Source organism: Mytilus californianus, unplaced genomic scaffold, assembly GCF_021869535.1.
Source record: "Mytilus californianus isolate M0D057914Y unplaced genomic scaffold, xbMytCali1.0.p SCAF_2, whole genome shotgun sequence".
NCBI lineage: Eukaryota > Metazoa > Mollusca > Bivalvia > Mytilida > Mytilidae > Mytilus > Mytilus californianus.
Window position 1 is genome coordinate 128088645 of NW_026262668.1, and position 63067 is coordinate 128151711.

General features: G+C 33.0%; 2 protein-coding genes and 1 long non-coding RNA gene across 7 annotated transcripts; 1 reads left to right on the plus strand and 2 right to left on the minus strand.

The window, feature by feature from the left end:
• Positions 1 to 14988: 14988 nt before the first annotated feature.
• Positions 14989 to 45077, minus strand: LOC127730976 (UV-stimulated scaffold protein A-like). 5 transcript variants are annotated; one of them, XM_052239617.1, is made up of 16 exons: positions 44970 to 45077; positions 42927 to 43079; positions 40297 to 40472; positions 39661 to 39815; positions 38701 to 38821; positions 36761 to 37443; positions 33642 to 33774; positions 30983 to 31069; positions 30550 to 30721; positions 30001 to 30168; positions 28299 to 28365; positions 27361 to 27483; positions 21989 to 22088; positions 20890 to 21097; positions 15698 to 15845; positions 14989 to 15288 (listed from the first exon to the last, which is right to left on the minus strand). In XM_052239617.1, exons 2-15 carry the CDS (start codon positions 43055 to 43057, stop codon positions 15743 to 15745), a joined length of 2427 nt encoding a protein of 808 aa, XP_052095577.1. In that variant the 5' UTR covers positions 43058 to 43079; positions 44970 to 45077; the 3' UTR covers positions 14989 to 15288; positions 15698 to 15742. The 5 variants fall into 5 exon arrangements, with proteins under 5 accessions (XP_052095577.1, XP_052095575.1, XP_052095576.1 ...); XM_052239615.1 differs by adding an exon at positions 44438 to 44559 and having other exon boundaries at positions 14989 to 15845; XM_052239616.1 differs by adding an exon at positions 44586 to 44637 and having other exon boundaries at positions 14989 to 15845.
• A 3335-nt stretch (positions 45078 to 48412) lies between these two features.
• LOC127728836 (uncharacterized) lies at positions 48413 to 52965 on the minus strand. Its single transcript, XR_007994394.1, has 3 exons — positions 52869 to 52965; positions 52045 to 52243; positions 48413 to 48767 (listed from the first exon to the last, which is right to left on the minus strand). It is a non-coding gene; the product is annotated as an uncharacterized LOC127728836 (long non-coding RNA).
• A 2317-nt stretch (positions 52966 to 55282) lies between these two features.
• LOC127728837 (uncharacterized) lies at positions 55283 to 60088 on the plus strand. Its single transcript, XM_052236435.1, has 4 exons — positions 55283 to 55506; positions 56465 to 56566; positions 59128 to 59202; positions 59873 to 60088. Exons 1-4 carry the CDS (start codon positions 55449 to 55451, stop codon positions 60037 to 60039), a joined length of 402 nt encoding a protein of 133 aa, XP_052092395.1. The 5' UTR covers positions 55283 to 55448; the 3' UTR covers positions 60040 to 60088.
• Positions 60089 to 63067: the final 2979 nt, after the last annotated feature.

Here is a 63067-nt window from a genome sequence, read left to right on the forward strand (position 1 = left end):
AGCAGCATGAACCAGAGGTGAACCAGTAGTTCTGGATGGGTAGCCGCAGTTCCTGATCCATTCGTGATACCCTTCATGTTGCTCAGGGCGAATACGAATCTGGTAATAAGTCACATTTGGGGATCACATAAACATTAATGGAACATTGATTGTGGCTAGTCTTTTCTTACACAAATATTCAATAATGGTTTATCAAATCATGACGGCGTCAGTAAAATTATTTAGACCGAAGACGTCAACTTTACCATTACGAACCATTGGTCCAGCAGCTCCCTTGTAAGCAGCAACTCTCTATCAAGAAGATTATGATACGAAACACACGCTATGAAATATCGTGTAAACTAATACCAGATACATATATGCCATGCAGGGGCCAGTATCATGAAAACCTATCTTAAGTTTCATTTAAGAGAAGAGTTACGAACGCTTTACGAGAACATTACGATGATGCTAAGAGCGTATCTCCAATCCCCTCGTAGATTACTCTTAACAATTTTACGCCTATCTAAGTATACACTTACGACTGTGAGCTAAGATAGCACTCTTATCGATTTTTCCGAAGTGACCGTCTTTGATTTTTGAAGAGAATATTAGAATTCGCAGCAAAATCGGTAGTTAAATTCATTTGTGCGTTTAATAAAACGCTCGAAAAGCATACTTAAATTAAATGCTTGAATTTTATAGTTTATTCTATGGTGTACTGTTACACCACTGTCCAGGGTGAGGGGAGGGTTGGCACCTTCAAACATGTTTAACCTCGCCACATTCTATATGTGGGTTGCCGTTTATTTTTCTCTTATGGTTGTCGTTGCCGGGTTCATGTCTGGCATATGTGTTTTTCGTAAATTGATTTGTTGTAAGTTTACTCAATTGAATTGTTTCATATTTTTCATGTCGGCCGGGGCCTTTTATAGCCGAAAATACGGTATGGTTTTTTTCTGTCAAAGGCCGTACGATTTCCTATAATTACTTCTATCCACTTCATTTGAACTTTGGTAGATATTTGTCTAATTGGCAATCATACCATATCTCCTTATTTTTATATTAACGAAATATTTTCAAACATCGAATAAAAACAGAAATGGCAGAAAGAGGTGCTCCAAACGGTCAGAAGAAAACATGTGACAATTTGCAATTTGTCTTTCCCTATTGTAAATTTTTCTTTTTTGAACGGTGATGTTGCTTTGGCACCGTCTTGCGGTGTTTATATATCCCAACTCGTTCGGTATGCCCGTGTCTGTAGTTACGTTTTTTTATTTTAATGAACGTAATCTATGTATTACTGGTAAATTATTAAGTCATGAATTTCGTTACCACAAATTATCTAAAACCTTTACTTAATTCTTTTATAGATATAAAGATTTGATTTTAAAAGGTTTGGCTATACTTGTAGAAAACTTATTTCAAACGGAATAACACAGCAAAACATTTACGGTGATGTTGTTTACCGAGCCCGGAAATTTAGATACGATCTGGGTAAACTTATCAATCCTTTAAATAAACTTATTCTAAAAGGTTACCAATTCATCACTGATCGAGTGTAATTAATTAGATCTTTGAATATTTATTTTTTGGTATAAACATTGATTTTGTTATCAGTAAATTAAAACCATACTAAATGTTATTGTTTTACACACATATGCACGTCACACAGTCACGATACTGCAATCTGTCGATACCTATATTTTGGCATTGCACAAGGTCATGTTTTTCTCTGACTGTTAATGACGTCATTACACTAAATCCATTGGATGTTGTGTGTGTAGTGATTGACATTTAAGTCTTAGATACATGATTTTTAGGCAGTTAAGCTGCCTTATGCGAGCACCCTAGATTTGTGTTCTACCCAATAAATGCTAAAATACGTGCCATTGTTATTATCTAGCTGGATATGATGTTATTTATAACTAATTGAATAGTTTTTTCATACTTTTAATTCTGGATTACAAAAATATGACCAGAAAAAACCTTAAATGATCGTCGAACCACCCAAAAGTTTTGAAGTTGCACATAGGAAGTAGAGCACATTAGGAATCCTTATGTAGTTTATTATCCCCTGTGCTTTTGGCTAAGATGTCAAAGAACAATTGTATGAAATATTTAATCGCCGAAAATCTTTAAAGACAAGTAGTTTAGATTTCCCAAATGGCAAAAGTCGTAGGAATATTGTTTGTCGTCAATACGTGTTACAACTACGTCAGTAGTCTATTAATAAGTTCCTCTGTTCATGCTGTTGGCGGCAATTTCAAATTAGAAGACGAAATTTTCGTATCTTTTCAATTTGGAGGCAGGGGTTCAAATTAGCGGTGGTCCGAGATCCGCGACCTTCCACTTTTGCAATCGGACTCTCGACTTGGTTACTAGCAACGCCCGACGGACCTTTCACTTGAAAGAAAATTAAAAATAACTTTGCAAACCTTTTTACCAAAGTCTTTAAATAAACGATCTCAAAACGTATTTTCATCTTTATTATTCATGACAGCGATGTTCATTTTGTTCAACCGCTAGCTTTATACAGATAATCGCCTACAAGTAATGTGTAAATTCGAGTAAAATCGTATCTGACTGACAAAAACAACATTGAAAAACAATGGATGCCGTGTAGACAATTACAATATCGGGTCCGATTCCGGAAGCGGATAAGGGTAATTCCGGGTTTTGGAAATCAACTACTAACAAAAATTTCAGGCAGGTGACAAAATACATCTATGCATGGTAAATAAATATAAACAATAGAAATGGAAACCAAAAGATATATGTAAAAGAAAGAAAAAGCAAAACATATTTGATACAGAAACTCAAAATTACTTTTTGACAAATTTTAATGTCAAAATCCAATACAATGTGACAGCTGGGAACAGTATATCTAACAATATATATGTTCCTGGTGACAGTATACATCTTCTTTATCAGTGATAAATGTTGATAATGTATGTAAGATGCTTTTAAAGTGTAAACATATTACTGCAATTTTTTTTCTCAATTTTGAAGGGTCAGTTAACATAGCTGGAAGTTTCTTACTTTGTTTTCGCAAATAGTGCAACTAGATTATATGATACCTGAATGTAAGCAAATCATATGATATATAGGTGGAATCCTTTGGGTCACTCTACCCCCTCCTGTTTGATAACTTTGAAACGGATGAGATCCCCACCCCTAAACCATATATATTCATGTATGGGACTATATAACTAATCAAATGAATTATAGGGGGAAGTCCCTAGGGTTACCCCACCCCTCCTGTTTGAGAACTTGGAAACAGTTGAGATCCCCACCCCTAAACCATATATATTCATGTATGGGACAATATAACTAATCAAATGAAATACAGGGGAGTCCCTGGGGTCACCCCAACCCTCCTGTTTGGGAACTTTGGAAACGGTCAAGATCCCAAGACAAGACAAGACAATTTATTTAAACTTAAGCACACGTATGGTGCTACAAGAGGATAACAATTATACATTAACAATTACATATATACTTATACATTTACAAGCAAGACACACAATAAATAAATTAGTGATATCATACAATAAAATTGAAATAAACCATAGTTGGTTGATTTGTTTGCAAAATTCTTAATTGCAACGTGGATATGAAGTTATTGTAACATGCTTTGTATTATGAAAATATTTTTTCAATATGTCTTAGAAACATGCACACTTTTGTTAGCAGTGGCACGTTACAGTGTGATAATAGACCAGTAAGTTTCAATTGGGAAGGATTTTGTGTGTAATATGTAGGTATATATCTTTCTCTTAAAGACATAATTTGTTCATTGGAGCATACAAAAAAATAATGATCCCATAAACCATACATATTCATGTATGTGACAATATAACAAATGAAATGAAATATAGGGGGAGTCCTTGGGGGTCACTCCACCCCTCCTGTTTGAGAACTTGGAAACGGTCGAGATCCACCCCTTAACCATATATATTCATGTATGGGACAATATAACAAATCATATGAAATATTGGTTGAGTGCTTGGGGCCACTCTACCCCTTCCTGTTTGAGAATTTGAAAACGGTCGAGATCCCCACCCTTAACCATATATATTCATGTATGGGACAATATAACAAATCAAATGAAATATAGGGGCAGCTCCTATGGTCACTGTAAACCATCCTGTTTGAGAACTTGGAAACGGTCGAGATCCTCACCCCGAAACCATATATACTCATGTATGGGACTATATAACAAATCAAATGAAATATAGGGGAGTCCCTGCAGTCACCCCACCCCTCCTGTTTGAGAACTTGGAAACAGTCGAGATCCCGACCTCTAAATTAAACCATATATATTCATGTATGGGACAGCAGAACTTATCAAATGAAATATAGGGAGAGTCCTAAGGTTCACCCTACCCCCTCCTGTTTGATAACTTAGAAACAGATGAGATCCCCACCCCTAAACCATATATACTCATGTATTTGGCAATATAACAAATCAAATGAACTATAGGGGAAGTCACTGGGGTCACCCCACCCCCTCCTGTTTGAAAACTTGATAACGGTCGAGATCCCCACCCCTAAACCATATATATATTCATGTATGGGACAACATAAAAAATCAAATGAAATATAGGGTTAGTCCCTAAGGTCACCCCATCCCCTCTTGTGTGTGTTTTAAGAACTTGTAAAAGTTTGAGATACCAACTCCTAAACCATATTCATTCCTGTTCGTCATTTCAAACAGATTTGAATGACATACAAGGTCAATCTCATAGGCATCACATATGCATATCACTTTACTAGACCTAATCAATGTGTACTAGACTTTGCCCAATGTCAGGCGACCATGGGAATGAATAATTATGGCAGCTTTGTTTGGGAGACTTCGTAACAGCATTCTGTTACAATTATTTCTTGTTTATAAATTATAAAATTTTATTGATGCAAAAAATGAGTAGGTTTAAAGAATTTACCGTAATTATATTTTGAATAATTTCTGGTTCTATAAAAAATTTCATTTTAATATGGCTCATTTTAAAGAAAACATATCTTTCAAGCCCAAGAGTGTTTGACCAACTTTATTATAATCACCTGTCATTTTATTCCAAACTTAGACATCATGGACTTGGGGTGAAGGCGGGGGTCATTTATATTTACTATGGGCAGGTTAGTCAGACCTCACCTTTGATCCCCGTAGTAGTAAACATTTGTCTGATTTGTGTCTCATAACTTTTGCACTGTAGAACACAAACTCAGTTTTCTTTCCAGGGAAGCAAGTCCATGCATACTATTACAAGCTCGTACTAAGTCAACTTGAACTACTAACAGTCAACTAATACCAACGTTAACTATCAACTAGAACAACTGCAATCATTTCGAACTTGTACCACTGCAGACACATGACCATTAAAAATATACTTGATATATGCGTTGCTTTTGAAAACCTTGATAAAATATGAATTATTTGCCTTAATAATTAATTCATTAAATGAACATAAATGCACAATATATGAATGTTTAATGTTTGTTCTTTTAAATCTTAAAAAAAATGAAGCTACATAGCCACAGTTTTCATAATTATGTTTGCCTTGGTTTTTGGTTAACTGCCTACAGCGCTTACAGTGCTTTGATTTATTAGTTGTTATTGGCTTTGAACTAGCTGTCAGTGACTGCAAGAACTCTCAGGTCTGTACTTTGTGTCTTTTTTGTTGTTATGGATGTATAAATTCCCTGCCACGTTCGGTTTGTGTTTTGTTTGAAGTTTTTCTGCTTTGTATCGATCTGATGAGCTAAGCCTTTTTCGACTGATTTTTATAGTTTGTTCTTATATTGTACTGTAACTCCACTGTCAACTAGGGGAGGACTGAGCTCTCACAAACATGTTTAACACCGCCACATTCGTTATGTGCCTGTCCCAAGTCATGAGCCAAAATGCTGTTACTAGGGACATTTTCCGATTTTGTAATCACGGACAATCTTGCGGTCGTCTAGGAAAACCAAATGGTTTTGTTCGATCTCTGAAGACCCTTTTGGATATCCTATTTTGCTCTCTTTGAAACATTTCAAGCGCTATTTTATAAACTAAGAGAGAGATAGGGGTGCCCCTGACCACTCTTAAAATTTTCTGTTAAGTTTTCAGTAAAAAAAGAATGCTGATACACTTAAAATTTGCTAAGAGTAATCAAAGACGATCTAAAGTTGATTATCGACGTTCGAAATACCCAGTCGATAAGATTAAAACTAAGAGAGCGTTCCGAGAAGGATAAAGAGTACTCTTAGGGTTGCGAGTGGGACATGAATTTTAAGGGCTGTCAATCATTCTAAGATTACTTCAAGATACACTCTTAGCAGATAAGATGATCTTAAGCACTAAGATTGCTTCATGATACCGGTCCCTAGTGCTTCTAGGAATTTGAAATAGTTTAGTTCTCAAACGACCCTTACTGTCAACTTCTAGATGTAAATATAAAAATAAGAAGATGTGGTATGATTGCTAATTAGACAACTCTCCACACGAGACCAAATTTAACAACTATAGGTCACCGTACGGCCTTCAACAATTAGCAAAACCCATACCGCATAGTCAGCTATAAAAGGCCCGAAATGACAAATGTAAAACAATTCAAACTAGAAAACTAACGGCCTAATTTATGTACAAAATAATGAACGCAAAAAAAATATGATATACAAAAAACAAAGGACAACCACTGAATTACAGGCTCCTGCCTGGGACAGGCACATACAGAATGTGGCGGGGTTAAACATGTTAGCGGGCGACCGACCCTCCCCCTAACCTGGGACAGTGGTGTAACAGAACAACATAAGAACACGTCGAGATATGAGGTAGATTTAATTCTGTTGCATCTTTTATTTCAAATCAAGTTGGATGATGCAATCAACATAGTCGTCAAATTTTGAATTATTCATTGATAAAACATCATCTTTATAGAGAAACATTAAGTGAAACGATTATGAAAGCTTCTTTTAATTTTTCTTGAGAAGCCGCTGTATGAAATCCTCCATCAAATGAAATAAGGAACATGTTGATGAGAAAAGGAGAACAGTTGGTTCTCAAAGGAATGCAAACGGTCTGTTTAAGAACACACCAATCAAACGTAACAGATATATTGTTAGTAAAAATTCCTGCATCTTCATGATTTGTCCCTTTCCTTGAACAAGATATTTGTATCTACGTTGGTCTCCTTTTATATATTTCATTTAAAAAGTTGGACTACTAGTAATTATTTCAATCTGTATTAAGCTTAGAATAAAGAATATCGGTGTAGAAGGAAGATATTAGTCAAATATTTGGAACCATTTTTTCCCTATACACGAAATACATGTTACATATATATTTTTTTATTTTTTCTCGGTCAAATATTTGAGAAGCAGATGGCTCTCTGATTCAATGGAAGCTATACCACTGTTCAAACACAATGTCACGGATCACAGGTCAAGTTCAATTTTGATAGTAACATTGACCTTTTACACAGTTATACATTTTGTAATAAAATTGGACTGCAGATGAATATTGGTGACACATATCATGAGCCTATTTCACAGTTGACTGGTTTTTATAGTTTAAGCTCATATGAGCTAGCTCATTTAAGTATAACTATCACTTGGCATCTAATGTTCGTCAACATTCTAAAAGACCCTTTCCAGAAACTACTCAACAAACACATGACATGATTATTCCTTAGGGTCTCTAGATTACAGTTTGTTGATCACATAATAATAAGTCATTCCAGTCCTTCAACGAACAAGGCTGCCATGGCAAAACATAGAAAATAAGGGTAAAATGCAAGTAATTGTCTTATATCTTGCAAATTCATAAGACAAAGAAAACCTAATAGGGGTTAAAATTGTTCAGAATGTTCAATATCTATCAACTCTCCAATTCTATTAAAATTTATCAAAATTATCAGATGACTCCTGATTCCACTTGGCTATAGGAGTAAATGTCCTTTTGTGATGATTTTTTTTACTTATTTGCCTACTTGTATGATTATTTGAAATTTACACTAGAAAGACCAAAAATATAAACGTAACAAATTATCAGTAATACAATGCATGCACAAAAACCATGTTATTACAATCCATCTTAAAATATAATTTGTGGAAATCAAAGGGGTATTCTCCCACAATGAATCTTATTCATTTGGCCTTTTTAACTTTATTTTATTCGAGCATCACCGATGAGTCTTTTGTAGACGAAACGTGCGTCTGGCATAAATACAAAATTTCAATCCTGGTATCTATGATGAGTTTATTTAGAATAATATAAATGTTGCAATAAAAAACTGACTGTTCAAGAGTTCAAGAGTCCATTCAATTAAAGCTGGTTTCAGAGGAGTTGCTGTTTAGAGAAGATCTGATCTTGACATGAAATGACAATGGAGACGATATGAGAACACATGATAACAGATATCAACCATGCTGTATAAAAGAGGCATAAAAACAAAACAGAGGTAGACATCTTTTATTATATAATATAAATAAGTTAAAACAATCAAAGAGCTGAAAGCTCTGAGGAAAAATGACGCCACTGTCTCTAATATTGTGATATTTTTTATGCAAGTCTTGATTTTCACATACCGTAATAAGTTTAACATTGCAACATGTCTCGTAACAGACACATATACGAATATCAATTATATGCTTACGAGTCGTAAGCATATAATTGATATTCGTATATGTGCCTGTTTTTTCAGTACAAATGAATAGGTCAAGACTACCTGAATGATCTACAGTATCCAATTACTACTGGCTGTTTTTTTGTATAAATAAATAGGTCAACTACCGGAATGGTCTACAATATCCAATGACTACTGGCTGTTCTTTTGTACTAATAAAAAGGTCAAGACTATTTGAATGATCTACAATATCCAATGACTACTGACTGTTCTTTTGTACATATAAATAAAGACTACCTGAATGATCTAAAGTATTCTAAGTAATGTGATTTTTTTCTTGCAATTACATTTTTCTAAATCAAGAATATAGACTACTAGTATCCTTTTCAAACCAAACGATTATGAAGAGCCTGTTGTTAGCAAGCTCTTATACCCCACATACTCATTAAATAAGTTACTAGTGACCTAGTTATTTCTGTTACTTGAAGCAAATTATATTTCTGTATATTTAGACAATAGTATAATATTGTTTTACTAGTTTTATTTCACCTTGAAGATTAGACAAATAGGGATACTCCTTCGATTTTTTATTTCATGTCAGTCAGGTCGCTTTATATGAAACTTGAAACCACTTCTCTGCCATATTGTTATTTTATAACAACTCTGCCCTTGACCATGTTGACCCATGTAATTGATATTCATTCTTTAACCATATATCATAGTCAGTTAGTTTTTGATTTTCATGTCTTTCAGGTCAAATGTCTGTCTCCATTTAAGTTAATGACATTGAACAATCATGGTATTAAACACAATTTCAATAGTGATAATGCTGTTCTCGTGGGTCACCATATATTAAACTTGGGTAGCATTCCAGTTATTGAAATTTGTGTCAGATAAGAACAATGATCTAGATCTTTAGGAATGGATCTTATAATTTAATATGGAGCCATAGTATGGGACCCCTACACGGTAACAAAAAAAAACAAGCTTGAAAGGATACAATGTCAAGCGGCAAAATCTATCACCAGAGATTACAAGTCAAAAGAGGATGGACGGGATACGTCTCTAAAATGCTTGCTGAACTGGAACTACAGCAAGATCTTCAGACAAGACCAACAAAGCATTGAAGCCAGAAGTTGATATTTATGTAAAAAGTAGTTGAGGGGCTGATTCCCGCTATTGAACCATACTGTCATTCTATAACATCATTGCGTAAGTTGGCCTTGTTATTGGTCCATGTCTTGGGTGTATTGGTCTGAGGCGAAGCGGAAGGCCAATACTGCTGGCCGAGGACCAATAATAAGGCCAATACAGAAATACACATAATAGTATCTTTATTAATTAACTACAGTGTTACAATATTTTATTTATTTCATTTCACAAGAGATAAACATTTTTATCTTGAAGTGGAACTATCCAAATCTCAGTTTCATTTTATAAGATGCAATATTTAATGATTCAGTGCCGTTTGACTGCTGGCCGAGAACCAATAATAAGGCCAATACAGAAATACACGTAATAGTATCTTTATTAATTAACTACAGTGTTACAATATTTTATTTATTTCATTTCACAAGAGATAAACATTTTTATCTTGAAGTGGAACTATCCAAATCTCAGTTTCATTTTATAAGATGCAATATCTAATGATTCGGTGCCGTTTGAAGTATCTTCAGCCTTTTCTCATCTGATGATTTTTTCTACCCTTTCCAGTTACTATAAAGTGTTACAACTTTAATTTAGACACAACACATAAATAGTGATTGGAAAGGTACTGCCATTGCATGTGTAATGCAAATATATTTAAAAAAAAAATAATGTAAGAGTTGAAATTGATACAATTATCCATAAGCCAATTGTCCAAAGAACGAAGATTTGCACAATTTCAGAATGCATATGCCTGGTTCGGGTTTAAAAACAAACGACCGTTTAAATACAAAACATGAGAAGTAAACAGTAAAAATCGATTTGTACCATCGACATGATGAAATTATGAGGTCGTCAAGAAATTAACTTTGTGATAATTTACTCGTTCCCCAAACCTGAAATAATCCCATCGTCTACTTTCAAAATGCTTTTTAAATGAATGGGACCGTCTTTAACCTAAAATATATGCCATACTGAACGTTTCAGCTTGTTTATGGTGAGTAAACCTGCGTCTTACAAACAACTGTTTACTTTCAGTTTGAGTTTATCGTGACTTACGATCTAAAAACTAGAGACGTTCCGAAATCCTGTTTTGTAAACAAAGATTCATATGCACCGCGTGGGTATAACCGTATTACTAATTTCCCATTTTTAAAATCTTCGTAAATCTGGATAAAGACCAGTTTCTATCCAATGGATATCAAAAAAATTCCGATTTTCACTTTTTTTAATGATTGTAAAGTTGAAATCGCGGCATGAAAGGCTGACATTATTTAGGAGAACTATTTTGTCTAGCGATTGCTGATCATTGGAGGGTAAAAAGTCCAACACCATAACAAAACGGATCTATTCATCATGTATACATACCGATTGTTTACGATTGTAAGACATGTGCAGAAAAGTGAAAGCTCGAATAAATATGAAAAATATAACATTAACAAAGAGATAGCTCCAAATACCATTTAATAACAAAAAACATATGGACAGGTCAAGATATCTTTTTGGTAAAAAAATAATAGTATGTAAACTGGTTCCCGTCCGACTGTAGCGTAATACAAGCAGATTCCAGTTAGTATGTAAAATAGTAAATATGAAACCGAGTGCGGTAGGCGGAGGCAATAATCGACTTCCGTAAGTTCTGGTCAATGGTATCGGAAACATGCCGCTGATAGCGTCATTTTCCCAAAAAATGTAAATCTACTATTGACACAGATATGTCTTGCCTGTAAATCATTTTGATAGTAAAATGCAAAGGTTGAAAATAAAATTGCAATACTTTAACATCTAAATTATGCAAAATACTTAAAGTCAATTAACCATGACTGAAGGAACAGGGCCAAATAATTTTGGCGATATAAATGAGAGGAAAAAGATACCTTTAAAAATACATTTGTACATGTGACTCTTTCTAAACAAATCAAATTAGGACTTTTCAAACTAATTAGTGGACAACAAACTGACAATGCCATGGCAAAAACAATAAAAAAAGACAAACAACAGTATACAAAACACAACATAGAAAACCAAGGTGTTCCAGAAGGCTAAGCAGATCCTACTCCACATGTGTCACCCAAAGTGTTGCTAATGTAAGTACAAACCTGGTTATAAGTCTAATGTGATAGGTTACAATTGAGGAAAAGAGGATGGGATTGTGGTTACGACAATTCAGTGAAACATATCCGTCTTCATCTGTGAAGCAGATATTCCATAATGGTCAACCAATTTGTGATGGTGTCCGTAAAATTTGCGAGGAGATGATTTCAACTTCACCACTTGAAACTCTTTGTTAAAGAGCATATAAGATATGCCAATGCTAATACAACTACATACTAAATATCACTGATCACCAGGTGGTTCCCCTTAAACTGACCTCATCACAAACTTTAACATGTAAAATCTGAAATTGAAACTCTATAAACCATGACTGAGGGGGCAAGTCCAAAAATGAGATGTGCCAATGCTTGTAAAACTGCATACCAAATATCATTGATTTATCATAAGTTCTGTAGTTTCATTTATTTTTGTGGGTACCAATTTTCGTGGATTGAGGAAACATTGTATTTTCGTGGATATTTTATTTCATGGTTTTGCCAAAGTCTGCACACAAGCCTATAGAAAATGTATATTTCATTGAACATTTGAAATAGTGGTTCGCATATGTCCACAAAATCCACAAAAATTGTTATCCCAGGAATAGACCTGATCACAAAATTTAACATGTAAACTACGCAAAAGTTTCAAAGTCAATAGATCATGACTGAGGGGGCTGGGCCAAATAACCTCCATGGAAATGGGATGTGCCAATGTTTATACAACTGCCTACCAAATATCACTGATTTTCCACAGGTGGTTCCCCTTAAACTGACCTAATCACAAACTTTACTAATTGTAGCTCCTGAGTCACTGACACCAGAAACAGCATACCTAAGTCTAGCTTTTTGACGTCGTCAAGGCAAGACAAAACAAAAATGGAATAACAACATGGTCGTGAAGAGATTTTTTTACCCTGATCTTAATTGACAAGGATTGCCAGTTTTCCTGTGGAAGGTCTGTTGTTCTCTCTGCAGGGTACACTAGCTTCTATCACCAATAAACAATGACGCATCATACAGCCAAGGGAGATGAGAAGTGGCTTTAACCCCAAAAACACTCTTATTTTGTAATGTCCAGAGTACAATTTTTTAATGAAATGATCTATGTTTAACATTTGCATACCAAGATAATTTTAGAACATTTAACATGTTTCTCTTTGTGACTTTACAGCAAAGATGGATTAAACTGAAGACAAAGTGATATGAGTATACATGCAGAATGCCTAACTGTCTAACACTAATGCATAAATATTTAACAGATTAGTATCATTGTAATTACTAACAAGATTTTTCTTGGTAAGGAAATTTCCATGTCGTGGATTATAAACTCATATGTTCTCTCTGTTTTTGAGAATCAAAGATATCCTTCCAATCAAACATTAATATAGGTGAATTGTGACATTAGGCACTGAACATTTCTGAAATTTTTATTTGTGGAGATGAATAGACTAATCTGCAGTGAGGGACAGACAATGTAAACAATGCTATCCTCCACTATACACAGTATATATGTATAAATCAACTAAAACAGCAGACAGATTAAATGGACAATTTATATAATATAACCAGCATTGTATACAGGGATGGGGTAATCGTAATCTGTAATCGTAATCGATTGTAATTGATTACATTTTTTTAAGTAATCGACAGTAATCTGTAATCGACAACATTTTCGATTACATGTAATCGTAATTTAATCGATTACAGCAAAAATTATGATGTAATCATCGATTACTTTTCGATTACATTTCGATTACTTTAGTAATATAGTTTGAAATAAAACCTAGTTTAAATGAAAATAGACAACTGCATGTATTCATCAGTTTAAAGTACTGATAAAATAGAATGTATCAATATTACTTGAGAGTTTATCAAATACCTTATTTAGATCTGTTGTCTCAAGCTGCATTATGATAAACCAGATCTCCTAGTCTAACAAATTTTACTTTATTTCCAGCTTTTGAAATAAATGACTTCCAATGCTTGTCAATAATTTGAGATATTTTTTATTAAAAACAAAAATGTTAAAAATAAGAAAATAGAATCAAAATAGGAAAATACATAAATGTACTTGTAGTCCTAAGTTAAGTTATGTACTATACTAAAGAAGAATGCTTTTATATATGTAATAACAGTTTTAAAGCTTAATTTTCAATTATATTTATAACTTTAGCTTAGAGTAGATAAACTGTTGATTCGTCATAGTGTTATGACATCAAAATTAGGAAAGAATACAAAACATTTTTACAATGAACCAATGCATTGAAGTTTTTGTTCAGTAATAGATACATGTATCCCATTGTGTCACTAAAATGTAAATTGTTTATGATTTTGAAAAGAGAACAAAGAATTCTCAAAAACCTTCTTGTTTTTATAATTACTAATCAGATGATCAAAGACCTCTAATCAATGAGATAAGACTATGTTTTGATTTCAATTATGTTTAATTAAATGAGAGATTTAATTCATGTTGTTGCCCTTAGGTTATAAATTGTTCTCCATTGGCAATTTTATAACCTGTAATTAGGGGGATTATCCAAACAAAAGGATAAATTCATTCATGTAATTATAAATTAAAAATTTCCATCTTTTAAAATTAGTTTAACTGACTCTTCTTCTTTTTAATATATTTTTTTTCATAAGAAACTTCTCATACCCATTATATTCAAATATACCATCCTGTTAACTAAGAGTAAATATCAAAATTAAGTCAGTATGACAACAAAAATGTGCAAACTATGGAGAAAATGACCTACAATATAAGGAAGCAATTGATACAATTTCGATTTCATTTCAAGAATGTTCTCATGTTTATCATCGCTCACTCAAGAATATTTAAATAGTTTAGATCCTCTCTAAGAGTGTCTATCTAGAAAACGATTTAAAAACATTTGAAAACAATGCTTTAAAAGCTGTTTTTGTAAAGTTCCAAATTACCACTCTAAATAAGTTGTGTTTAAACTTTCTTCAATATTTTATAGCACGTAATTGATAATAATCGAAAAGTAATGTAATTACTTTTGATAAAGTAATCGATTGCAATCGATTACATACAAAATTCAGAGTAATCGATTATTAATCGATTGCTCAAAAATCCTTCATGTAATCGATTATTAATCGATTACATTTGTCAGTAATCGTGCCCATCCCTGATTGTATAAAATAAAACTATGGCAATTTCATCACATATGATAGTTTATTACCGTTTACTGATCTTATTCATTTTAATATAAAAATTCTTCCAGTATAATCTGATCCAAATAAATATAAACAAATATTTTACAATAAACTTTAGTGTTTAACCATCATTAACAGAATAACTACTACGACTTCTGTGTAAAGGAATGTCTGAGATAGTATTGATTATATATGTCTCTAAGAAATCTTTCTTCCAGTTCTGTTGATTCCAATTCACCAGTTATTTCTTCCTCTTTTTTTCTATTCCTTTCTGTCTACCACTGTATTAAAAAGTAAAAATATCAAAAATACTGAACTCCAAGGAAAATTCAAAAGCTCAAACACATCAAATGAATGGAAAACGACTGTCATCTTCCTGACTTGGTCTACAATTTATGTGGCAAAAGGTAAGTGATATTTACGGATACATTAACTTGCATAAAATAACTAATACAAAAGACAAAATTGAAAAAAGAGTCATTAAGCATAAAAACTGTGGACTGGGGCCCAAATTGTATTATATTCAAAATAAGATAATTGAGGGAGTTTCTCAGTAATTCACAACAATCCCTATATCTGCCAATAGCCCTTCTCAAGTTTCAAATCCATTACATTACACAAAAGTCTTTAACAGTGACAGACTAAGAGTAGTCTTTGGTAAATCATTCATCTTTGTAACATGTGATTTACCATGGTAAATTGTTCATCCATGAAATATATACTTTGGTATGTCATTCATCGTTGAGACATCTGATATACAAACTGATTTCCAAATTTATCTCTGGCCTTTTTATTGTCCAATTCATCCAAGTCAGCTGCAACTCTTTTCATTGTAGATCTGAAATGAATACAGAATTATATTGCAGCTTCTACTCAAGACTTTATAAAACGTTACCAGTGTCTGAGCAGAAAGTTGATGAAGCAGGGTTATGTCAAAGAGTGTCTCGTCCTTTTTCTAAAAAAGTTCATCGGAAGATAAAAAGACCTTGTTGATAAATATTCTGTATCAACTTCACAAATAATACATGATGGTCTTGAAGTATATATTCAAGGTACTGACGTTGTTTATCATCTTTACTACGTGTAGTAGGTTTCTTTTATTTGTCTTTGAATATTATTAACCTTTACTGTTTAGTCCATTTTTGGAAATATTCTTTTGGCGTGGCTCAGTTCTTATACATCCCGCCATTGTGTTATTGTGCTGTGGTCATTTTTTGTATTATTGTCTTTCATTTTTTTCTTATGTGCTATGTCTTTATGCCGTTTTGTTTTTCTTTGCTGACATATTTGTTTGTTTTTATAGTGATTAAGATTATAACACAATGTTGACTTCTGTACCCCAATTTTTGACATTTTTACCTTTTATGTCTGTTTGTTTTGTTCACACATTGTTGTCAATATAATGGAATTTTATGCAACTGTCATACAAGTGAGAGGTTTAGCTAGCTATAAAACCAGCTTTAATCCACCATTTTCTACATAAGGAAATGCCTGTACCAAGTCAGGAATATGACAGTTGTTTTCCATTCGTTTGATGTGTTTGAGCTTTTGATTTTGCTATTTGATAAAGGACTTTCCGTTTTGTTATTTTACTTTTTATATGTATATTATATATGATAAATGTGGATAGTGTCCACATGTGGACACAGATGATGCCCCCGCTTGCATATCATATAGTTATAAAGGGACATAACTGAAGAACGGTAAAAGTGATGCTACCCAAATTTGAACTTGATCTGAGTTTTGTGGTATTAAGCATAGTGTGTAAGTCTCATCACATTTAGTTGAGGCTAACTTAAGTAGAGAACAGAAACTAAAAATTCAGCAATTTTTCTATTTGTAAACACGCATAACCCTAGAACGGTTGTGTATAAGTTTTATAACATTTGGTTGAGACAAACTAAAGTTAGAGAACGGAAACGAAAAAATTCAGCAATTTTTATGTTTATAAAGGGAAATAACTCAAGAATGGTAAAAGTGTCGCCACCAAATTTCGTACTTCATCTGTATTATGTAGTAATAAGCATTGTGTATAAGTTTCATAACATTTGGTTGAGGCAAACTAAAGTTAGAAAATGGAAACAAAAAATTTGTACTTGATCTTAGTTTTGTGGTAATGAATATTGTGTATAGGTTTCATAATGTTTGGTTGGGGCAAACTTAAGTTACAGAATGGAAACTAAAAATTTGGCAATCTTTCGATTTATAAAGGGGCATAACTCAATAATGGTTAAAGTGACACTACCCAATTCAACTTGATCTGTGTTTTATCAGTGGAAGTCAAAATTAAACATTGCATTGTATAAAGTTGATTCAACTATAATCATGGACAAAGGAAGATAACTCCAATTTAAATAAAATGCTTCGCTGGGGCGCAGCTTGATACGACCGCAGAGGTCGAATCCTGAACAGTTGGGGCAAATATGGACACAACATTCAAGCTTGATACAGCTCTGAATTTGGATTGTTATTAAATATTTGACACAGCATAGGTTTCTGACACAGAAAGAATGTGGTCTAAGAACTTGATTTTTTTTAATTTACCTATTATGTTCCAATGTCCAAAATCAAAATACATGGTTAGATTCAGCATATCAAAGAACCCCATATATTCAATTTTTGTTAAAATCAAACAAAGTTTAATTTTGGACCCCAACTTGAACAAACTTGAAAACTGGGCCCATAATCAAAAATCTAAACACATGTTTAGATTCAGCATATCAAAGAACCCCAAGAATTCAATTTTTGCTAAAATCAAACTAAGTTTAATTTTGGACCCTTTGGACCTTAATGTAGACCAATTTAAAAAACGGGACTTAAAATTAAAAATCTAAATACACGGTTAGATTTGGAATATCAAAGAACCCCAATAATTCAATTTTTGATGAAATCAAACAAAGTTTAATTTTGGACCCTTTTGACCTCAATATGAACCAATTTGATAGCGGGGCCCACAAATAAAAAATCTAAATTCATGGTTAGATTCAGCATATCAAAGAACCCCATATATTCAATTTTTGTTGAAATAAAAAAAAGTTTAATTTTGGACCCCAACTTGGACCAACTTGAAAAATGGGCCCATAATAAAAAATCTAAACACATGTTTAGATTCAGCATATCAAAGAACCCCAAGAATTCAATTTTTGTTAAAATCAAACTAAGTTTAATTTTGGACCCTTTGGACCTCAATGAAGACCAATTTAAAAAACGGGACCCAAATTAAAAATCTAAAAACACGGTTAGATTTGGAATATCAAAGAACCCCAATAATTCAATTTTTGATGAAATCAAACAAAGTTTAATTTTGGACCCTTTTGACCTCAATATGAACCAATTTGAAAGCGGGGCCTACAAATAGAAAATCTAAATACATGGTTAGATTCAGCATATCAAAGAACCTCATATATTCAATTTTTGTTGAAATCAAACAAAGTTTAATTTTGGACCCCAATTTGGACCAACTTGAAAACTTGGCCCATAATCAAAAATCTAAATACATGTTTAGATTCAGCATTTCAAAGAACCCCATATATTCAATTTTTGTTGAAATCAAACTAAGTTTCATTTTGGACCCTTTGGACCTTAATGTAGACCAATTTAAAAAACAGGACCCAAAATTAAAAATCTAAATACACGGTTAGATTTGGAATATCAAAGAACCCCAATAATTCAATTTTTGATGAAATCAAACAAAGTTTAATTTTGGACCCTTTTGACCTCAATATGAACCAATTTGATAACGGGGTCCACAAATAAAAAATCTAAATACATGGTTAGATTCAGCATATCAAAGAACCCCATATATTCAATTTTTGTTGAAATCAAACAAAGTTTAATTTTGGACCCCAATTTGGACCAACTTGAAAACTGGGCCAAAAATCAAAAATCTAAATACATGTTTAGATTCAGCATATCAAAGAACCTCATATATTCAATTTTTGCTAAAATCAAACAAAGTTTAATTTTGGACCCTTTGGACCTTAATGTAGACCAATTTGAAAACTGAACCCAAAATTAAAAATCTAAATACACTGTTAGATTCGGCATAACAAATAAATAAATGTGATCAAAGATTTTACAAATCTAATGCGCCATACTGTGCAATTAAAGACTTCTTGAAATTTTTCAATATTTGAAATTTGAAAAAAAAATAATTTTTGAAGAATAATTCTTTTTAATTTCTGAAATCTGAAATGAGAAAAAATTGACCCCCCACAATTTCTTTTTATCCCCCCCCCCTTTTTTCCCCAAAAAAATTCTTTCCCTCAAGATATGGTCATAATCTCAATTCAAATTTCCAATGGAGTTGGCAACCATAATTACCCATTTAAATTTACCATAGTGCTAACTTAATCTATTTTATAATAGAATTAAAAATATAGTGTCAAATCTTTCATATGGATTTTTTTGTAAAAAAAAAAGATGCAACATTTGCAGATATTTTTACTGGTCTTCCTTTATAAATATGCATTTCTTTAAACATAATTTAAAAGCAGTGTAAGGGAAGTAACCAAAACGTTGTATTTGGATTACCTCCCCTACACTGTTTTAAATTATCTTTATTGTTCATTAACCATTACTTTATACATAATTTAAAAGCAGTGTAAGGGAGATAATTTCAATGATGTATTTGATTTATCTCCCTTACACTGCTTTAAATTATGTTTTGTACTAAAGTATTTGTCCATTAACCAGGACAACCCTGTTTTTCCCCCTTTTTTGCCCCTAATTCCTAAACGGTTTGAGCCATAACCCCCCAAAGCAAATCCTAACCATCCCTTTGTGGTATGGAAACTTGTAGTATAATTTCAGAGAGATCCATACACCGTTCCACAGTTATTGTCTGGAAACTAGAAAATGCTTATTTTTGGCCCCTTTTTGGCCCCTAATTCCTTAACTGTTGGTACCATAACCCCCAAAATCAATCCCAACCTTCCTTTTGTGGTATTTAACCTTATGTTCAAATTTCAAAAAGATCCATTCACTTAAACTAAAGTTAGAGTGCGAAAACCAATGTGTCTTCGGACGACGTCGACGACGACGATGCCAACGTCATACCAATATACGACCACAAAATTTTTTTTGCGGTCGTATAAAAATTACTTGATATTTAGAAGAAAATAAAAATTTTGCAATTTTTCCATTTATAAAGGGCTTAACTCTAGAACGATTAAAGTGATGCCTCCAAAAACTAAAACTTGATCTGTGTTTTGTGGTAATAAGCATTGTGTATAAGTTTCATAACATTTGGTTGAGGCAAACTTAAGTTAGAGAACAGAAACTAAAAATTTTGCAATTTTTCCATTTATAAAGGGGCATAACTCTAGAACGATTAAAGTGATGCCACCAAAATTCAAATTTGATCTGTGTTTTGTGGTAATAAGCATTGTGTATAAGTTTCATAACATTTGGTTGAGGCAAACTTAAGTTAGACTACGGAAACTAAAAATTTTGCAATTTTTCCACCTATAAAGGGGCATAACTCTAGAACGGTTAAAGTGATGCCACCAAAATTCAAACTTAATCTGTGTTTTGTGGTAATAAGCATTGTGTATAAGTTTCATAACATTTGGTTGAGGCAAACTCAAGTTAGAGAACGGAAACCAATTTTGGGATGTTCGTACGTACGTACGTACGTACCGACGGACAAGGGTAAAACTTAATGCCCCACCGCTATGACGGGGGCATAAAAATATTGAAATTGAAATAACACAGCAAATAAAAAATTCAGCAGGTTATCTTTTATGTTTTATATTATATTCTTATTTTGTATCCTTTTAATGTATTATATCATACCCTTTTAATGTATTATATCATACCCTTTTAACGTTTTATATTATATCCTTTTTTTGTATTCTATTACATCCTTTTATGAATATTACCTTTTAAATATCTTCTTCTCCAATCTATTCCTTGACGTATTTTTAACCTCTGTAATGTCTGTTAAGTTTGGATATTTTTTCTGTTTTCCTTTGCCTTTACCTTTCCCTTTCTTTTTACCTTTACTAGAGCCTAGGTCTATCCCTAATGCTGCTTCAATATCGGCTTCAAGTTCTGGATCCCTCCAGTAGGACTGGTCATTGCTTGTTACTAAAATTCCCAAAATAGAACATGTGATCTTCATATCTACTTAAAGCTCCCAATGAATGAGTATTTGCAACTTTCAGCTATAACCAAAGAAAATATAAATGGAACAATACTACAATGGCTGACAAACACAACTTGTTTCAAGTCATTGCATTTGATTCATTAAAGTGTTTAGTGCACATGACCAAAACCAGAAATAAAAATTAAACTATTTAATATTTGTTGTTTACTGAAAGACTGACATAATTTTTTAGCCTGCTGAATAATAACAGATCAATGAAAAATATGAATGATATTTAATTAATCAATTAAACATATATCCATGTTTGTTTAAAATTTGTCCTTCAGAACTGACAATAATATTTTCACTATATTTGACTATAAACATATCAACAGTCTTAAGAACTTTGTTAATTTTTCAGGGCCTTAGAAATGTGATCAAGACAATGCATCTGTAACAACTCATTTTTCAACTTCAGTTTGGCAAATTTTATTTTTAAACTATCAAACTACTTTTAACATTTTGATGTAGGTAGTTATTGATGTAAAAATCGTTCTTTATAAATGAAATATAAAAAAACTTGATGCTCAACATACATGTATGCAGGAGGTTTCAAGCAGTGCTAATAATTAATATTTTTGATAAATTTGAAACCCTTCCCCCTTTAATATTTCCCTGACCTATGTCTTTAATGATACATTAAAGTTACTGGTAGCAAGAAATGGCAATGACATAAAAAAAATAATGACTGGAAATTGGAACAGGTAAAATTATTGATAAATGTGCAGTGTTGGTGATAAAGTGAGGGAAAATCATAGCAATCAACTATACATTATACAGTGATTCAATTGACTGAAAATAGTCACTGTTATTGTTTAATAAACTGATCTTACTATCAATATCATCATGTTGACTAGACAGAGAGGCTATATCTTTTGGGTCAGTTGGCTGTCCCGAGTCGTTTCTGGCTATTATCTTTCCATGAAATGGACACTACAAATATACAAACATACCAAATTGTATTGGCCTAATAAAGACATCTATTGACCAGTTTTTAAAGCATCTGTATATATTTCAACTAATGTATAAAACTTTAGTATGTATCAAATGTTCACATATTTTAAAAGAATTCATTTAGTTATCTTTCAGAAAATAAAAGAGATAAATGCACTATTATTTTATTTTTCAGTTATGAATCAGTTATAGTTCAACTGCCAAATTTGAAAGTAAAAGTTTACCAAAATTTGTGACATAGCCCATTTACTGTACATGTACCTTAACCTTAAACTAAACTAATCACAAACTTTAATGAAATTGCAAACACCAAGCAGCTAAACCACCTGGAAAAAGTGACAGACTGATGCAAACTTTGGGTAAACACAGTTAAGTGGGATGCTATGTATTGCAGTTTACTTGCAAATGGTCCATTTTATTACATGACCGGTAGTCAAAACAGGATTAAATAACTAGAGGCTCTCAAGAGCCTGTGTCGCTCACCTGATTCTACTTTGCTTTTGGAAATCATGTAAAAATAGATTAAAATCATAACAGATACCCTAATAATGAGTGATCGCCTTCAAAGTAACAACACTTAGTCAGCACCTCATTATGAACATTCATGCCATGTTTGGTTTCATTCCATTCAGTGGTTCTCTAAAAGAAGACATTTGTATGTATTTCCCATAGGGTCCTATGTTAAACTAAGTCCCCCGCTGGCGGCCATCTTGGATGATGGATCTGCTTCAAAGTAACAACACTTGGTCAGCACCTCATAAGGAACATTCTTGCCATGTTTGGTTTCATTCCATTCTGGGGTTCTCTAAAAGAAGACATTTGTATGTATTTCCCATAGGGTCCTATGTTAAACTAAGTCCCCAGCTGGCGGCCATCTTGGATAATGGATCGCCTTCAAAGTAACAACACTTGGTCAGCACCTCATAAGGAACATTCATGCCATGTTTGGTTTCATTCCATTCAGTGGTTCTCTATAAGAAGACATTTGTATGTATTTCCCATAAGGTCCTATGTTAAACTAAGTCCCCCGCTGGCGGCCATCTTGGATGATGGATCAGCTACAAAGTAATAACACTTGGTCAGCACCTCATAAGGAACATTCATGCCATGTTTGGTTTCATTCCATTCAGTGGTTCTCTAAAAGAAGACATTTGTATGTATTTCCCATAGGATCCTGTTAAACTAAGTCCCCCGCTGGCGGCAATCTTGGATGATGGATCGGCTTCAAAGTAACAACACTTGGTCAGCACCTCATAAGGAACATTCATGCCATGTTTGGTTTCATTCCATTCAGTGGTTCTCTAAAAGAAGACATTTGTAAATATTTCCCATAGGGTCCTATGTTAAACTAAGTCCTCCACTGGCTGCCAGCTTGGATTATTGATCGCCTTCAAAGTAACAACACTTAGTCAGCACCTCATAAGGAACATTCATGCCATGTTTGGTTTCATTCCATTCAGTGGTTCTCTAAAAGAAGACATTTGTATGTATTTCCCATAGGGTCCTGTTAAACTAAGTCCCCCGCTGGCGGCCATCTTGGATGATGGATCGGCTTCAAAGTAACAACACTTGGTCAGCACCTCATAAGGAACATTCATGCCATGTTTGGTTTCATTCCATTCAGTGGTTCTCTAAAAGAAGACATTTGTAAATATTTCCCATAGGGTCCTATGTTAAACTAAGTCCTCCACTGGCTGCCAGCTTGGATTATTGATCGCCTTCAAAGTAACAACACTTAGTCAGCACCTCATAAGGAACATTCATGCCATGTTTGGTTTCATTCCATTCAGTGGTTCTCTAAAAGAAGACATTTGTATGTATTTCCCATAGGGTCCTGTTAAACTAAGTCCCCCGCTGGCGGCAATCTTGGATGATGGATCGGCTACAAAGTAATAACACTTGGTCAGCACCTCATACGGAACATTCATGCCATATTTGGTTTCATTCCATTCAGTGGTTCTCTAAAAGAAGACATTTGTATGTATTTCCCATAGGGTCCTATGTTAAACTAAGTCCCCTGCTGGCGGCCATCTTGGATGATAGATCGGCTTTGATTTAACAACACTTGGTCAGCACCTCATAAGGAACATTCATGTTATGTTTGGTTTCATTCCATTCAGTGGTTCTCTAAAAGAAGACATTTGTATGTATTTCCCATAGGGTCCTATGTTAAACTAAGTCCCCCGCTGGCGGCCATCTTGGATGATGGATCGGCGACAAAGTAACAACACTTGGTCAGCACCTCATAAGGAACATTCATGCCATGTTTGGTTTCATTCCATTCAGTGGTTCTCTAAAGGTTGCACTTTGTAAATACAGCTGTTTCTCAAACCACGCCTCTTTTGGGGAGATATTTAATATTCATAGGTATGTTAATTTGTTAACGTACTGGTTCCCATTGATGATCTCTGTGTTTCATCTCATAGAGACATCACTTGGGAATGTAACCAGTATAGATAAACATGGTAGCGGCTAAATTTTAATTCTTAGGAGGTCCAAAAATGGAGGTAAGGGTAGTATAGAATTTTAGTATAAGTTTAAACTCTTAGAAGTTCAGGGCATATAAATGTTGAAAATATGCCGCACAGCCCTATATTTTGACCTTTGAATAAAATAGTAGTGCATATAAACTTTCCGTTCTGGGATATTATTTTTCACGAAACTTCATAGTAAAAGTGTCACAGTTTTAGCCGCAAAGGGAGTACCTATGGGAAATTGCATTGTCTGTATTTACAGAATTGCAACCTATATAGGGTTAAAAAATAGAACATACAGAATTTCACAAAATCTGGTTTATCTCAGAGATTTTAAAGAATTTAACTCAAATATGAAGTTTTATAAATATTTCATGAAGATTGAGAAAATCCTGGGCCTTAACTATGATGACTCAGCATAAATTCACAGTTTAAAGTATGCATGGTTTACTTAAAGCCCTGAATTCAAAATAAATTCATAATATATGCCTATTTGTAATTTAAATTGTTTAGAAGTGCTTATATTTACTCTTCGCAGTAATTGCAACTCATTGATCCTTCCTAAATATTTCTGGTGGGGTGTTTTTGTCCTGTCGATAACCCAAAAGTAAGCCGTAACGCCTAAATGTGCTTGTTTGTGACTGCGGCATAAAAAAGTACAAGCTAGAATTACAAAAAGACCTCAGTAAAACTTACAATAGTGTGTTCTATCCTAAATATGTAGTAAATATTTCACATTGCTAGAAACAGGGAAAAAAAATTAGGAAATGTGAGGCCCCAGGGGCAAAAAACAGAGGAAAATGCCTACCCCTGAGTCATAAAGCAGATAATTTAACTTGTAAATGCTATGATTTTTTTATTTTAAAGGTCTTTTATAAAGTAAACAATAACTGTGCTAGGAAGTTATGCAAAAATCAGATGTAAGCAGTCATTTCAATCAAACTTTTAGTGAATTTATGCACCAGACTGATATCTTCATAAATACAACTTTTGCAAATATGCCTTTGTTTAAACACTTCTAGGACATATATTAACTAACTTATGTTAGATATATGGTTAGGGATGATACTGTTGTGACAAGAATTCTAAACTGACCATTTGAGGCAGAAATTGTGAACTTTCATTGACAAATAGGCATACAGTAAGATGTGGACTGGAGACACAGGCAGGATTAGATACTTTGTATAATCTTGAATGTTGGAATGCTTAACTACTAAACAAAACATTTATAGTATTCTAAAATGCTTTCAATTTGTTATCAGAATAGTTTCAAACAGGTTTTAGACAGTTCATGTCAGAAAACATGCACATAGGGTAAGCTGGCAATAATTAGAGTCTTGTTTTCAAAATCTTTAAAAAATTGAAACAGGGGTAGGGGTATAAAATGTACTGTAAAAGGAGACTTAGAATATATGCAGTGATTTCTTTAAGGCTATAATTCTGATAAATAAGTATTGTTGTGAGAAAAAGTGTTTTTAGAGAGTTTTCTATTTGAATAAATGTTTGTATAGGTTGCACTTTGTAAATACAGCTGTTTCTCAAACCACGCCTCTTTTGGGGAGATATTTAATATTCATAGGTATGTTAATTTGTTAACGTACTGGTTCCCATTGATGATCTCTGTGTTTCATCTCATAGAGACATCACTTGGGAATGTAACCAGTATAGATAAACATGGTAGCGGCTAAATTTTAATTCTTAGGAGGTCCAAAAATGGAGGTAAGGGTAGTATAGAATTTTAGTATAAGTTTAAACTCTTAGAAGTTCAGGGCATATAAATGTTGAAAATATGCCGCACAGCCCTATATTTTGACCTTTGAATAAAATAGTAGTGCATATAAACTTTCCGTTCTGGGATATTATTTTTCACGAAACTTCATAGTAAAAGTGTCACAGTTTTAGCCGCAAAGGGAGTTCCTATGGGAAATTGCATTGTCTGTATTTACAGAATTGCAACCTATAAGAAGACATTTGTATGTATTTCCCATAGGGTCCTATGTTAAACTAAGTCCCCCGCTGGCGGCCATCTTGGATGATGGATCGGCTTCAAAGTAACAACACTTGGTCAGCACCTCATAAAGAACATTCATGCCATGTTTGGTTTCATTCCATTCAGTGGATCTCTAAAAGAAGACATTTGTATGTATTTCCCATAGGGTCCTATGTTAAACTAAGTCCCCTGCTTGCGGCCATCTTGGATGATGGATCGGTTACAAAGTAACAACACTTGGTCAGCACCTCATAAGGAACATTCATGCCATGTTTGGTTTCATTCCATTCAGTGGTTCTCTAGAAGAAGTTCAAAATGTAAAAAGTTAACAACGACGACGGACGACGATGGACCTTCGGGCCAGGTGAGCTTAAAAATTGACTGATTTTCATAATTTTGAATGTCTGATTTGAATATTTATGTTAGTCATTTTTATCTTAAATTTGGTTATTACTGGCATTTTCCAGACCCCTGACTAGTACTATGAATTAACCATTCAATGCAAGCTTACAAAAAGTGAGCTATGTTTCCATAGAAATTTGAGCTTTGTTTGCAGTAGACATTTTTCTGAAAAGTTTACCTACATAAAATGATCACAGTCCATTTAAATGCATTATAGCAAATATGAACACAGCAAAGATTTAACTACTCCTTCTAAAGCCTATATTTGGAACAAACCCAACGTGAAAATTACCAAATGTACTATACAATATTTTATGTGCTTGCGGTGCTTTCCACATGCCTTCTATGATACTTTAAATCTAGTAAATCATGGGATAACACTAACCTTAAATCTGTCCATTCTTTCACAAAACTTTCCATTAGGCAAAGGAGCTCTACATTTCCACTTCACAGGTTCAAATTTTCCTACAAAACTTATGCTTCTATTCTTAAGTGCTGCCAAACCATCCTGTTCAAAACATTTTAACACTTTAAGTGTTAGCAAATTATATTGAGCTGAGCTAGTCTACAATTGGTAATATAACTTCATGTATGTTCAGCAAACACCACTCAAAGTAACAGTAAAAAGGAAGTAGGTGTCTGACAGATTTAAAAGGTTCACACACTTTACAATTCATCCTAATTGAGTTGCTGAGCAGATGTAAAGTCATTCTGTCAAGTAGTTTTTTGAGAATGTTGTGATGAACAATTTTAATTTCATTCGAAAAATTCAAAATATCTGCAAACAGGAAGTATGCATCTGACAGATAAAAAAATTGTTGAGCCGCTGGCAAAATATGAAGTTATTCTATTAACCTGGTAGTAATTTTTGAGAAAAGAGTGATTTAAAAATATTAGATGGCCTTTCATGGGCAGTAACTTCTAAAAGGAGTCTACTGACAGTTTCGTCATGTTGTCTAATGGTTGTAGATCTTGTCCTGCTGACAATTTTTGCTATTTACAGTTTCTCTCTATCTACCATAGGATTATCAGACACATTTTTAAAATAGATATCCCAAGGATAATTGTGGTTTAATGTTGTTCAAATTGGCCTTGTAGTTTTATAGAAGGTTTTGTAATAAATACCAGAAATACGATTGACGTCTAGTGATGAGAAAATTTCACATGGTATTTTGGAAACTCAAAAGGAATTGCTGGTTTATAAATAAAGGGGCTTGCCCAATAACCATATAACATCACAAAATTTCCACTATTGTGTTTAATTAATATTCTTAAGTAACAGCACTGTATCACTTTTATCCCTACATTATGACCTGTACATACTTGGTCAGCTTTTGATTCCCCGTTATCACGTTCAGTATATGCCCACACTGTATTTAGCCAATCATATCTGTAAATAAAAAAAAACAAGTGATAAAACGTCTGCTTGCCTACCTTATCTGTTTGTAATTCTTCAAAGTCACTTGGAGCCCAAAACTTGTGTAATGAATCATATCTGTAAATGTACAATAATCTGTAAAATTCTAACTTGGAGAGCTATAACCAGAATTCCTTATTGTTTATGGAAGATTTAACCCTATTTCATCAGTCAATGTTATAAGGGTATCATTCTCAGGTTAATCAACTGCTTCAACTTTTGGAAACCAATAACTAAAATAGCAAAACTGAAACATCCCTGATCAAATTCAAGTTATTTTTAATAAAAACACAAACTTCAGTGCTGTTGCATATAGGCTATTGGCAGTAACATACCATCAGTGAATTTAGATTATGCTAAATCCTCAATATCATAAGCTGCTAAAAAACTAAATTTTATGTTAGACACTGATACAAATACTTAATATCTAAAATAATGATATCCTACCATCTTTTTATCCTGAAATTTGAAGGAAAGTCATTTTATTTGGCAGGTGACTTCAAAAACTATTACTGCCTGTATGAATATATTTCAATATATTTATAGAATATTACTAGTCAAAGAATTCAAATACTGTAAAAATTCAGAAATTATTGCGATGTTATTATTTATGCGAAAAATGAGACAGTACCATGTTTGCAATAATAAAAACTTGCATTCATAATTTAAGAATTGATTATCATTCATAAAATTTTAGCAATTACATTACTGTAAATTCAGAAATTATTGCCTGCATTTGCTATTGCGATATTTGAAGAATGGACAAATCAACAAGATCAATTATTGAGATTTCAGGAAAATGTGCTTACAGATATATGTATAAAATATCAGAATGCGAGTTCTTATTATTGCGATACTCACCTTGTCGCATTTATAAAAACTTCGCAATAATTTCTGAATTTACAGAAATAAGATTACAAATTTTTGCCAGTGGTCAAGGATTCGCAATAATAATTGAATGAATTAATTTCAGAATTAACAGTTTAAAAAAATACTCAAGTAGTGACCAAACAAAATATTAATTCACAAATGTGAGATGCTTCCATTTTGTCTGGGGTTTCTCTGTGTTTGTCAGTATAACAACCTACTTAACAACTAAAAGAGCCTCCATTTTGTCTGGGTTTTCCCTGTGTTTGTCAGTATAGCAACCTACTTAACAACTAAAGGAGCCTCCATTTTGTCTGGGGTTTCTCTGTGTTTGTTTGTAGAACAAACTACTTAACAACTAAAGGAGCCTCCATTTTGTCTGGGTTTTCCCTGTGTTTGTCAATATAGCAACCTACTTAACAACTAAAGGAGCCTCCATTTTGTCTGGGGTTTCTCTGTGTTTGTTTGTAGAACAAACTACTTAACAACTAAAAGAGCCTCCATTTTGTCTGGGTTTTCCATGTGTTTGTCAGTATAACAACCTACTTAACAACTAAAGGAGCCTCCATTTTGTCTGGGTTTTCCATGTGTTTGTCAGTATAACAACCTACTTAACAACTAAAGGAGCCTCCATTTTGTCTGGGTTTTCCATGTGTTTGTCAGTTTAACAACCTACTTAACAACTAAAGGAGCCTCCATTTTGTCTGGGCTTTCCATGTGTTTGTCAGTATAACAACCTACTTAACAACTAAAGGAGCTTCCATTTTGTCTGGGTTTTCCCAGTGTTCTAAGTCTACACCATAAGGTACTATTGGGGCCTTCTCCAATAGTTTGTCTTTTTGTGAGTCTCCAGTGATTGTTAACGGTACTTTAGGGTTAGGCTGGGTACATGTTGCTGTTGCTGGTGTACTACAATTACAAAAATATCAATTGTTACTTAATGTACAGAAGTAAAGTTCACTATTTTTAGTTATTATAAATTCTTTTGCCCTTAAAATATTCAGAAAACCATTGGTTTGAACAAATATATATAAAACAAAAGATTATCAATATGCCATTAAATGTAATACTGGAATGTTCGATGGAAACTGCAGGAAAGAAGATATAATTACTGGTTTAATCTAACAAAACAGACCATGTAAATAGTAATAATTTATGGATAATAACTCAATAACTATTGTTTGGATAGAAAGAAAAGTTTAAAAAAAATAAATCTACTCTATCTAACAAAGTTTCAGCTGTATGTGAACATATCATTAAATTTATTTCAAGCTGGCCATACTATCATACCCAGAAGATTGTTGTAATAAACGAACAAAGTTAGCTTTCATTGTGGTTGGATCATTTTCAGGTTTCTGTTCTATTGTTTTAGACAGACTCCAGAAACCAGAGGTATTCCTGCTTGTACTAGCTTTTGGATGTTGTGTAACAGTCTCAGATCTTGTTGGCAATGGTTCTAATCCTAAAAAGTAAGGGGGAATCTATTTATAAGTTATATAATGAAGAGTACTGGACATATTCTCATTTATAATAAAAAACAGTTTATTGAATAGAAGTTAAATGTTAAAAAATTATTTTTGTTCCATTCAGCAATTTAACTGTGATGTCAAACTGCCAAGGTACTGGTTTATGTGTTTAGTAATTTGTTAACGTAAATTACATTAACCTACTTTTAAGATAAAAAAATCAATGAGAAATTAGGCCATATCATTTCCTTAAATACCATATTCAGCTCTTTTGTGTGGAGGTATTATTGGTTCATATCCTTCTTTCTCAGGAACATCTTCAAAGTCATCATCACTATCATCTTCTATAAAACAAAATATTTATTAATGGCAGTTATTAGATACATGTATTATCGAAGGAAAAGCCAACCTTTCCATTATATGTTGACAAAACAAACTGTTTTTCCTTAAGGTTAATTATTGTTGTTTTAGATAACTGTCAATAAATTTCTATTTACTTAACTAATGTAAATTTAAGTTTGTCATAAATGAGATATTGCACCTCTGTTCCCATCTTCGCTAGCCAAGGGTTATGATCCAGTCCCCTTCCCTTTACCCTTGGTAGATTAAGTTAGAATTTTGGATCCACAAGATATAATTTCCAATGATTGCAGTTGTAACTTGCTGCATGCAATCAATAAAATGCTCCGCTGGGCGCACCTTGATACAACCGCAGAGGTCGAACCCTGAACAGTTGGGGCAAGTATGGACACAACATTCAAGCTTGATACAGCACTGAATTTGGATTGTGATTAAATATTTGACACAGCATAGGTTTCTGACACAAAATGAATGTGGTCTAAGAACTTTTTAAAAAAATTTTAATTTACCTATTCAAACCATATCATTATTATTTGCATTTATATATAAATCAGAAATAACCAATTTAAAATGGAAAATTTGAAAGAAAAAAAAAGGAAAAAAAGGATAAAAAAATCCCTCCCCCAAATTTTTTGAACCCCCTTATGATTCATCACCCCCATCCCAATCCCAGCCTTCCCTTTATGGTATGGTACCTTGCAGTACAATTTCAGAGAGATCCATACACTTGAACACAAGATATTGTCTGGAAACTAGAAAAATGCTTGTTTTAAGGCCCCTTTTTGGCCCCATATTCCTAAACATTTAGGGCAATTACCCCCAAACTCAAACCCAGCTTTCCCTTTCTGATATTGAACCTTGTAGTACAATTTCATAAAGATCCATACACTTACACACAATTTATTGTCCTGAAACTAGAAAAATGCTTGTTTTTTGCAACTTTTTGGCCCCTAATTCCTAAAATTTTGAGGCAATTACCCCCAAAATCAATCCCAGCCTTCCCTTTGTGGTATGGTACCTTGCAGTACAATTTCAGAGAGATCCATACATTTGAAAACAAGTTATTGTCTGGAAACTAGAAAAATGCTTATTTTTGGCCCCTTATTCCTTAAAGTTTTGGGCAATTTCCCCCAAACTCAATTTCAACTTTCCCTTTGTGATATGGAACCTTGTAGTACAATTTCAGAAAGATCCATACACTTACACACAAGTTATTGTCATGAAACTAGAAAAATGCTTGTTTTTTGCCCCTTTTTGGCCCCTAATTCCTAAAATTTTGAGGCAATTACCACCAAAATCAATCCCAGCATTCCCTTTGAGATATGGAACCTTGTGGTACACTTACACACAAGTTATGTCTGGAAGTTACAAAAATGCTTATTTATGGCCCCTTTTTGGCCCCTAATTCCTTAACTGTTGGTACCATAACCCCCAAAATCAATCCCAACCTTCCTTTTGTGGTATTGAACCTTATGGTAAAATTTCATAGAGATCCATTCACTTAAACTAAAGTTAGAGTGAGAAAACCAATGTGTCTTCGGACGACGACGAAGCCAACGTCATACCAATATACGACCACAAAATTTTTTTGCTGGTCGTATAAAAAGCAACTTTAAGATTATTACGTGTAAATGTAGAAAATGTAAATAAACAAATGCCACAATTCTATACTCCTAAAACATAGAAAGATATTTAGTTGCACTTTTAAAGTTCTTAATCAACTTATTGAAGTTCTTGTGTATGTTCATTGTGCAAATGTTGTAATGACAACGTATATATATATATATAGGTTTCTGCTTCAGGAAATTTGTAAACATTGGACACAGCAATTTTTACTCCTCAAAACTAGAGATAGTACAATTGCTGTCATTGGTCAAGAATGATGTAGTCGGAGTGGGTGTGACTTCAATTTGTCACTAGATGACCAATTCTTAAAGGCCTATAACTATACTGCATTTTGGGATTTCAGACAGGGATAAAATAATAAATTCTAAAATTTATTAAGAAATATAAAAATTCTGGACCCTTGGTTCTAACTTTTTAGTTGATGAATCCTCTAAGGGTTGAGTGGGTTATAGAAATATGGTCATCCCTTAGTCTTCTATTTACTGGCAGTAAAACCCTTGCAAAAGTACTGTACATTTGGATATGCTGGATGTATAAATGTGCAGCCATGTCTGGTCAGTATAGGGATGCTAAATCTGATGCCTAGAGTTGAGACAGTGACATGCTCTCTGTTCATTAAAGAAGCCTTGCAACAACTCTTTAAAGGGTTGGTAGGTGGCCTGTTACAATCATCTTAATTTGTTCTTGTTGTGAACATGCATTTCCCCCTGGTCATAAAGCAATTAATAACCAATCAATCAATCAAGTTATGGTGACCACATATTTATGGTAAACTACCTAAACCAAGAACTGTAACTTGATACTGGATGAACAAATTCACATCTATATTTATTTCTTGTATGTGTAAAGGAAGTCTTTCAGTGAAGATGTTATCAATACTGGTACATGTAATTAATCAATGAATCATAAAACAAACACAGCTTTGATTACCTCCCATCTCTTCTGGTTTATCATCAGGTATAATATTCATCTCGTTATACTTAGACAATAAACTATCCAGGTCTGTTTTAACATCTATCACGCTCTTTGTAAGATCTTCTTTATCTCCATACTTTGTCAAATTCTGTACAATAAAAAATCATGAATTATAAATATTTTTTAACAATTACTGAAATGCAATAAGAACAGATACATGTATGGTGCATTCATTCATGGATATATTTAAAATTGTGATTAAGCAACATCAGATCACAGTTAACAATTAGTTCTATACTATAGAACTATGATTACATACTATCGTTTCTTTAGTTACACTTTATAATATACATGTATATCATTCTCAATATTTATGTTGTATGCAAGGTTGGCAAAAAAGCGGTCAATACTAGTATTGACCATGCCGGCGGTAAATACCGGTAAATACCGGGAAATACTGGCAAATACTGGTCAATTGAAATTTTGATAGGACTTTACTATAAAACTAGTCCCTACCTCAGGTCAATTACTTGGTAAATGGATAGATATAGTCACAAGGCAGAAAGTCACTTATTTACTACATTGTAATAGGACAAAAAGTCACAATTAATTAGTTCATGAACATGGTTTAATGAATATTTATCAAATATTAATTTCATCATACAACAGATATAGTCATTAACACCATGAAGTCAGTCATTTAAGATAGACTATCTAACATCTAGTTTTCTTAATCATGTAACAGTTATTTTGAAAAATGCAATTAAAAAATTTTTAAAAATTGTTTTATATATAAATATGTTATATATTTATTAAAAAAAAACATTTCCTGCATTTAGAACATTTTTATCATGCTGTTGAATAGTCAGAAATTAATTAATTGTTTAAAACAATCTTTAGAAATCACTTTTATGACTTTTTTCCTGTTATGTAAACATTTTTTAGGGGACAGTTGTTATAGTAATTATACTTTTGACACCTGTTAGTCATATAATAGGTAATGCTCAGATAATCTATATTGGTAGTCACTTGTAATTCTATTTACCTGTAAAATTCAAACCTTTTCAAGAAAAAAATATCTTGATTTATACATGTTAAAATAACTGGTATAGCTGCTCAATTTTATATGTATACCAAAAGTATGCAATATCATTACCCCTAAGAACTAAATTAATCATTTTTAATGTTTTTATAGATAATAACATACTAATATCATTCATTTTTATAAACTGAATCATGCCAAAGGAATAAAGTTTTCCCTCATCAACCATTTTTTACTAGAATTGATAGATAAGTCAGTCAAATGAAGCATGAAAATTTCAATTGACCAGTATTTGCCAGTATTGACCACTTGGGGAGTATTGTCCAGGGCGGTAAATACCGGTAAATACCACTGGTAAATACCGAGGGTGGTAAATACCGCCCAACCTTGGTTGTATGAGGTGTTATGGTAACACTAATGATACTTAATATTCTAACTTTACCATAATTCCCATTGGTGAATTAATTATAGTTGAAACACAACCCCTATCGTAAACACAAACTTAGCCGTATTGCTATTTCTATTAATACATTAAATACTACCTGAGTACCAGTACCATTATCACAACTGATACAAATAATACTATCTGAGTACCAGTACCATTATCACAACTGATACAAATAATACTACCTGAGTACCAGTACCATTATCACAACTGATACAAATAATACTATCTGAGTACCAGTACCATTATCACAACTGATACAAATAATACTATCTGAGTACCAGTACCATTATAACAACAGATACAAATAATACTACCTGAGTACCAGTACCATTATCACAACTGATACAAATAATACTACCTGAGTACCAGTACCATTATCACAACTGATACAAATAATACTATCTGATGGTATTAGCTTTACCTTTATCCATAGCTGAGAATAACAAGAGTGCACACGCTGAAATGTCTCGCCTTCTTTACTAATCATTGATATTATGTTGATAGTCCTAAATATAAAGCTTTATTACAACTGTCACATAAACTTAACATTAACCAAGTAAACTTAAACATTGACAAATGAACCATGAAAATGAGGTCAAGGTCAGATGAACCATGCTAGGCAGGCATGTACAGCTAACAATTCTTCCATACAACAAATATAGTTGACCTATTGCTTATAGTTTAAGAAAAACAGACCAAAACACAAAAACTAAACACTGAGCAATGAACCTTGAAAATGAGGTCAAGGTCAAATAAAACCTGCGTGACTGACAAATAGATCATAAAATATTTCCATACACCAAATATAGTTGAACTATTGCATATAGTATTAGAAAAAAAGACCAAAACTAAAAAACTTAACTTTGCCCACTAAACCATGAAAATGAGGTCAAGGTCAGATGACACCTGCCCGCTAGACATGTACACCTTACAATCATTCCATACACCAAATATAGTAGACCTATTGCATACAGTATAAGAAAAACAGACCAAAACACAAAAACTTAACTATAACCACTGAACCATGAAAATGAGGTCAAGGTCAGATGACACCTGCCAGTTGGACATGTACACCTTACAGTCCTTCCATACACCAAATATACTAGACCTATTGCTTATAGTATCTGAGATATGGACTTAACCTTGTTCACTGATCCATGAAATGAGGTCGAGGTCAAGGTCAGACTGTCTGACGGGCATGAGGACCTTGCAAGGTACGCACATACCAAATATAGTTATCCTATTACTTATAATAAGAGAGAATTTAACATTACAAAAAATCTTAACTTTTTTTTCAAGTAGTCACTGAACCATGAAAATGAGGTCAAGGACATTGGACATGTGACTGACAGAAACTTCGTAACATGAGGCATCCATATACAAAGTATGGAGCATCCAGACATTCCACCTTCTAAAATATAAAGCTTTTAAGAAGTTAGCTAACGCTGCCGCCGCCGGATCACTATCCCTATGTCGAGCTTTCTGCGACAAAAGTCGCAGGCTCGACAATATTATAGTACCTATACCTGTATCATTATATATACATGTCTAGTAGCTATACCTGTATTATGATATAAGCTATACGGTATTACCTGTCTCTTGATATAAGCTACATGTATACCTGTCTCTTGATATTAACTTTACCTGTATCCATTTGTTGACAGTTGGTTTATATTTAGTAACAATCAGTCTATAATGATCTTTTAGAGTCTGTAGAAGGTCTTTGTTATCATCTGTTTCCTGCAGTGACACAACACCTGGTGTCATATCTATAGACAGATTGTATTTAAAACTGTGTAGCCCATGTTCCTGTAGGACGTTCTCTTCCTCATCACTTTCACAATCATCGTCCACTTCATTCCCAGAACAATTTTCATCACTTTCAGATTCATTGTTGACAGAATTACTTCCCTTGTTGGAAGAACTGTTTGTTTTATCACCCGTAGCTAAATCATCACAACAATTTTCACTTTCAATTTTACTAGTTAATGTACCACTGATATTATCATTGTCATTTTTACATGTAGATATATTATTAATTACTAAGTCTGATGAATCTTTCATCTCACATTCTGGTTGATTACTGTTCGAACAAGACGTCAGGTCATTGTTGGTTGTTGTAGTCACTTTATCAACAACTAAACATGTTGATGATTCACCATCTGTCACTGAACAGGTTTCAGTTCTACTATTCTCAACACATGATTTTTTTATTGAACTTGTGTCATTCTCTTCAGTCTCGATGAAAAAATCATCAGGACTAGGTAATATCAACTGGAAACCGGTTTTTGCTTCTGTTATAGTATTCTTGATGTCTTCTAGCATTTCTGTAAGATGATATAATAAAGGGTTATTGTAAAAGTAATGGTGAAAATAAAGAGTGAAGTGTGTAGAAGTTTGAGAGTGAAATATAATATTATACAAGGTGCATTCTTAAAGATAATATTGTTATTTAAAAGCATGAATGTTCTCTGTCCAATACTGGGTACAATAGTATTCTATAAATTTTGGATTTTATTCTACACAGTGATAGATTTAAAAGGGGGCATGCCCCTCTATAAAGCAAATATGTATAATGCATAGATAAATGGGTAAATATATATCAGCATGCAGACATCTTATACATTCGGGTATTTCACATCCAATATTTTATGGTAATATTCTTTACAAAGTACAAAAATGTCGGCATTCACCTCAAAAGCTAACCAAACCTTTAAACAGACTTATTTGGAAAGGATATAGTTACGATACTGTTGTCAAGTCATTAAGGATTGCATATTTTGGTATTAATATTGATTCACTCATAGGGTCTTTGCATCGGAAATAAACACATTTATTCTAAAACCAGTTATTGGCATGATACTGGTTATATTCTTCTCATATATTTTATGATGGTATGATACTAAACCTCTAACGGGAGGGATTGTACTTGATTTTCATATGATGAAGACATAATCTTTCAATCAGGTTAATTGAGGTCTGGAGCTGGCATGTCAGTAACTGCTAGTAGTCCTTTTTTCATTTATGTATCATTGTCATTTTGCTTAGTTTCTTTTGTTACCTGTTCTGACATCGGACTCGGACTTCTTTTGAACTGAGTTTTACTGTGTGTATTGCTATGTGTTTCTTTATTCTACATTGGCTAGAGGTATAGGGGGAGGGTTGAGATCTCACAAAACATGTTTAACCCCGCCACATTTTTGCGCCTGTCCCAAGTCAGGAGCCTCTGGCCTTTGTTAGTCTTGTATGTTTTTAATTTTAGTTCATTTATATGTTTTGGAGTTTAGTGTGACGTCCATTTTCACTGAACTAATACACAATTTTATTTAGGGGCCAGCTGAGGACCACCTCCGGGTGCAGGATTTTCTCGCTGCGTTGAAGACCCATTGGTGGCCTTCGGCTGTTGTCTGCTCTTTGGTCGGGTTGTTGTCTCTTTGACATATTCCCCATTTCCATTCACAATTTTATTCAAGAGATAAAAACTCAAGCAATTCTAAAATTAGTTCATAATCAAAGAGGATGCAATTTCTAAACCATAACTAGATAAAATCAATCAAATGAAATAAAAATTTCTATTTACTAACCATTCATTTGTTGTAATGTCTTCTCCATTCTTTCTTTGGCAATTTTCTTCAGTTTCTCCTCTTTTTCCTTTTCTTGTCTTTGCTGTAGTTCAGTTCTTGATCTAATGCCATTAAAATCAACCTAAAACAATTTGATTATATGGTAACATTTTATAAAATACTTGTATAAATTAAACCTATTAACTTTAATTTACCATCATAAAAGTTGTTTACAATAAACATCCATTTAATCATAAAAACCTTTTCATTATTCCAGTAAGTATACTTATTTAAATACACTAGGATATAGTCATTTGATATGAATCATATGCTGCTTACATGCATCATTTTAAACGCAGATAATCAATTTACTCAAAAATAATTTATATAAGATTGATTAAAAGTATAAATTTCTAATGAAACAATCAACGGTTCTAGATTGTATTTTTTACAATGATATTTTTTATACACCTCTTTATGGTTCCGTGTTTCTAGCACTTTCAGAAAAGTTCCTACTATGACACCGATGATCATTTACTTATACCTCTATAATACTTAAGGTAGTAAGCGGGAGGAGATCCTCCACCATTTTGTATTATAAAATAGCAGAAAACAATTGGGCTAGATTTTTAATGAAAAAAAGTAGGACAGTAATTCATTGTAAGACTTTTCATTTAAATGAAGAAAATAATGTGATTTTATCATATTATTACGACAGTTCTCACAAATTCACAATTCTTTTTAATTGATTCGATATTCTTTAAATCTATTCTTATAAGAGGAGATACAATGTACTCACATAATTTAATTTTATAAAGGAATGTACAATAAATTTTTCTTTTTTGTATTACAGCAAGATTTAAATATATTCTAATAATTCAAAGCATTCTATAAGAGCTATCTTCTCATATTTTATTTGAAAATTCTGTCATTTAGTTTCTTTCTATCCAAATAATAATGCTTTTCAGAACATAATCCAACCTTCTTGCAAGTTTTCAGGAAATTGAATCCAAGAGTGAGCCTTTTGTATTCTTCCCCAAACTTATCATACCACTTCTGAATGGCTGAGTAAGCACTAGACTTAAGTAAATCACTGGCTGCTTTTGGTGGAGGTAAAGGATTATCATAATCTGTTTCTGTAATGTCATAAAAAACTCATCAAATATAATAATACAATTAAAATGACTGAATATTGCAAAAAACATCAAAAAATAGTGTAGTTGTAAGCCAAGTAAAATTTAAATAATCCAAATTTCAGCTGAAACTGTAATGCTGAATGTTCCATTTTGTTCAACACAACAAAGTACATTTTTCACTTTTATGTCAAGTCAATCAGACAGCCAACTGACCCCTCCTTTTAAAGATGTGAGACATCTTTTTAAGTTGTACACAGCTTTATCAGTAATATCTATCACTGTGTTTAATTTTCCCAAATATAAGTGGTCAGTTCTGGCATGTGATTAAATGAAGTGTGGGGTGTATGTCAAGTAGATAGCAACTTAACAGCACAAAATACCAACATGCCTCGTCAGAAAGTTATTTCTTTTTGCTGAAAGTAAGAAAGTTTTCTGAAGTGATGGAAGTAAAGTTGACATGGGAGACAGTATTAGTACTCACCAACTGTAAGTTCTAAGAAATGCTGAAAGTTAGAAATGAGTAGTTCTCTGAAGCAGTGGGATCTGTTAAATAATTCCTCTATCATTTGGAAAGCTGACAGTCTTATCTCTGAATGTCCTTTCTCAAGCTGAGTGATCAATAGGTGATATGCTTGTTCACAATACAAAGATGATACTCTGAAAAAAGCTCAGGTTAAACAACAAAAAAAATCATTTTATCTGCTAGTATAACACATTTTTCTTGTCACAAATAAAACACTTATCTGGTTATAAATGTTCATTGATATAGATCTTTAAATTGATACCTATCATTTGTGAATAAGTATGTTATACTTATAGCAGGACAAGAACTGTTTTCTCATATTTATCTTTGTTATAGACTAAAGGAAAATTAGCTACGAGATATAACAAAAATTAAAATATGATTTTTTTTTTGTTCAATCATTAATGAAAGTGAAATAATAATTCGTTTTTAGGAGCCAATTTGGTTCAATTCTGTCAAAATAAGCTAAGAAACATCACTGATGAATTATTCACTTGCAAATGAATAATTCGACCTCATTAAATCTGTATTCATGTGACCATCAATTTGACCCCTTAGCTAGAGATGGGTTATGCATAAACTAGGCGGGTTCAGCTATTAAAAGGAAAAGAATCAACATTGAAAGTGAAACAAGGGTAAACCATTTGGTTGACTGATTCTAACCACAAAAACTCATTCTTATACAGGTAAAAACGATGATTAACATATTTTTTAACCTATTATATGAAATCAAACAGACATAGAAAAATCCTATTGCACATGTTCACTATCTATTTATATCTATATTTATGTTTATATGACTGTCGACCATCTTAGGAGGTCACCTCCATGGTTAATTAGATGGTGTCTAGACTAAAATACACATGAAATGCTGATACATATTATCAAGTCCATGCATCGTAAATTGTTTATTTTACACTTTTTAAAATTTGGATATACGTTTTAGTATGTTATAAATCAATAAAATGCTCCACTGGGGTGCAGCTTGATACGACCGCAGAGGTCGAACCATGAACAGTTGGGGCAAGTATGGACACAACATTCAAGCTTGATACAGCTCTGAATTTGGATTGTGATTAAATATTTGACACAGCATAGGTTTCTGACACAGAATGAATGTGGTCTAAGAAAATTTTAATTTACCTATTCAAACCATATCATTATTATTTGCTTTTATATATAAATCAGAAATAACCAATTTAAAATGGAAAATTTTAAAGAAAAATAAGGAAAAAAACATTTAAAAAAATCTCCCCCCTTCCCAAAAATGTTTTGAACCCCCTTATGATTCATCACCCCAAAATTCAATAACAGCCTTCCCTTTGTGGTATGGTACCTTGCAGTACAATTTCAGAGAGATCCATACACTTGAACACAAGTTATTGTCTGGAAACTAGAAAAATGCTTTTTTTTTGGCCCCTTTTTGGCCCCAAATTCCTAAACGTTTAGCGCAATTACCCCCAAACTCAAACCCAGCTTTCCTTTTGTGATATGGAACCTTGTAGTACAATTTCATAAAGATCCATACACTTACACACAAGTTATTGTCCTGAAACTAGAAAATGCTTGTTTTTTGCCCCTAATTCCTAAAATTTTGAGGCATTTACCCCCAAAATCAATCCCAGCCTTCCCTTATTGGTATGGTACCTTGCAGTACAATTTCAAAGAGATCCATACACTTGAACATAAGTTATTGCCTGGAAACTAGAAAAATGCTTATTTTTGGCCCCTTTTTCCTAAACGTTTTAGGCAATTACCCCCAAACTTAATTCCAGCTTTCCCTTTGTGATATGGAACCTTGTAGTACAATTTAAGAAAGATCCATACACTTACACACAAGTTATTGTCATGAAACTAGAAAAATGCTTGTTTTTGCCCCTTATTTCTAAAATTTTGAGGCAATTACCCCCAAAATCAATCCCAGCATTCCCTTTGTGATAAGGAACCTTGTGGTACAATGTCAGAGAGATCCATACACTAACACACAAGTTATGTCTGGAAGTTACAAAAATGCTTATTTTTGGCCCCTTTTTGGCCCCTAATTCCTTAACTGTTGGTACCATAACCCCCAAAATCAATCCCAACCTTCCTTTTGTGGTATTGAACCTTATGGTAAAATTTCATAGAGATCCATTCACTTAAACAAAAGTTAGAGTGCGAAAACCAATGTGTCTTCGGACGACGCCAACGTCATACCAATATACGACTGCAAAATTTTTTTGCTGTCGTATAAAAAGAGAATTTGAGTCAAATTGGTAAACATGAATTTGACAGCTAATACCCCTTTAAGATCAGTATTCAAACAGTCAGAAGTATGCCTGATAGTTATTCTAGAAACATGTGTCCTGAGAAATAAAACTGGTATCATACGTTTATAGCTATACATTTGTACATCATTCTCAAAGTTTAGGAGGATACATATCATCTTGCTTAACACTTTATATTTCTCTTAAATATGTTTTTGAAAAGCTGCAATTGAATGTTCAATTTTCTAATTCATTTTTATTTTTCTCTTTAGATATAACCTTTGCATTTAAATTAAATGTATATGATGTATATGTATATTGATATAATGCAGAATATCCTACCTGCAAATTTTCTTGAAACTTTTCATTATATCAGGATTTAAGGCTGGTCTTCCACTGGTGGTTAATTCCTCAACATATTTGGCCATTTCCTGACATAAAGTATGGTCCAACACTTCAGATTCCATTGCCATAGTTACTTTTTATAGCACACAACTAAAAATAAATGAAAACTCTATTTATGCATAAACTTCCCCTCCTTAAAGGTGCTTTTAGAAATAGTCTACCTTGAACTTGCTCAAAGTTTTCAATGGAGACCTACCCTGACTTCCAATGTTAAAGTATTCTTATTGTAATCTTTTTCTTACTTTATCTCCTGAAATGATGTCAAACATAATTTATCATATGAAAAGAAGAAGATGTAGTACGATTGCCAATGAGACAACTCTCCACCAGAGAACATTTTCTTCAAAATCACAACTCAATCACATATTCTTTTAATGAGACTGCCTGAGATACATTTACACACAAATGTATCATTACTCAATAATAACTGAAAGAATAGATACTGTCTTTTAAAAGCTAGATGATGTAAAACAGAGGTATATTATTATAGCTAGATATTCTATTAGATTAGTTTTTGCAAGTAAACAAAGAGGTATTTGAGTACTTAATCACTATCAAGAGTGCTCAAGTGACCTAACATCATGCTGTGTCAGTCTGCCATGATTTAAAGATTTAGATTACCCTCTTGCCTCTTAGTACTATCTTCTTCCCCTATTTTGAATTTAGATTTTCATGTTTGTTTATTTGATATGATGATTTTTTAACAATTTTTGATCATGATGATTCTACTATAATAGAAACATTTTTTTTTCATTTTTATTAGGGGGGCAGCTTAAGGGTTGAGGGGGGTTCATCTGATAAATTATGATGCAAAGAATACTATACAATTCTTTGATTAAGACATATCATCAGGTTTGGTAAATCTACAAATTCAGCTTAAATAGCTCTATTTGGTTATATGAGCTCCAGTCAGGAGCCTGTAATTTGGTTTGTCATTTTTTGCTGTTTCTCATTTTTGTTTTTCGTTTATTGTTTTGCATAGTTTGTTCTTGGTTTGTGCCGTTACACAACTGTCCCAGGTTAGGAGGAGGGGGGTTGTAGCCTTCAAACTGGTTCAACCCCGCCACATTCTATATGTGTCTGTCCAAAGTCAGGAGCCTTAGTCCAGTGGTTGTCGTTGGTTCATGTCTGTCATATATTTGTTTTTCATAAATTATTTTGTTATAAATTAGGCCGTTAGTTTTCTCCCATTGAATTGTTTCATATTTGTCATTTCTGGGTCTTTTTTAGCCGACAATACAGTGTGGTTTTTTCTCATTGTTGAAGGCCGTACGATTGCCTATAATTGCATACATCCACTTCATTTGATCTTTGGTGGATAGATGTCTTATTGGCAATCATGTCCTTATTCTTATATCCAAAGACATATACAAATGTAGAGCTATAACAATTATCTCTTAATATTAAAAGATTCTGAATGGCAAACATGTCTTTGATTCATTTCTTACCTGCTTCAGTTAACAGAATGGTACTGTAGATGTACAAGGCAGCAGTTTGAGGTGAGGTAGTAAGATTAAAATTTCTGTTACAGCCAAATCAGAAAATAACTCCACACCCAAAATCCCATAGCCTAGGATTATAAATGAAGGGTCTTACTTTTTTCTTTCCTTGGTTTTGTTCAGTTTGATCGGTTGAGCTTAGTAAGTACCTAAAAAATTATTTGGATTCGGCATATTGACGAACATTTCAAACATAAGCTGTTATATAGATGTCTCTGCTCCTGTCAGATAAATAATGGCCACAATCAACGGCCTTCTTTTACTTTAGGGGTCCATATAGTCCAAATAATTATGACATCTTGAAAGGCCATTTTAATTTTTTCTGGGACGCCTTCCTACGAGCCTTTCAAGACGTCATAATTATTTGGACTAGGGTCCCTATACTGAAATTTTTATATATATATTTTGAGCTTTTCATCGATGCAGTATGGTTTTATTTGAGTCTTGATTTAATTTTTGGATTTTGTATTAATTTTCTTACTGAAAACCAGTCTGTTTGGAACAGACGTAGCTGTTTCAGTTATTTCGAAAGGAATATAAATGCAACCAGGCTCAGCATTTTGATATTTATGTAAACAGGAAGTTGTGAAATGTTTTTGGTATTCAGATAGTTCAGGAAACGTTGGTAATTTCGGCCCATAACATCTTTTTTCCTGTTCGCCACCTGTGAAATAATTCCGATAGTTCCAGTTCAATCAATTAATCAATCAATAAATAAATAAATAAATAAATAAATAAATAAATAAATAAATAAATAAATAAATAAATAAATAAATAAATAAATAAATAAATAAATAAATAAATAAATATTATTGTTTAATCATATAAAACATGTAAAAGATTAATTAATGATATGACATACTGTTTCTCACATGTTAAAATGTTATGGCAGGTTTTGGCATCAATACTTACAAGTATTGTTGTTATTATTATATAGATATATGTTTTTTCTTTATTAGAAATTCAAAAACTCAAAACTGTTGATCACAATAAAATGTATCAATAAATATGGCATACTTTAGATCTATGAATATGATTTTAAAAGTACTTGTTTTCATCTTCTTAAATAGTCACCACACTTAAAACAACCAGTCAAGTTCGTTTTAAATAGTGCTACGATGCACACCTCATCTCAATCCTGAAAAGGCACTACGGTGACGTAGTGGCATATTCTGTAGCAAATATTGCTCAGTTTTATGAATGAATTTTTTTTAAATGTGTATGTTCTCAGTTCATTACCATTACTATATGACATAATTCTTGTACACCAACCATTATAATGTTTAACAAACATTTTCTCTTTTAACTAGATATAGTATTTCTATCGAACAAATTATTACTTACTTTACAATATTTTTTTTCAGAATCATAAGATTTTAACATTTCTGCAACGTAGGAACGTCACGTGTAACACTAGCCTTATGTAATTTACAACTTCCATTTCATCTCAGACCATTTATAAACCTTATGATAAGTTCTTTTCCAATTTTGCACATCTGGACAAGTGTCTAAAAATATTGGTCAACTGTTTTAAAACACCTGATGGTTACCGAATCCCATCATAAAACTATATCATCAGAATATAGCAAGATTGTCACCAACAGTACATTGTTTACCAATACAATGTTTAAGGACTAAATATCCTAATTAAATCATTTATAAATATATTGAACATAACTGTTGACAATACATATATCGATGTTTCACGCCAGTATTAACACTTCACCTTTTAAGTCATGCTACCGTTTATCATCGGCTGACATAACGGCATTCAACATTTGAATGTATAAGTTTTAATCATAAAAATTAAGATGTTGTACGATTGCAAATTAAGATGGGGGAAAAGACAACTATCCACCAGAGACCTTATGATGTAGATGTAAACAACTATGCCGTACGTCCTTCGACAATGAGTAAAACCAATACGGTTTAGTCAGCTATATAAGGCCCGCGATGATGAAATGTGATACAATTCAAATTTAAATCATATATAATTGTTTCTACTAAGCAAATAGGCCGAAACCAGAACTCAAAAACAAATGATGATGATAGGACGATGGCCAATGGTTTAATTGTATAAATGCAGTTAAACAATTAAGAAAAACTGGTAAAATTCCATTTAAAGTTTGTAACAGTAACGTTACATGTATAAGCCCCACCAAAAACCGGAGGGATCGAAGATGCTCCGGAAAAGTACAAAGGAAATGTTAGTCAAAATCTAGATGGGTATTTGGAACTGGTCTAATAAAATAAAACTGCGAATGATATATCACTTCTGTATACTGCTGGCAATGCATGAAAATAAGACGACTGGTAAACTATATACAGATTAATGTACTGCTTTCAATGTTAAGTTACGATGCATTTTTGGTAAAGTTGAGTTGAATTATATTTTTTATTATAAATTTACTCTTTTACCACCCTTCAGCCAGAAATGAGCGGCAACAACTACTTATCTAAAACATTAGTTGCGACCTATCTGAATGTGTTTTTGTCATTTGATACCTCGAAAATGATCTTGCGTCCTGTAGTGCGCAATAAACGATCGATAGTGAGCGGCTAGATTACTCGGGTTAGTCTGTCAGGGGTATTGGGTAGTGTCGTAAACGATTTGGTAGTTGGTTAAATGTATGTACGTCTTTTACTAGAATGGGAGCGAACATATTGTTTTTCTGTAAATGTTTCTTACCATATTGTTTATGAGTAATATGGCCTCGTGGGTCCATACTTTGGTGGATGATCTTATTGTATATAGGCACTTGTCAGCTGTTGAATATCGTATATTGACCACTTGATGTTTGTTTTCTTTGTGTTGTTGGGTTGCGGTCTCATTGACGTAATGTGAAATTCAGAATAGGGACCTACAAAAAAACCGATAGATTTAGTTGAACGAAAATGGGTATGTTGAATCCATAATAGGATAAATATGTCTTTATTTCTATATTTTAATCAACAAGACATGCGTATATACATCGTCCAATTCATAATGCATGCGTGTTTATTCCATTCTTTCCTCCTCAAATAGTCACAAGCAAATTTTGATTTTGTATTGAAATTTTGTTTACCTTTGTATATTTTCAATAGGAATGTGTACGCATCCGATCTAATGTTCAGCACACCACTGTTGCGTAAAAAATATGTAGTGGTATTTGTAGGACTATATGGAAAATTAAAAACAATGAGGCCCAATATTTTGATCAGACAATATAATTCTGTGAAAACAGTAGGGAATATTGATCAAACAATTTAAAGATAAAGCAAAATTACTTCCGACAAAGAACAAAAAGAAGTCATAATTAATGCATGAATATACGAAAGACACAGAAGATATGGATTATATATGTATCATTATAAAGGGCAACTAAAAAACCAAAACTATTGGACAATACAACAGACCACAGCAACCACCTCAGCACAGACATATGAAGCTTCAACGAACAACACATAGTCCAGATAACCTGACTTGGTGCAGCTTCACAGGCACTTGTCTCTTAGTTTTTTTTTACCTATTTACCTTTATACCTTTAGATCTATATAGGTTAAACAAATCCGAGACAAGTGCCTGGGTACAGCCGGGCAAACATGTGGTGAGGTTATACCAGTTTTAACGTGTACATCCTAAACCCTCATGACTATCTATAAAAAAGAAGATGTGGTATGATTGCCAATGAGAAAACTCTCCACAAGAGACCAAATGACACAGAAATTAACAACTATAGGTAACCGTACGGCCTTCAACAATGAGCAAAGCCCATACCGCACAGTCAGCTATAAAAGGCCCCGAAATGACAATGTAAAACAATTTAAACGAGAAAACTAACGGCCGAATTTATGTACAAAAAATCTAGACCATTTGTGTTAAAAGTAAAACACACAATAAAAACCAATTACATTATAATATTAGAAAAAAGACGACAAGTATAATTCATTGTACATTAAATAAGTTATCATTTAATGGAATTCTTTCAATAGCTATAAGAACAATGATCAGTAGCCAGTTTAATTATAGATAAAGAGACAGATTGATACAAAAATAGACAAAATCAAGAATTCAATAACATTGTAAAATCAAAATCAAAATAAAACTAGTTTGTTTATTCTTATTCACATTAAAAATTAAAAGGAATAATTCATGCCTAATTAGATTGGCACATGCAACAGATAGCAGCCAGATCAGGATTGTCACAGACAGAGCTTCCATCCAAGTTCTTGAAATACTGATCGTATTCTGTACATGGTGTATTCAAAACATAGTCATAGCATACTGCGTCTGTAAAATCTGTAAAGGATAGAAACTTTCATATGAAAAACATAACAATATCTCATTATGTAAAGATCGAGCTGGTCAAGATTTTTATTTTGTTAGTTTTTGACGAACGAATCGACATGACCAAGACTAATATTAAAGTTATAGTTGCATCAGAGACATATATATTACTATACTCGTGTTACATGATGAACAGACATCGATTAACATAGTATAATAGTACTGTCGGTGAACCATCTGTATTTTGTTTTCACTCATTATAACAAATACAACTCATTCAGCTTAGGTTATTACAGATTCCATGGATATAATCCTCTCTGCATTTATATATACCATAATGCAGGTACTGGTATTCAATAAATCATCTATGTTTCACGGGTTCAAACCAACATGGATATCTTTCCATGTCTGGACTTGGACACTAATTGTTCAATTATTGGTGGGCGTTTAAGAAAATAACAGAGAGGTTATATAAGCAAAAGTGCGTGTACGTGAACGCGTACCGGAATAATTGTTATAATGAATTCTTAAGCTCATTCAGGTAGGCTTGTGGCAGAAGCCGTATTTAGATGAAAGGGCATTAATATTTGAAACGTGTGGAGCCAAAAAAATATGTTAAAAGACTTATAAGTTTTATGATTACAAAGTAAAATTTGACTTGTATATCAAATGGCTCCTATTTAAGAGGAGGGTCCATATCTAACCCTTGGCTAGCGAAGATGGATCAACCCCGATATTTGTACATGTAATGAGCCTGTCATTAGCAAGGAGCTAGTTGGTTTCATGGTCTCTTGTTATTTGTTTGGTTAATAGAGAAATTCAAAGTCAGCAGTAAAACTATATGATATTAACAAGTTTGATATGTGTAGAAATTTGTTCAAACTATTGTTGTTATGCTTTCTTTGGTGAACTTCATCAAACTACCCGTTTTATCTATGGGATGCAAAAGCAGCATTTATATTGGCATTACAGGGAAAAGAGTGGAAAACGGATATTTTCAAGCCAATGTTTTAGGGCCACATCTTCCGTAAAATCGCTCAACCGAAACAAAAATAAAACTAGAGATGATATTTAATTTAATGATTTGACTATATTATACTCCAAATATCTGCTCAAATGATTCAAGCATTGCAGAAAACATATTTTTCAAGCAATGTTCTATGTCCTTGACCACAACTTCTGTGTGTAAACATCAACTAAACGTTATAAAAATCAAACAAGATCTTTAATTATCATGATAAGACTTAATTTATACCAAATATTAAAGAAGAAAGTGTGGAAAAACTGATATTTTCTATGTTTTTAGTCCACGACTTCCACAAAAATCGCTCAGCCAGAAACAAACTTATACTTGTTCTGTAAGATTCATATCGATACGGGAAACTGTTATTTTCGAGCTATAACGATGTCCAAGGTCAACACAACTTCGGTAAAAAATCTTCAACCGGAACGACTTAATCTCGATCTGTTTCTGCTTATTATGATACTATATAACATTTGTCTAACCAACAGATTTAGACATTACAGCAAAAGGTGCAAAAAACGTACCGGACGGACACTTTAGTTCCCTTTGTCTTCATCTGTAGGGGACTAAAAAAACACCAAGCAAAAATACATTCTCAGTCATTTTGGACTAATGTATAGTTGTCTAATTGGCAATCATACCACATCTGCTTATTTTGCAAACAAAAAAATACCAACAAAAACATTACAAACAAACAGCACACATTATGATGGCTACCAAAAACCTTCTTCAGTCGTGAAACAAATCTTGTCTGAATGTAACCTCGAGTATTTACTGAGTAATTCCGCTCTGTAAACAAACTCTTTTTAAAGAACGAATTATCTATGGTATGGACAACCATGGACAATTCAATTGAAATATCTGTTATCAGAAAAAAAAAAAGGTTCAAAATTTCATGCCATAACACTTTTCATGAAGCATAACATTTTACCACGTTTTACTTACATGTTACAAGTAGGAGTCCAAAAATAACTAACAAAAATAATTTGTTCATTGCTAATTCTGTTTCACTTAACCCCCAAACTTTAGTAAAAGTAATGACTCAAATCAATGTCTATATGTTTAAACTTTCTAATTTATAATAAATTAGAAATCACTTACACCCATGGCTCAACATAAAACACTAATAATTCCCAACGAATTAACCCAGCTTAACAAAGAAAACGGGTATTACTAAAACATATATCCATAATCCTATTATGTATATACCAGTGCTATAAATTAAAGCTTCGGATATCGTATTGGCATGACACAAATGATTGAATGATCGTGTACTAGATATGGTGCTATAACCCGATGGAGTACCTCTAATTTACACCATATTACGGTTTATGCCAAATGGTATAGTTTTCAATAATTTAGAAAAAAAGGGAGGGGGTTCTTTCAGGAATTTGATCTTATTCTAAGGTGTAAGTACCTCATAAGTCGTACACAAATGATTTACTAACATATTATAGATACTTTCGAAAACAATTTTTGCTGCTATTGGCGGTTTAGGAAATTTCCATGAAGTTTAATTTCCCCTTCTATAAGATATGAAAATTCTGTTCATATTGTATCGGGTCGAATATAAATAAACATCGTCAGACAAGGACTATATGCCTTGGATTAGTTAGTCGTTATTGAACGTCGCTGTACTTAAGTTAACAATTTGTACAAAAACAATTGTTTTGATCATCAAATTCAACTTTCAGACTTAATCTAGGATACAGTGATGAATTGCCTCATTTTGTTTTGAAAAATTTTCAACCCGACGGAAAGAGGAGGAAGAAATTTCCTCTGTATTTGTTTCACTCCCAGGGTAAAAATCTAAAAGTGTATATATATATATATCCATTACAATGAAATGTTATTCAAGGCGACATATTGCTATGGATGGCATTTTTTACACAAAATTGCAATCCTTATATGCTTTTGTAAAATATGCATCGAAGGAATCGCAGCAAAATGAATAAATGTGTATTCGAAAGAAAATTAATAGCTGTTCTTATAATTTTTTTTGGATAAAGACACCAAATTTGCCAGAATCTTTCAAAATTGTAGCTTTAAACTATCTTCTGATAATTTGTTTAGAAATAACCCATGATATTGTTGGAACCTCGAAGTACATACACAGGCTGTGACACTGTGATTCAAGATTTTTCGGAAATAGCACTGATGTAAAATAAAGTCGGGGGGGGGGGGGGGGGGGGGGAATTGGTCCTCTCTATATATCTAAGATACATTGCTTCCTCAGCTGAAAATCATTTTAAAAGTGCATTATACCTTTACATTAGAAAGAAATGGAAATCTTCTTTTCACTTTCTTCCACTGGTCAAACATATGCAACATTTATGAGGTAGCTGGTCATTGTCACATATAGATTGTCCATACATTTCACGTGAAGCATCATCTAGTTCCTGACAGGAACTGCTAAATATATAGTCTACACATTCAGTAAATTCTACCTCACTGGACACAACAGCTGAAAAAGAATCAAGAGATTATTCATTTGAAAACTAAAAATCACATTTCTAAACTTTTATTATATCGTTATTGAGACAGCATAAGAATATAATCTTTGATTTTTCTCAAAGAGGTGCATATTTACATGTCATTATATGTTGAAGAACATACATGACACTTTTCATTGCCTTGAAAAGGGTATGCTTGATTGGGGCTGAAATTTTGCCATGCAACATAACACATATGGACCTCTCAAAAAGTTGTTGCAGGGGTCATTGTGGCGTTCGCCCTAGGCCTACACGAGGCGTTGGATTTGATAATATCCCAATTCTAACCGGAGGTGGATTGGTATTAATACATCCTGCTCAACCAAAACGGACACCCCTCTTTAGCATGGATTTTACTGACGAGTGGGAGGAGTCTAGGGATGACTCTAGAGGTGGTCTCTAATGATAAAGTTACACAATGATAAAAAGTCACACATCCTGAAACATTGAATATTAATTTAATTAGTCATTCTCATAATCACGGCACATCTAAAAGCAATACCAGGTGATCAAATAAGGCACAACCAAGACTTGCTTATTTCTAGACATTATCTCTTTAAACCCACGGTCTCATTGTGTAATACTAATACTACTTACAGGTAAGAATGCAAATTCCAGTAAAACAAAGAAGAAATGCGCAAATTCTATTCATTTCAACAAAAAATGGTAACGATAAAATTAAAAAGCAATTATATATGGCGTTGATAAAAATCTTTGTATATTTTTTTCAAAATGTAAACATTTAATACTTAATCTATTAATTCTTTTACAATCGTTCTGTAACACATTTGAAAACAAACTTTAATTCTTTATCAAACGATAATCCGCTTTGACTTATACGATTGGTAAAACAATATAAAAGGAATATCTTTAATATGATTTTGTTTCAAAAACTTACCCTTAATATGTATTAATTTCAATATTTTTTTTACGAAACTGGAAATGTCGTTTATTTAGAAATTTCAGTTCTTTCGTGTGTTTAATAGCTTCATTAAACTTAAGCGGATTATAGAAAAATAGAAATACACATGGAAATGAATGATGACGAACCAGCAGCGGCGGATTCAGGGGGAAAGGGGCGTAAAGGGTGTTTTGTTTAGCATAGTACGTCAAAAATATTTTTCGCCTCGAAACGTTCGGCGATATTTTCTCAGTTTTATGGAGTAACGTCCCCTTTCAAAGATCCTGGATCCGCTCCCCTTAACTGCGTAATATAGAAATTTTGCTATCAATGAAAGAACGAAAGAACGAATGAATGGAAGTCCTTGTTAAGTTTACGATGGGTCTGTCTTACAGTTTTACGTTTCCTGTTATTTCTTAATAGAAAAATTGAATTTACTCAAAATACAAGTGTAAATATGACAAGAAATAATTTTAAATAAATACATCCCTCTTTTTCAATAACACGATGATTCTTTTTACTCAACAGTAGACTTGTTTAACAATGGCGTTGACATTTGTCATTGCTATCCAACAAAGGATAAACTAACAAAGTATTACAAACTAAATACTATTCATTTTGTTTTTGTTATTCTTTTGGGAGGTAATGTCGTCCATTTGAAAACCAACTTGACTGTAACTTTGCAGGTACAAATATATATACACATAACTTTCTGGTAAGTTGAAGTGAATGTAGTTCAAAGGCAATTATACGACATAAATAATACGAACTTATCTATATATATGTGATAAGATTCTATAAGCCATTAATTTAATATAAGGCTATACTAAAGTAAACAATGAGAGGTTTAACTATTGTGTTCATTTGTCTTTACTCGGGTAAGTTGTTATATCAACGATACAGTTTTACAATATAAACAATAGGATAAAAGGCATACGAGGTAGATGTTAGACAACATACTAGTACCCAAAATTGTCTTGGGAAGAAGCATACATCATTAGGGAACGGAGCGGTTTAACTTCTGTGTTTCTTCCCGACAGTCACAACAAAATAACAGTCCCAAGCGTCGACTTAAGCAAAAACAATGTTCACATTTCAATTTGAAGAAATTATTGATTCATTGTTTTACGTTAACTGTCTGTTTTCAATGTATTTGTAATCCAAAATACTGGGCTTGACCTTATCTGAAATGGGTATAAATTGCTGTACAACTAGTAAAAGTATTGCCAATAAAGATCACCAGTTACTGTTATAATAATGTCTTGTTTTAATAAATCAATTGGTATACATACTGGGGCATTTGGATACAACATTTTGGATTTCAACAACAGCTAGGGCGGCGATGTAGCACTAACAAATCCGCAAAGATCGTGTATCCGGAAAGAGAAGGGGCGACAAAAATCCGTATGCAATGAAATTGAGAGGACAAAATAACACAAGCTGCTCTTTTACTATATCTTACTAGAAAATTATTTTAAAACATTATCGCTGCAAAGTATTTTTTCAGATGCGTTCAAAGTATGAATCAGGCCCTGCATATTATACAAATAAGGAACTAGTAAAGTCCCTCATGTTTCAATTATCAATTCTTTCATGTTTCAATTATCAATTCATTCATGTTTCAACTATCAATTCTTTCAGATTTCAATTATCAAATTCTTTCAGATTTCAATTATTATATTTATATGTAAAATGCCATTTAAAAAACTTTCAGTCGTTGCGGAAGTAAAACGAAGGGATGTTGAATTGTTTGGATTGAAATTTAAAAACCCCGCGAATATGCAAACAATGCTTGGGGCAAGTGGAAATACTGGAATTCAGAACCCTTCAAACTTAGCTGGATCATTATCTAGTTCAGGTTCAACTAGCACAGGAATAGGTAGTGTAGGGACTAAAAATCCCGCAAACATGGCAGCAACATTGTCGGGATCAGGATCTCTAAATCCAGCAAACATTGGAACGCAATCGGGACAAAATCCACATAAACAGGTCCCTGGAGATATGACTGGCTCTTTGGACCAAATACATAGTAAATACGGTAGTCAGGGAGGATATGTTTACCGAACAGGTAAGCAATTAAAAGTACAAATTATGGTATAAATTTGGCCAATGTTTCATAATTTTATATAAATTACTTATCTTTAATCTTTAATCAGCTGATCACAAATTACTTGTACTTTAAATCATTGTGAACAGGAACCAGTTTGAATGGTGGCGGTGCTGGTAACAGCCATCTTCCCGGCAGATGCGTTAATTCTCATCCAGAGAAATGTCCCATGTCCTGTCAAGAGGTTGATTCGGTCACAGGCTGTATCGTTTGCATCAGCAGCTGCCGTGAGTGAAAAAAAACATTGTTTTTTCGGAAAATCATTGCAAAAAGATATATATAATTTTGTGCAACCACGAGGACATTTTGATATTAAGTACAACAGCAACAAATATGGGCAAAAGTATCATAGTGTAACAGTGTTGGTGGGTAGATTAGTCAACCTTTTTATCTACTATCTGATATATTATTGGTACTATAAAAAAAAATAAGGAGTGGAAAGGTTGCCAATAATAAGATGTTCCACCGAAGACTTAATGACGTAAAAGTTAGCAACTATAAGTCACCGTACGGCCTCCAACAATGAGCAAACCCCATACCGCATAGCATGCTATAAAAGACCACGAAATGACAAATGTAAAACAATCCAAACGAGAAAACTAACAGCCTGATTTATGTACAAAACAATAAACGAAAAAGACTAAAAAACGAAAAATACTAAAAAACGAAAAATACTTTTCATAATTCTTTTTCTTAAAGAATAATTGTCCCTTCCAAAAAGATCATAGGTCTTTCGTGCAGGTAATGTTTTGGAAAGTCTTTTCTAAACCTGCATAAAAATGGTTTGACGATACTATGTATAGAGCGCAAACAACCCTTAAGTTGAAGAAAGACAAATACCGTCACGATCACACTAACAAATTACCGAAGCGACAATCGACAGTAAACAAAACGCTATACAGGAAAATAATATTGGACAACACGAACCCTACTATAAAACCGGGGATGAACTCGGGTGACATCTGAAAAACAAAAATTGATAGATTTAAAACACTTCAAATTCTACTGTCCAAAACTTTTCTCCTTGTCGGTCTGATATACTAATATTATATGCATTTCAATTTTATACATTTTAACCTCACTTTATATGTTAGGGTCTGTAGGAATCTTCAGATACTATTCTTTGTAATGAAAAATGGCGTTCGTATTTGCTACTTTCGTGTTTCTTTATTTTTATTATACCAGAGTCTGTAGGATCTGTAACATCTACACCGACAACATCACAACCAAGTGTATCTACAATAGGTGTACAAATGACTACAGCAAAGAAAGCTTCACAGCTCACAGGTAATCATAAAGTTAATGCTACAACTGAAACAACCGCCTTTCTATAAATGATGATAAAGTCAAAGTCAAAGTTAATGTTGCAACTCAAACTTAACTACATGTATATATGCAACTAACAGGTATTGAAGTACAAGTACATTCTACAATATTAACTTGTACACAACAGAAAAATATTCTTCCTCTATCTGTGTTAGAGCGTACCAAACCTTCGCAGCGTAAAATATGAGAAACGGCATTATGTATTAATAACACAGAGATATGTCTCGCCTATTTGTTATTTTGATAATGCAAATGTTGAAATTTAAATAGCAATACTTTAACATGTAAGTTATGCAAATATTCAAAGTCAATGAACCATGACTGAAGGTACAGGGCTAAACAATCTCCATGGAAATGAGATGTGCCAATGCTAATACAACTGCAAACCAAATACCATTGAATTTTCATAAGTCATTCCCTTTAAACAAACCTAAACACAAACATTAACTTGTAAACTATGTAAAAGTTTCAGTCAATGAACCATAATTAGGGGGTGGGGTTATATAATCTCCATGGAAATGAAACTTGCAAATGCCAATACATTTGCATACCGAATATCATTGACTTAACTTTAGTGGTTCATCTTAAACTGAACTAATCACAAACTAATACATGTTAACTAAGCAAAAGTTTCAAAGTCAATAGACCATGACTGAGGGGTAGGGACCAAATATTCTCCATGGAAAATGAGATGTGCTAATGCTTATACAACTGCATACCAATTATCATTGACCTACCACTAACGGTTCCCCTTGAACTGACCTATACACAAACTAATACATGAAAACTAAGCAAAAGTTTCAAAGTCAATAGACCATGACTGAGGGGGCGGGGCCAAACAATCTCCATGGAAATGAGATATACGGTATACCAATGCTTATACAACTGCATACCAAATATCATTCACCTTCCACTAGTGGTTCCCCATAAACTGACCTAATCACAAACTAATATACATGAAAACTAAGCAAAGTTTCAAAGTCAATAGACCTTGACTGAGGGGGCGGGGCCAAATAATATCCATGGTAATGAGATGTGCCAATGCTAATACAACTGCATACCATATATCATTGACCTTCCACTAGTGGTTCACCATGAACTAGACGCAATCACAAACTAATACATTGTTGACGCCGCCGTCGCCGCCGGAAACAGCATACCTATGTCTCGTTTTTGACTCCGCCAAGGCGAGACAAAAACCCTTCTAATTAAAATGTTTACAATATGTAATCTAAAATTTGCATACCTGCTTACCGATTCACAAATTTTGTATAACTCTTTTGAAGTTCCACTTTCTGTGTGAACAAAACTAGAATATCGAATGGGCCTGTTCATTTACCTGGATCAGTGCCTCATGTCAATAATGGTCAGTGAAACACACATGCATTGACCATTCACAATAAAGAAATTACCCCTGATCATCATAATTTTTTTAAAGAGAAACATTTTACAAATTATTTCCGACAAGTTAAGAATATTTTGGCAAAATAGTTTAGAGAAGATATGTCATTTTTCAAAATGCTGCCATTATGGCCGCGATGCTTGCCACCAAATTGTCTCGAAGTCATTTATCTTTTAAAAGGGCCCCAATCATCAATTACGTCACAGTGTGAACTTTGAAAGGATTTAGTCTTGAAGATTCAGAATTGAAATAAATTTGAACATTGCCCATTCAAAATAAAGTCAAAACCAGATTAACATTCACACATTTTTCATGTCAAAATTAGTTGACAACAAGGATAGAATGTATCATTGCCTATAGAGCCCGGCGATCAATTACATTATTGTCATGTTGTATGCTGCTCTATCAGTTTTCAATATTCATTGAGGATTTTTTTTGTAGAGGTCTCCTCTTACCAATCCTATGGAATTAAAAAAAAAAGAATTCGGTCTTGTACTTTAACAGTAGATAAGGAAATGGCACTTTTTCTTCGAAAAAAAGCCCTTAAAAACATAATTTCCGGCTAATTTAGAATAACATGCGATATGGTTTCAGAGAAAACGATGAAAATATAATTTCCGATAGAGTTTGGTGGAAATCTATATAGCATCATCGTGAATATAGCAAGAAGTACTGTAGGAAATTTTGTAAAGAGTTCCCAATTCTTTATTCTTCCCAAGTGTGAAAAGATTTGGTTTAGTAGAGAGGTCATTTTTTCTACTGATTTAAGATAAAATCAACAAAATCGAAAATCAAGAATTGCCTCTGGAAGTCATGTTTATCATTTAATCAGAAGATGAACATTACAAATAGTATTGGTTAAATTGGACTTGTAGTTTCTGAGGATTTGAAAAAAGGTGAAAAGGTGAAGGAAGAAAGACAACGGATGCCGTGTGATCGAATGAATAGTGGGCTAGGAAATCTAAAAATATTTGTTTAGCAGAATAGAAAATGGAGAAAAAACGGCGGGAATCGGTTTTGGGGTCTTGGTTTCAACATGACACAAGTATAGAATGATATCACATATAGATAAGGTAGCGCTTCCTTGTTAAAGGGTAAATTCCTAGATTTACCGTTTCAGGCATTTGTCAAGCATTTCCTGTAAACTGTCCAAGAGGGAGTTTTGCAATACAAAATGGTTGTCCAGTGTGTACAGGTAGCTACATAAAATGACTATAGAAATTTATTTCGGTGGTATTTTGGATTTCTATGAAATATCTGAATATCAAAGACAGACATGTATCATTTATACTTCTGCAGATACGATCAATTAAAAATTGTCAAAACGATACATAGATGTATATATAGAATGGACGTAAATATTGGTGAAACAATGCATGTTTTTTTCAAATAAAATGTTATTTCCTAAGGACATTTTTTTACACATGATATATTAATTGCAACATATAAACTATTCCGTTTTAATTATATGCAATTTTTTCAAGGACATCAAATTCATTTTTTCAGTAGGAATCAATTTCCTTTTAAATGCAGCGTGAAAAAAATCGTCAAAACGACAACCGCGATAGCATTCATTGAATGTTTCTAATGTCAAGTTCCCGATTATGATAGTGCTTTATATATTAGGCGCAGTAGAATGTTTTGTCAGATGAAATCTTTTATCCAAAAATACGTATCGGAACACAACAAATCGATGTGCTTCATTTTGAAATATGAATGTGTGCCTGACTGTATTTGTGTGCAATTTTATTCTGAAGCACTATATCATGTAGATAGCTACAAAGGATTTATCATTATGAATTAATTCTATAAATGCTACTTAGTTAATCTTAATACAGGCAATTATATTTGTTAAAAATCATCAGCTTTACAGAAAACAGTAGCGCCCTCTTCGACACAAACGACAGTTACAACTACATCAGCTCCAAGAACAACTCATGCATCATCCACGTGTGCTCCTGTACGGTGTATTGCGCCATGTAACAAAGGAATCAAATTTGATGCATCAAGATGTCCCGTTTGTGTTTGCTAGATATGTTATAAATTGTGGTTTGCGTGGTGCACAGCCCTGTGTATCTTATTAAATAAAATGTACCATCAAATGTATGAATTTGTTTTATTATAGTGGCATTGGCTATCGTTTTGATAATATAAGTATTAATAGATAATTAAGTACGTTTTTTCAAACATTTACATGAACGGAATGTTGAATAATAAATAGTCAGCAGTCAGTTTGATTAAAATTTGTGAATGGAACTAATTCGACCTCATATGGATCCATATGCTTGCGACCTATGATGTGACCTCAGTTGGAGATGATTACGCATATGCTCAGAATGTTTACTTTTTTAAAGATTGCCATCTTACAGATTTATTTAGCTGATTTTCCCTCGAAAAATACCCATTTCTATACAGGTTATAGGTAAAAAAATGTGTACACTTTTTAAGATATGGTAGGAAATGAAACACGTCATTATACTTTAGTTATTCATATTTATTTATGTATATTAGATCAGCAATCGGCAGTCTTCGGAGGTCATGTCGTAGTTCATTAGATGGCGTCAAGTATTGAATAAAAATTAAAAGGGAAATATGGACTTTGAGTTGTTAAATCCGCTTCATTTTGGACTCGGTTGGATAGTCGTAATCATACCACATCTCCTCATTTTATTTATATGTATCTTTCATTAACGCGAGTATTTTAAAGTTTGGTAGGCTACTTTATGTTTTTTTCTTTTTGTTAGTGGTTTTGCGCTTGGTACCGATCTGATGGGTCAAGCCCTGTCCAACGGATGGTTTACTACTGTCCAGGGTTAGGAGAAGAGTTGCACGCACAAAAATATTTTCTTTCGTTGCCTGCTCTAATACAGAGGCTTTGAAATCCAGGTCAATGGATTTCTATTTTGAATTGTTTCGCATTTTGTCACACCGAGGCTTTTTATAGCTTACTTCAAGTTTTGAGTTTTGCTCATTGTTGAAGGCCGTCCGATAACCTGTTCTTGTTCACATAGCCTGGGATCCTGGCTCACTGCTCGACGAAGTATTGGATTGGGTCAGGATGCCAGGCTATTGTTCACACCCTTGTCCTTTGATCTTTAGTGGAGAGTTGTCTCCTTGGGAACCATACATCACCTTATTTTCTATAACAATTGTATAAGACTATTATTGTATTGGGACTGGAAGTTAGTAACATAAACGTTGTTTTGGTATATGTACTAAAACATAAATCAAAACAAACTTTCATTTTCACAACACTTTCCCTCATACATGATATATATGTTCAAAATTTCAATGTTTTAAACTTAGTTTTGATATTTCAAGACACAATCACTACATGAATTAAATAAGTTCAATCAAAGAGCTGAAGTACTGAACATCGGATGACAGCAAGTACTGGTGGATGGTCACAAGCACTTGTCTCAGAAAACTTGAATCACATCTCTATACCTGAAAGTTAGGTTAAGGTACATATAGATATATTTTTTCTGTGACAAGTTCGTGTGTGAATGATGAATAAATGACAGGGAATTCAACCTCACCGTTATAACTATTATATTGTAGTGATATAATTATTTGTTATAAGTATACTCTGGTTTGTTGTTATATATTATATTCATATTTGCATAACAGTTATATATAATTTCCACCCATTTGTATATCATTATATTCTACTATTCTAATGATAGTGCAGTGCAAGTGCATGGTGGACACTCTTCTGTAATAATTCGTTTTTCTAATAGATTTGAGTAGGCATTCATATTTTCCCGCGTTTGTTACAAAACGTTCTTGAGATATTTCCGCATGCGTTAGCACAAATTTTCGGTATTCTTGATTTGTTATTGATATATATATTTCTCACGACAAAACATTTTTATATCATTTATCTATGTCCTTAAAAATTATTTTCATGAATATTTTATTGATAAAATTAATATATAACAAGCGATAAGGAATGTTATCTTGCACACGATAATATCCGCGTAATTACACGGTTATCAGTCAAAAACGAATGTCACGTGGGTAGAAATGTCTGTGGCAACAATACACCGGAATGCCCTCACGGTCATCCGATGTAAATATGAAAACCTAATATTATTGTTTACTAACAAATGTTTAAATTATTTCCGGTTATAATTTCACACAAGCTTGTGAAATACAATCCCACTGTCTACATATTTTTCATGATTATTGTTTTTCTTTTTATATTGTGATTATGATATGGATTTTTTTTGGTTTCAAACGGACGATATTTTACTGTAAACTTATTTCCGGATATTATTATACAATTAACATATTTGACATTATTTCCGATAACAATAAAATTGTTTGGGTTTTTTAATCACTACTTTAGCTTTTATTAAAAATTCATGTCAATTGAAAATATCTTACAGTGAAATAATTTCCTCCGGAAAAATCTTAAAATATCATATGTAATATTTTTTTCCGCCTGATGTTATTTCATCCGGAAAGAATTATGCTTTACACATTATCTTGCAGACTTTCTTGAACAATGATATTGGGAAGATATCTTATTTTGAGTACTTTCAAAATGCTGGAGCTCATTGTGAAAAGTATACCTTAAATTAAAAAAGCGCCCTATTTGCGAGAGATATTTTGTAAAAACAAAACTAGAAATTCGTGTTATTAATATAAATTTATTTCTAGAAACAGAAAAAAAAACAATGCTCGCTCGTCCTGTTAAATGAGGAGTTTGAATTGCGCAAGAATATGTTTTAGTGCGTTTTTCACATTTCATGATTTTTTAAAATTGTTTTAATAAAACATTATCAAGGAGTTGGTATGTTATTTTTTTTTTCATGAATATCATTATGCTATAAAATTATATTTTAGAAATAGTTTCACAGCTGAATACGTTTAAGATTATGTTTCGCTTTCAAAATGATCTTTTGCAAAGTTTCTGTGTAATGAATACGAACACAATAATTACACATGTCTTTGATCTAAATTGTTCGAAATAAAACTACTTTTTTTCTTGTATGACATCACGGCATCAGACGGATTCCACAAGCCGGCAACACTATAAATCATAAAAATACCAC

Coding starts and splice junctions, on each gene's coding strand:
- LOC127730976 (XM_052239617.1), bottom strand. CDS start 43,057: ATGGCAATGGAATCTGAAGTGTTGGACCATACTTTATGTCAGGAAATG. Junction 30,169..30,549: donor TTATTACAACAATCTTCTGG/GTATGATAGTAT, acceptor TTGTAATTGTAG/TACACCAGCAACAGCAACAT. Junction 21,098..21,988: donor TCAACATGATGATATTGATA/GTAAGATCAGTT, acceptor TGGGAATTTTAG/TAACAAGCAATGACCAGTCC.
- LOC127728837 (XM_052236435.1), top strand. CDS start 55,449: ATGTCCTGTCAAGAGGTTGATTCGGTCACAGGCTGTATCGTTTGCATC. Junction 55,507..56,464: donor CGTTTGCATCAGCAGCTGCC/GTGAGTGAAAAA, acceptor TTATTATACCAG/AGTCTGTAGGATCTGTAACA. Junction 56,567..59,127: donor GAAAGCTTCACAGCTCACAG/GTAATCATAAAG, acceptor TTACCGTTTCAG/GCATTTGTCAAGCATTTCCT.